At 41.8% G+C, this 63,073-nt stretch overlaps 1 protein-coding gene across 2 annotated transcripts; it reads right to left on the minus strand.

The window, feature by feature from the left end:
* Positions 1-276: 276 nt before the first annotated feature.
* On the minus strand, positions 277-58,812 carry angpt1 (angiopoietin 1). 2 transcript variants are annotated; one of them, XR_008414359.1, is made up of 10 exons: positions 58,087-58,812; positions 33,446-33,601; positions 31,514-31,635; positions 29,526-29,758; positions 23,669-23,802; positions 20,824-20,925; positions 15,097-15,263; positions 7,188-7,318; positions 1,568-2,859; positions 277-330 (listed from the first exon to the last, which is right to left on the minus strand). XR_008414359.1 is itself a non-coding variant. In XM_053862111.1 (9 exons), the coding sequence occupies exons 1-9, from the start codon at positions 58,471-58,473 to the stop codon at positions 2,696-2,698; spliced, it is 1,596 nt and encodes a 531-aa protein (XP_053718086.1). In that variant the 5' UTR covers positions 58,474-58,812; the 3' UTR covers positions 510-2,695. The 2 variants fall into 2 exon arrangements, 1 of the variants encoding a protein (XP_053718086.1); XM_053862111.1 differs by lacking the exon at positions 277-330 and having other exon boundaries at positions 510-2,859.
* Positions 58,813-63,073: the final 4,261 nt, after the last annotated feature.

A 63,073-nucleotide genomic window follows, 5' to 3' on the forward strand; every position in this document is an offset into this window, starting at 1 on the left:
AAAAACATGCTTTTGCTGGACAAGTTCATTTCACTGTACTCACTCTGGCATCGCTGTTGAGAAAACTCAACATTTTGACAAATGTTGTTCAAGAAATGCTAAGATTTAATCCAAGCAACATCTGCTTCGGTCTCCTTCCTGTCTGATTAAACTTGTGTCATTCTGTGCTCGTTTGCATGACGGTATTTTGGGTAGAAGATCTTTACAGAGATACTGTTGAAAAGGAGAATGCTGAAGCTGCATATAGACAAAGGTAATGAGGCGAGTCGCTTGCCTCTCTGACGGTGCCTCGGAAGGGAAACTGCTCCGTGAACCTGATGACTTTTGAAGCTGTAAAGGAGAAAAGAACCAAATTCAAATCCTGGACTGAAGCACCACCAATGTTCTACTGCATGTGGGAATGTGAGTTACAAATGTTTTGGAGAGAAATATAGCAGTTCAAGAGGTTCCTCGAAAACTTTCACTTGATGTGAAGGAGAAGAAGAAAAGAGATCATTTTCTGTTTTTTTGTGAATTCCATCACTTCCGGTACACCTGACATTCGGGTAAAAAAACAAATCTCAAAACTAGAGAACGTCCACTATGAAAGGCCCAGTCTTTGTATCACACGCTCCATTTTATTCCACCAGACGGCACAACACTGATACAAACTTGACTCTAAAATGTGATGAGGTATAAGCAGATTTTAAAGGCACATGTAACCACTTTGTACACTGAACTGAAAATCACATTTGTGGCAGGTCAAACTGGAAAAAGAAGCAGCTTTCTTAAATTATATATTGTTAGTATGCTTTAAACATTGTACTTCATTTTCAAGCACACATTCACAAGCGACTCCACACTTCATTACTTAGTGTTTGCTACTTATGGAAATGAGTCTATGGAAAACATTGTGGACCTTTTCGCTGCGGATCCATAAACGCAATCAATCATTTTTTCCAACACGACAAAAATAAAAATCAATACCTCAGAGGTGACAAACTCATCAGTCTGTGAGCAAAAAAGGGAAAGTTCAGAAGGTGCGGAGACACACATCATAACATAAAACACATAAAACAAGTGAAACGTTAAAACTAATGAGCCAATTGGAAACAAAAATACACTTGAATAAAATAATATGTGAAAAAACAAAAAAACAAAAATTGACAACGCGACCTTCAAAGCAGCATTGAATTTGATATGGAGCCAATGATCCATTTTAGAGCTCATGCAGGTTGTGGATATGTAAATCCATGTGTGTTCTGCTACTCTTTGTCTTCCAGCTTTCTAACAAGATCCAACTCTAGTGCTGAAGAATTGGTTTCTTAGCAAATATTCATCACAGCATAAATCGACATAATCGAGCTGTGGTTTTGGACTATAATGACGTGAACACCTGGTGGACCCCAGTGAGATCTGAACACCTCATGGACCTCATGGGTTCAGCTGAATGGATGTGCACGCTGGGACAATCAGATCTTAACCTTCAAAAATTGCCTTTGTGAAACTCTGAAGCAAACATTCTCGTTCGGTTAATAAAAGCATGAACAGGGTAAATCCACAGTGAAAAGCATTTAATATAACCCACCTCCGATCCGCCGTTCATGCTTGCACAACTGAAACAGCAACACAGACCTGCGCTTGCTGATCAAAATTAATGTTCCTCATTTTCAGCAGAGGTACGGCGATAACTCAGGACGTGAAGGTTGGCGTGCGCTGCCTATATCTCAGCCAGGAACAAAGAAAACAGATCTAATTCCAATGGCTAATCCAATAACAATCTCACATGTCGAGCTCTAAAAATAACCTGACAGGGTTGAAGCTGGGAGGCAGGAATTACCAGGCAATTTTTGCAAGCAACAAAGAAACACAACATTCCATTCAGCGAACCAGGAATTCAACTGTGCCCATCTGTTGAGTACGGTCCGAAATCTCAAGAGGAAAAAACAATCAGCCATTGATCTGAATAAACAAGATACGTTCACCTATGTTTATATAAAATGATACATTTGCACTGCTATATATATATATATATATATAGGCTGAATCAGATAAATAAAATATAGCAATCGATGTGCTTGCTTATCTATATGGACAGCATCATTTATATATTTTTATTACTATTATCATTATTTGTTTAATTACAGATCGCTGTTACAAACCAAAATACAAATACACAGTTGAAGTAAACAACTAGCTTTTCAAACGTGAAAAGCATGAAACACATGCTATCTGCTTTTAAATTCAGCAAAGGACACAGGTAGTGTGATACATAAAGCATCTGTATACATTGTACCATTAAAAAAAATACTCTCACTTTGTGTATTTTGAGCTGAGCAAAAACAAAACAAAATATATATTTCATACACTGAAATATATACCAGCACTTCCCATTCCCTATAAGTCCAGTCCTGCAGTATTCTAGTCAGTGCTGCTCGAGAAGAGCTGAAAGTTTCTTTTTCTTTTTTTGATTCATTAAAACGCTCCCCAAACGGATAAAAAGAAGTTTGTCCAAGGAGAGCTTTTCCTTCAAAAAATGCACTTCGCCGTAAACGCACCTGAGCTCCTTTTGCTAGGGTGAATGTGAAGTGGACTGTCTGTTTTTCTTCCCCATGTGTTGTCTCAGTGCAGAAAACCAACAAAATGAGATGAGACAAGTGGGCTCGAGTGGGAACGCCCCACTTGTGCTGCTCCGCCGTCCTGGGGAGTAAAGCGGCTATGAAAAATCCAGCGGGCGGATCATCATGGACGTGGCTCGCAGTGAGTAGCTGGGGCCCTTGAAGTAGTGCCACTTGATGCCGTTCAACTTTCCCACGTGCTGTCCTTGAGTGAAGTACATGCCGTTCAGGTTAGACGGGCCGCAGGCGTCGAACCACCAACCTGAAGACAGAATTTTGCAAAGGATGCAAGAGTTCAGGTTGAAAAAGTCAATATGAATCAACAAAGTACCTGCTGATTAGCCTTAGTACTTCCTTAGTACTAGTTGTACAATAAATACGGTGAGTCACCAAGACAGCCTACAATGGTTTGTCCCTTTCACAGGGAGGATTCCAGTTAATACTTTTGCTGCTGTTTGCATGCTCTTCCTGTGCCTGAGTGGGCTTTCTCTGGGTACTCCGGTTTCCTCCCACAGCCCAAAGACATGCTCACTACATTATCTGGAGACTCTAAAATCGCCCCGAGGTGTCTGTGTGTGTGTATATGAATGATGTGTGTGCCCTGCGATGGACTGGCGACATGTCCAGGGTGTATTCCTGCCTCTCACCCAATGACCGCTGGGATAGGCTCCAGCACTCCCCCGCAACCTTGTACAGGACTAAGCGGTGATCAACTCAAAATATATGTATGAATGTACTAACATAATTTTGCTACTCCAGGTCAGATTTGGACAGATATATTTTGCGATGACCAATGCATTGTAGTTTTTTTTTTTTTTTTTTTTTTTAACATAAGATGTTCCTACTGTAAGGTACATGTGATGTGAGCATTGCCCTTAATGCAACTGTGTGGGGTGCTGACTTGCTCGCTACTAGGTGACATTGTTGCGTTTTGTGGACGGGCATTTTTTTTAAATGGCATGTTTCATTACAACCGTTCAAAGCTGAACAGTCGAGAGAATATGGTGCCCTCGACTGTGCTCTCAAAAAGAAGACACTGGTTCACGAAGCATCATCACGTGTGTTGTAGAAGCTTTGTGAAGCTTCAACAGCCCAACACTAGCTATAACACAGATGTTGTTTGGTGGTAGTCATTGTTGGTATGGAAGCACTTTCATCAGACATTGGTAGTTGGTAGTTGTAGTTGTATTCCTAGTCATTATCGCCTTCCTCCCACGCAGGTAGTAATGCGACTGTATGTGATGCCTGGCCAAAGTTACACAGCTGAGAAACTGAATCGTCACAAGCATATAGCACTGATGCCAGATGTTTTGCAATGCAATGATTTTTAATTCAGCCACAAATTATGGCCAGAGACATGCTGAACTAGCGGGGAAATTCAACAACAGAGCAGAGATTTGAAAGTTGAATCTGTTCCTAATAAAACGGAGAATCATAAAATCCAAGCTGGTTTGGTGACATGCGATGCTTCCCAGAGTGTTTTTCTTCTTCAACACAGTGTTGCACATGTATTGACAAGTGAAGTCCAATAATCAGATTAGTCAAGCTTCCCATGGCCTTTGCTCACAGGTTCATGGTAACGGTTCAGTTATCTGCTCTATGTGTCAGCAGTTTCATCGACTTGTGTGAACCTGCTGGTGACCTCTTTGTGTACTGTCTATTTAGGGAAGTGCATGCGCTGCACAGAACACTTGGTGGTGGGACAAGGAGGGAGGAGTGGGGGGCGACATTTGAGATACATATCAATGAACTGATGGAATCTTTGGTACATCGCTCAATATCATCTTATTCATTTATTATATGTGAATGTGGACATGAAAAGTAGGGCAAAAGGCAACAGATGTATTGAATAGCTGCTCCTGAATATCACAGCAGCTGATGACATTTCATCGAACTGGTAAGTATTTGGCAGCAATGCTCGGCCCGTCCATCTGGCTGGACCTTGCTAAACTGTTGCATCATCATTCAGTTCAGATCTTATGCAGCCCATGTATGCCATTTTCCAAGTTATTACTTTATGTTCAGTGAGTTAGCAATGGTCATAGGTGTGAATGTAAAGGGTGTTCTCCACAAATGACTCATCAAGTCAGCACACAAGTGTTTTCCTTTCCTTCCTTCCAAGCACTGATGTCATCTGACGTCAGCTCTGTTATTACAAATGCAAAAAGTAAATCACCTATGGTTCCAATCTGGCAGCCACTTTCTGGTTTATTTGTCTGATGGCGATGAGCTGCCAGAGAATAAAGCATTTGCCATGTCACACATGACTCAGAGAATGTTTGATTGTTGTCAGGTCAGCGCTCAGCTGTAAAGTGCCAGCAAGGGTCGCGGGGCTCCATTTACACAGCAGGAGCAGCGGTGTCATTTTAAATCTCTTTGACACTTGGGGCCTTGCCCAGGCAGTTTTACTATGTGCTCATTTTCCAGCCACCGCTCGAGTGAGCGGCACAGTGCTGATGGGAGGTGCAGACCTGGTTGCATGCAACCGTTGAAAAGCAAGGAGGATTAAACTAATGTCAGCGGCTGGTTGTTTCAGAGCTTTAAAACAAGGTCAACTTTAGAGAACAGTCAATGGCCCATCTTTAACTACATTACAGACAATATCTGAATACGGTGAACATCCACAATGGTAAACTTTCATTGGAAAGCACAATGCAAAATGGATATATTACCATTTAACCTTAGAATTAGCCTTAAAATAAGACAGATTTGACTAGGACGTAGAGCATGTGCTTGGCAAATATCGGATTTTGCTGATATACATAATTCGCCTGTGGTAGAAAGTGCCATTGAATTTGTCATTTGTAGTTTAATTTACTTTTAAAAATGTGATAATGACTGTCAGATGTGACGTCATTGCCTGGACAGATTCGACATGTGGACACTTTTTGAAGCGAGCCTGAATATCTTAGTCAAGTATGTTGATCATTCGGCCCTTTCTCTGTGTCAAACAGCTCCATTGGCTTGTTTCCTATTGTTGCAAATGTATCATACCGCTTTTGTTTGCTAATTTGTTGAACCTCATCTCACTCATAAGGTGACATTTTGAGCAACATTTGGACTAATGTCAGGTGGACGTTTGTCCAGTGTCGATGCAGATCTCAACCTTCTCGCAGATGTCAGCCTCCCTCGGTTGCACGTAGATGTATCGGCATTTCTATTGAATAAAATGTTTCATGAACACTGAACAATGATCAAATGAGGAACTATATACCAAGTGACATACAAAGATGTTTATCTCAATAGTGGAACCTCACGGAGCGACACCCCATGGCTGAACCGTTTTTGCCCATGTTTGTCCAGTGACGCGGTGCCGGAAGCGGAAGGAGAACATTTGAATCAATTGAAATCCTAGCCTGTCATTTTGTCCGTTTCTGCATCACCCTGAGACGCAAAACACCACTTGTCAATAGTCAATATGTGACGCCTTCTACTGTGAGCATGTAAATGTGGTCACGGGAATCAAATCCACAGCCCTATTTCTCCTCTTCCTCTTTCTCTTCCACTCATTTGTGTACTGTATTGTGTGGGTTATCGCAAAATCTGACAGTACCGGTGGTCCATTATTTTACTGTACAAATTGTCCAACAGACCACTTAACAAAAGTGCTGTTAAACTGTGTACTTTTAAAGCCGCTGATCTTTTCCCTAACGCCACTCTCAACATTAGACCCCATCTGAGTCTGAGGATAAAGGAGGACTGCCCAATGACTTTTTCTAAAGCTCTCAAGAGCAATATAACAGGTAATCAGACCACAATTTGGCTTTTGGGGTCCATATCTTTATTGCGTCGGTTCAGTCTCACTGCCTCCACATGAATTCCAGCTGGCCCCAGTGAGTGCTTTCTGATTGCACTTGAAGTGAAGCACTATAAAAGCAGGCCAACAAATGTTGCTCCATAACTACAGGTTTGCTGACATGTGGGTTTGGAAGATCAGCTTCATAGGTTCCGTGTTAAAGCATCTAAAGCAACAGACTCAAAGGGTTACTAAGTTTGATTTAGACGTGTCAAGGTTTTCTTCCCACCTTATTTTGGTTTTAGTTTTGTTGCTCTTGACTCCATCCCCAGACGCATTTGCCAAGTTGCCAGTCGCTCTGAATCTCTCCTTCTGTTTTTGAAGTCATCTTCTGCCTCGTCCCTGACAGGATTCTTCTTTATTGGACTGATAAACTAGTGTCATAGACCCTCTGCCCTGTGAGCTGAAACCTTAGGGCCATTCATATGATGGACTCAGGTCCTGGTCAAAGTCTGTTTTGCTTGAAAAGATGATTCCCCAACCTTTGGTCCTGGACTGAGCCCTCTTGGGGAGGTATATATTTTAGTAGGAGAGTAGGAAGTAGAAAGAATCAGTAGCGAGGAGGTGCGATAAATTATCGAATAGGTAATACGCAATTCAACGTAACACACTGTTTCACTGAGGGTTTCAGGCGGAGCAAGCTTTTTGCGGAAAGTGGAAGTGCAGTGTGAATGCAGCCTGCAGACAGTGTTTTCTCTGAAACCCAAATTATACATCTAGATTTGGCCATGGACTGTGTCATGAACACCTTCATTTCACTTTCGGATTTAACATTGGTAACAAGATGTACCTACCACCGGTTAGCATGAGGGCACACTTGCACATGCAGTTGTCGTTGTCCATGTCTTTGGTGCTGAAGTCTGCTCCATGTATTACCAGACTGCTCTGTCTGCCCGCAGTCCCACTGTGGCTTTTCAGGAATAACCTGAAAGACCAGGAGACGGTTCAGTCAGCAGGAGACATAAAAAACCGGATGACAGGACATGTCCAAAACAATGCGATTTCTTATTGAACAGACGAGCACTTGAAGAAACACACTTATGCTGTCATTAGACTGAGATCGAATGTCATTGATGCGGCCTTGTCTCACTGTCTTCTCTCCTGTGACAATCTGTTCCTCCTACATGCTCTGCTGTCCTAGAGCAGTTTGATCCCGTGACACTGCATTAGTTGTCCATGTCAGTCAGACGTTTGAGATACCCACTAGACCCCCTGTCCTACATGCTGCTGAATAACCCTTTTTTGTTGAACCATTTATTATGAGGATCATTTTAAAGCCTCCCTCACGTCTGGGTTTGTTTCCTCTGTTGAGTTTTTACACTCATTTCTGTCTAAGTCCGTCTTCCCTTGTTAAAATGGGGTCATGCACATCAGAAAAAGCCCTTTCAGCAGTGGTGTTCACCGAGGCTCTGCATAGGACCAGTCCTATTCTGCCTTTGAACAGTATGTTGCCTCAATACTAAATAAATGCAACACATCTTTCACTTGTCGACGACTAGCAGATTTATCTGACTTTAAAACCAGATGTGGATTTTGTTCTGGTTCGAGAGTGATCATTATTCATGTGGTTGCGTCACTTAGTGACACAAAAACAGGTGAGGAATCGTACACAATGCGACAATGCTGTTGAAGGTAGGCAGAGTGTCCATGGAAAACCTATGCTGGGCTCAAAGGTAAACAACCAAACAGGAGGGTCATGGGTTGCCGTCAAGCTGGAATTGAACCCAACACAGATGAAAATCTAATTGTGTTTGATTTCCATTGTTCCCAGGCACAAAAGGTATGGTAACAAGTAACAACCATGAGTGAAAATGCTATGTGCAACAAAACTTTTTTTCATGGGATAATAGCGCCTTCAATTTAAGTACGGGAATCCAAGTTAATATCTAAATATTGGAATGAACTTATACAGTGTTTTTGCTACATCTCACCTTGGACAAAGAGTGGGGGCACCCATGCTAATATTGGGAAGGGCTGCAAAACTACATCCTGAGGGTTGCAAATGGCCCATGGGCCGCATGTGTGAGACCCATACTCTAAAGGTTTTGATGATCCCTCACATCATGACATCAGAGGGAGCTCTGAGAAAGTTGCTCATCAGGTCACCACTTGCTCTCATCGCTACTATGACATACAGCCTTTTACATTGCACACAGAATATTATGATATTGTCAACTCATAACATCAGCTTGGTCAGTCCAACAGCCATGTCATCAGGATTCGCAATACCAAAGACAAGAGCACTCTGGTGACTATCAAGCGATGATGGTAGGTTCGACCATGATTTGACCAGGAAAAACACCTTTCTCTGGCATGTTTTTGTTTCATTTTATATTGTCCAATTGCGCTGCACAATCAGGAACTGTCTCTGCGTCCGCTGATGCCCACAGACAGCCTTGTGGTAGGTCCCATGACACGCTGTTTGCACTCATGTGATGTATGGGAGGGAAGAAAAATCGGACTTTGACCTGCTAAACCATCATCGTTTACGCCTGGCAAGAACAATATTTAATGTTTTCTGGAGATTTTCAACACACATTGAGATGAATTAGTCATGAGAGGCTTTGGAGAGCAGGTTGAAAATGTCAAAGAATCCAAAGTGGTCAAATGTGGGATAAGAATCCCATGTCATCTCACAGACAGTGGTGTGGGGCCGCCGTGCAAATCGCTGTTGTGCTTTTGAATAGTCCAGTGGGAATGTAGAAATACATATCAAATGCATAGATGACGACTCTGGGGAGAGTTGCGCGGTTAATCGGAAGTTGCAGCGGAGCTGTGGGCTGCACTGAAGGGTTATTCCAGTTGACGGTAATCTCTCCAGCCAACTTATTAGCTCACACACACACACATGACTTCTTTCAGGTAATTGCTAATTCTGAAGCGGATGTCAAGAGAGGTTCTGCTAAGCTTCCTGATAAAGTCCAGACTTATCTGCACATTTGCTGACCGTTTTGCAAAGCCCTTGTGATCTCTATCCGGCTCGCAGGTTGCCAGAAAACATCGGCAAGAGAGTCTGCTTGAGATAGTCTTTGGCCCTGCTTACCAGGTGTTTCACATATTTACTAGACCAACAGTCCCCAACACATTTAACATCTGCCTGGCTTCTCCTTTTGTTGTTCAGTTTGATTTCACGCTACAATATTAAGTGGAATACTTGAGAGTCCAGCCAAGCGTTGACCTCAGGATGACAGGAGCATTTTCAATGGGAAAAAGATGGTTGAAGTTGATTTGATCTGATGGCTCAATCAGCAGTCAAGGGATCTTTCGAAACGTACAATGTCTTACGGATTTGGAGGTTTACTGTGATGAATCAACTGGCTGCGCTGAGCCCAAAATGTTTTGCTGCTGGACTTCTTTCTTAAAAAGGAAACAACAAAATAAGAGCAGTTTATGAATGAGACACAAGTGTGTCCTGAGGGGAGTTATACACTTTTCTTTCAGAGCAAATTTAATCATATAAAGACTGTTGTTGGTTCACGAGAATATGGGCATTCTCCTTTAGACGAGTCATTGCTTTAACCAGTCTACATTATCCTGTCTGAATAGAGAAGCGCTTGTTTTACAACAACTACATAACTGTAGAGACAGCGGCGAGTAAGGCCCACGGATGAGAAACATCCATCTACATTTTTGGACCACATTTTTGTCCTGACATGGGGCGAGGGTATGTGATAATGACAAGACAAAGAGAGAGGCAGCGCCACATTTTCTGAACCACCGTTACAGAACCAGAGGTAGGCAGACCCGATACTCGCAAAACTGAGAGATCAGCTTAAAAAAAAGGGTTATGAAGCATATGCATAAATTCAAATTTGAATTTATGAATTCAAGTTTGCCAAATATGCATCTTTTGAAACTGCCAAAGCCTGTGTTTAACCACATGGACTTCCAAAATGTGGCTACCCAAGTGCACATAATGGGACAGCGCGTGTCCTGCCCCCTATACATTGTTTTTAACCAGTCTTCATTTTGTAGATGATTTGCCATGTTCCAGGCCAAATATCAACCTGGAATCTGTGAAAGACAATAAACATGTTAAGGATCTTGAATCCAGTTGTGTTCTGGAGAATTGTCACTGACTCATATAAGCATGCAAAACAGATCCATTTCACATGCCTGGAATTGGATATTTATTTTCTTTACATACCGCAGAGTGCGATCAGCCTGGAGCAGAGTGCGTGCCATGAAATGCCAGGCAGCCCCTTCTGAACTGCGGTGTGATAGGCTCATTGCAGAGGTCAATCACGGTGACCAAAGATTTGTCTCCCACTGTGAGCCTGCTGAGGTGTCAGTCTGTCTCAAATGTGGCAGTAAACCACCAGCTGGTCTTTTGGGCAGCGCCGTCACATAATGCAAACAATATGTCTGCGTGTCAGTAGATATTGGGGCTGCGCCATGGAGGCCATTAAGGGACTATTGGTAAAAATGGGGAATAGGGATGATCTTTTAAATCAATTTGCGGAGCCCTGTCGGTCTGGATGCTGTCCAAACCTCAAAACATACATTCAACGGAACTTGGATATGTGTCTGGGAATGTAAAACGGACACTGTCATGAGGTTGTTCTCTATGTGGCCATTATCAATTTATCTTTTCTTAAGCAGGCAAAATTGGAAATTGGTTTGCCTGTGAGTTTTGGAAAACGAAGTCCTTTTCTAAATCCCCTCCAACTGAAAACATCAATATGAAATCTGTCCAAGTCCACTGGGAGGTGTGGGATGTTAAACACATCATTTATGAAGTTGGCTGTTCGGACACAAAGGGGATATTAAATATTTAATTGTCAAAATGTTTAAAGAAATACAGCCATGTTTTATCCTGTTTTAAACATTCCAATGAGGGATAGTAAAGTTGTTATCGTCAAGTGCTTGCACGACTGCTTTGGATACGTCTCTAAAGTTATAGTATACAAACGTTCATAGTCACATTTTAATATCACCTGATAATGCCCAAGGTTAAAAACATTTTGCTTGTCATCAATGACAAGTATAAAAAAAAAAAAAACTTGCTGTGACGAAACCAGAACACTGAATTACTGTTGTCACTATTTGATGTAATTCAAATGTTAATTTTGTTAGGGAAAAAAAGAATAACAAAAGTTGTTTTTCTTGCCATATATCGTGATGTACAAGACAAATCCCATTTTTACACAATCATAAAAGTTCCCTCTGACAGGTTTGAAGATTCCAGGATGTTTATCTTCTTATGATTGTGACCAAAATATTGGACGTTCATGCCACTGGACGTACACGAGTATTCAATTGTTCTAAGGAGTGACACATCATTCAGTTGTTTGAGTCTTCAGACACATCACTCCTCTTTTTCTTCTGCAGCTTTTCCATTGAACTTCGGACATGTTTCTTTTTACTTTAACATTAATAAACTACTCTATACTCTTAGAGTGTAGAGCCATTCTGTACCTAAATGTGACCAACTGGTCAAAATGAATAAATATATAAACAAGTCAGTCATGAGTGATGTGTTGTTGATAATGACTAATCTGATTAAAGTTTAAACTCATTAAAACCAGACTATGGATAGTGCATGTGCTATCCAGTGACACAACAATATTGTTATTGCCCAAATCTGTTCAGGAGAACAATGCAGGGAATTCACTAAGTCACTAGAAAACCCACTTCAAGCTTCAGGGATTGGTGGAAGTCATCCTGCTTGGGTTTGGTTTGTAGAGAGAGGTTGATTTTGTCGTGAAATGAAAGGTGTACTTAGACTGGAACAGCACTTACTGTAATGGGCTTTCTTGAAATGGCTACACTGCCTGTGTGTTGGAAAGTCATGTCAGGGTAAATGCCAGGGCACATTCAGGGACCAACCGCCAGAGTGGAAACCCCTCTTTATCACTGTTTCTGAGAAGCTGGTCGACTCAGACTGTATTACAGGCAAACAGCTTTGATGACAGAAAATGTTCCAACACCAACAAAGACATGGACCCCATCGACTATGGCGGCTGGTTCTGCGCTATAATTAGATCTGAAGAACCTGTTTGACTTTAAAAAGCAGCAGTAGGCCGGGGCACAGGGTACGTGTTGATAATAAGGACGGCTTATTTATTTTGACACGTGCTTTAGAGGAGCAATGACAGTGATTATGTGGCGTCCACTATGTTTTCAAGGACAGTACTATAAACACATGTAGATAAACATAAGAGTAACAATCCACTTTTTTGTCCAGCAAATCTATATTTTGTAAATCAAGATCATAGACTTGGGTATTTTGGAAAAGTTTCTGAGGAAAAAATAAATTGGACTGAACATTCTCAACGCACCTGGTCAAACTGAAAACAAAACTGCAGTAAAACTAATTTCAATTGGTTTGACAACCAAGAGAAAAGTCTGATTCTTCATCTGTCAAGAGGTTATCAGTTGACAGCTATTTTAGTTATCAGTGCTCTGATATACAGACATGTTTTTTTCACAGGTTAAGGCTTGTACAGTATCCACTTTAATTCACGACTCCCAAATTTCCCAGCTCTTCGTGCCTCTTGGTAATTTCTCCACGCACGTCCCAGAAATGCTTCCACATACTTCTGGCCAATACTTGCAGAAGAAAATGCTATGTTGTTCAATTCTATCTAGCAAAACACATCAGTGTGATTGTAAAATATTTGCAGTTCTTTTTGAGCTGTAATATAAAGCAACAGTAGTCACACATAATTACACCAAGGGTGGAAATTCAAAAACAGTCAAGGGGGTTGATTTTACAGTCTGCACGTACTAAAGCTAAACTAAAACTAAAGCTAAAAAATGCATCTCAAGACAGTACACAATGAGTGTGACTTTGAGGTACAAAGGATGACGCTGAATTACCATGAATGCCATTTGCTATACTATATATAAGCACTTACGTGGCTCTCCTCCTTACTGACGGTGTGGTCAGAAAGTCACAGTGACTGAAACGCTTGGCTTCAAATAGCAATTGACCGGTTACAGAAAGAAAAGAGCGTCATCCCATGGCTTAGCTAACCCCAAATTCTGTCTTTCTTACACGTGATAATAGAGTGAGGATGTGCTCCATAAGCAGATATTGTTTCTTCATTTTTAGCAGTACTGTACTAACAGTTGAGTGGGATTTTGAGTGGAGAACTTGGCTCTCAGGATTGCACTAGCCGTCATCATGACTTCACTTTGTGATTCCATACAAGTTTGTCACATGTGATGCTGATGATGGCCAGGTGAACTTAATATGAAGTGATGTAAGAGATTTTAGTGCGCAGTTTGAGCAACACTTTTTATAAATCCAGCGGAACTCTAGTTCAGTAACAGACAGCTGTCGATAGATCCCATTAAATACACAGCAGAAAACATAAAGAAAACATAGTACTTGTGCAATATGTCTTGGAAATATTGTTAGTGCCCATTTCAACATATGTAAACCCTCAGTCCACGCACTCAGACCAGGACCAGGAAGAAAATCCAGACTGAAAGGTAACAGGAGATGTCGTAGCATCCGGTCTTGATTGTGGTCAGATGAAGCTATGTGTGAAATCCAAAACACCTTGATGTCTCCTGCTTTATTGAAACCTTTCTCTGAGTCCTTAGAGAAAACCAGAGTCCAGTCCAGGTATAAGCTCATCAACACTGAAAGTGAAACCGATGTCATCGCTGGACAAGCCAGAAAACCAGACCAGACAAGTATCGGAGTTGTCTCACACAACATTTGAAACCATTATGATTTTCTCGTAGTAGAGGCGAGTCTTTCAAGCCGCAGAATTCCTTTGTATTATTTCACCACTGAATGAGGGACATACAGTAAAAACCTGAGACTTGGAGATGTCAGAGATTCTCCTGAAGGCCAGAAACCGCTTGGAACACTTTGCAGTAGTTTTCCACTTCTTGAGAGGGCCAAGCATCTGCCACAGTTTGAAGCCTGTTATCATTGACCCCCTCAAAAGAAAACAGAAACCCTCACCCTGCAACTCACAGGGACAAGGTGTCCGAAAAAAAAAAAAAAAATGCGACGAGGGATCAATTTTGGTTGGATGGAATTTGTGAGGAAAATTTCCCTCCCCAGACTTTTATAACTGGGCAGAGATGGTGGAGCTGGCTGGAAACGTTGTGATGTTTTTATTCAGATCATAAATGAGCTACTCTCTGTCTTTTAACTTCTACTGGAAGATTTTGTGATGTTAAACTGTCGACTAAATGGTTCCAAGTGCACAGTTATCCTAATGCAGACGTTGATAAGGTAACTTAAGACAAACAGGACAAATCTGTTTTTCGCTGAAATGGGGAGAGAACTATGATGTAGGAGATAATGTTGACCACTCATTCAGAAGCTTTTTAATACAATACAATATCCAGCTTATTTTAAGAGCTTCATAGGGACTGGATACTGTCCCAGCTACCTGGGGTGAGAGGTGGGGGGAAAATGCTAAATTATTTGAGACCCAAAAGACAATTATAATTTGTTATCCATGGGAAATTATTTCAAATGAATAAGTCCAAGTGGTGCCTTGAGTCTTGGCTCTTAAAACTAAAATCTTCCGGGGCATATCTGAGTCAGATCATACGTCATAGAATCATGACTCAAGACTGGATTTCAGTGCCTTGTCAGTGTCTATGTTTTTAACCTCACCAAGAGTTAAAAATAAAGTGTACCATGGCGAGTACTCAAACATATTTGATAATTGTACTGCACTGTATGTTTTTTGTGTCCGTCATTCTTCACGCTCTGAGGGCAAGTCTTACCTGTAGTTTTGTTTCTCGCTGCCGATCTGAAAGCGGTCGTACAGTGAGAAGGCCTGGTGTCCATCCCAGTCGGTCAGTTCCACTCGGAGAATATACTGTCTCTGGCTGGTCAACTGGTAAACGTACTCATTTCCCAACCAGTGCTCTGCAGACGGGCTGCCGAAACCCTGTAATCGGAATTGGACAGGCTTGATTTCACGAATTGCAGATGATGATGAATAATGAATGAGTTGGATCAGCAGTTGCAAGACTGAAAAACAGAATAACAAACTGAAACTGGTTGTATATAATCCCCGGACTCAACATTTCGGTTACATGGTTGTCAGAACATTTATTAGATTATTAAACAGACTACTTATTTATGTGTGATTTAGCATCATATGTCTTCTTCAACCTGGCTATATTTTGGCCTGAAATGGTCACCAAAGATTCACTGTAAACAACACCATAAGGACGGGTCATCAACAGGAAATAAGCAAGTAACTACTGTCGTTTTCCGGACTATAGAGCGCACCGGAATATTAGTCGCACTCATGAAATCTAAGAAGGAAAATAGATCTTTTTCGTACATAAGCCGCACTGGTCTATAAGGCGCCGCTGCGCTGTTGTTGTCTGTGGCACTGAGAATGCATGAGGATCACTTCTAGCGATCCTCTAGTTTTAGTTTTGAAAACCTTGTCCAGCATCGAGACTGACTCATGAAACAGTCTCAGCAATGTTCTGAACTTGAATCACAAACTCCTCCCATCTTATTTGCATTTAAAGTGTTCAAAAAGCGCTGTTTTCACGGACACGCGGGCGAAAACAGCGCAATTTGAGCGCTTTAAAGGTAAATAAAATGCCAGTGATGTCATCGGTTTGATGTGACGAGGCTCAATATTGTTGCCAGCATGACGCTCTTTAGACTGTAAAAACTAGGGATGCTCCGAGAGACAGGGAAAGCACTCAGTGGTACCTCTTTCATGAAAGTTCCCACTCTGGACGTTTGCAAAGGTTTCAGATTCAGGTGGCCAAAGAACGCTGCATCTGACACGTTGAGTCCATCTTAAAACGACACCTGAGAAAGGCTGGTCATCTGGCACGGTGAAATTATTCATTATTTCTTGGGCAATATGCTTCACGTTCCCAATGTCACTCCGTATCGTCATCTAAGCCGCAGGGTTCAGACCGCGAGAAAAAAGTTGCGGCTTATAGTCCGGAAAATACAGTACTTTATTATTAGATAACATGTGTTCCCTAGCATAAAGTGTAACCTGTGGTTCCTCAGCCAGAGTAGAGCAAGCTAGTCTCCTGTTACCTGTAGTTTGAACATGACATCCTGATCCGATCTGTCTGTTATTAAAATCATTTGAAAAGTTATAGATGAGATGAGGTGGTGGGTTCTGGTGGGGTTCTGGACTCAGGAAGTCTCAGATGGATTCATTGCAATGATGAATGGAGAAAGCGCGTTGGTGGTCAAATGGTCTTTGTTTCCTGGTGAGACAACTATGACCAGCTTTGCTGCAGGTCTTTTGACTAGGGCTACGCTAAGGTAATGGGTGGAAATTGATTTACAATAACAAGCATGTCTTCCTGACTGATGTCTGTTTCCTATAGAAGAAACTCCTACTGGTCCCACAGTGCCCAGGCTTCAGGAGTGCACACCCTTGGTTTCAGTTTGAGTACTGTGTCCTCAGAATTAGAGGTGACTGTATGCATTCCACTCACAATAAGACGCAGCTCTTACTTTCTTAATTTCTCTTAATGATTGACAAGTAGCCACACACAGTGAAAGCCAATTCTATGACATCATCTGTATTTGACAGTCTTTTCTCTTCAGAAACCTGAGTATATTAAAACCAGCTGAGACACACACAGTCATATGCATGCGCACACACCTCTCCTCTACGTCTGACATCCACTTAATTCACACATGTTAAAACCATCACGCACACACTCGCAAATTTATGCTGCACCTTGAGACACTCCTTCAAGCAGCTGTTAGACTTTGGGAGATCCGAGTGGCTTCTGGTCACAGGCAAAACACTTCTGACAGCTTGAGAGTCTGGGATTACAGCAGAGGATATTCTAAAGACAGATGACATTACAGGCGTGACAGGAATCCTTCCATTGACGGAACTGAGCATGGAGATTGTGCGGTGGTGGAGACTGAAGAAGAAGAAATGAAACGCAGGGCATTCCTCTGGACTTAGGCATGTCCTGCTGAGTGGGTGGACGTGAAAGTGCGTGGGACCCACATTATTTTTACTGCAACTGATATCCCTTATGATGAAATGCCCTCTGAATTCTGTCTTTCCATTTAGTGCACTGACTGAACCAGCTCTGATCGTTCCCCATTTTGGTCTGGGGACCTCTGGCTATGGAGCGGCTGGCACATTTGGAAAACCCATCTCTTTTCTTACAGTTTGGCAAGGAAAGGTTGCAGGTCCCACATCTTGTTATCTTATCAGGGAATTGCTTAGTGATTTCAGTCGTAAATCTATTTAAGTGTAAATGTGTCTTCGGCATTCTGACGCCTCACTCAACTGTTTTTATCACAGAGAAATAAAGCAACACTAAGAGGATGTAATTGACTGTAGGTTCAGGAAAAATCCTTCTCAGCAGTTGTAAAATAGGAGGATGTTCTGATATTTACTGATGTGATGGGTAAACGTCAAACTTCTCACTTCCATCTGCTGCTGTCTTCACCTGATCTGTTCTTTCTGGTGTTAGGACACCTAGCGGTGGTTGTGTTCCTGTTATTTAGTTATAAAATTTCTTCATTCAGGACTTCTCCAAAACAGCCAACACCACCATCCTCCTATCCTCCAAGCTGGGTGATTTGTTTTCAAGTTGGGTTGCACAGTGATGAGGTATCATGAAACAGTATTATAGGTTAATGAAACATTGTTCTAGTTTTCAGAGGCCACTAGATGGTGCTCTTGGTTTAGAAGTGAAGTGAGGTGTCATTGAATTAGTTGGTCAAGTCCAAACATTTTACAGCAGACACTGCCACCTGGTGTCCTCGGAAAACCTGGACACCCTTTCGTGAAACCTCATCAACCTTTCAATACGGTGTCATGATACCTCATCTACCCATCACCAGGGGTGTGTTTCAATTTATTAAGCTGGTGTTCACGTGCATGTGAAGATGTCGGGAAGCCCATCTCTGGATACGATTCAGGGGACGATGTGGAGACCTGACTATTGGACCACTTGTTGTTATTAGGATACAGTGTATGATGAATGATATGAAGGAGAAGAAGATCAGCTGATGCTGCTGGTGAGGGCTGAAAAAGGGAATTATCAATTTGAAAAGGGCTGAAGATGCTTCATGAAGCTTCATTGTCAAAGTCCACTAAATGGCCCTGACCGTTCTAATGAAGTCTTGCTTCATTTGTAAACCAATGACACCACCTAGTGATGGGCTGATGAGGCTTCATGAAACAGTGTCCTCATTTCCAGAGCCCAATATATTGCACTGTATTTCAATGAAACCTCCCAACTTTTTTGGGATGAGAGGGCCACCGACTAAAAATGACGACAGTGTAGTGAATGATGACAGCGAAGCCTCATCAGCTCATCTGCTGAGGTCTGAAAATGAGGGTTCATGAAGCTTCATTGGCCCGTCACTGCTCTTGACCTGAGTGAAGTGTTCGACAGGTCAATTATTGAATTACAGCAATTGAACTCCTGCACAGAGACAGATGTGAGTGTTTGCATCTGGTTCCTTTGGAACGAACAAAAACCTCAGATGGATAATTTGCAGAAGTGGACATCCTTTTGTTGCTGACATATTTGGTTTTGAGCCTAGTGTTGTTTTAACAGATCCTTTGCTCCCGAGAGCAGTGCGAATCTTACCTCCCAAAGCTTACAGTCGTGACTAAGAGATTTACAAAAGCTTCAACAGCGCTAGAGGACCGTGTGAGCAAGGTTGTTCAGAATTATAAGCAGAAATAAATCTGCTCATAACTGTTAAAGGATTAACAGTGAGCAGATGTATTTGCTACAATAACATATGCTGCGGCGGTCTTCACCTGTTTTCAACTAGAGTGCTCCAATTTATAGTCTTGTTTTTTGGCTCAAGTTAATCTTAAATTGTATCACCGGTAAGATTATGAGAAAACCCTTTTTTTTTTTTTTTTTAAACCCAGAAGTTGGTTCAGTCTTGAGCACACGGAACCTGTGCATTTATAATGTATTACAATGCTGGTATTTTGGCTCTTTCTATAGTAACATTCCAGATTTATGAAATGTTAGGTTGCTTGTACATTGTACAAGCTGCAAATCAGCATGAAGTATTTCAATTTACAAATGATTATCAGGCATAAACTTTCACAAGACAAGCCATAAATAAATGTTTCAAACTTCCATTTGACATTAAAATACATTATCTAACGTTTGAAAATTGATTTACTGTATTATATTGAATAAAACTTGAAAGTATGAAGAGCAAGATCACCGTTGAGACAAGAGCTCCCCATTCTCCAATTACTGCTTGCTCTTGGGATTCCATAATATTAGATTTTCACTTCATGATTATCGGGGGCAAAAGGTTGCACGATAGCATTATTGTGATATTATGAGAAATCTGGGAGGGAGGCAGGTGTTGAGACAATATGAAAACAGTATCTGCCCGACTGCATAGAAAGTGGAATTACATTCAATAATGCATTCCATGAAAACTAATAAACTTCAAAAGGTGCAACATTCACTTGGATGCAACTGAAACATATATACTTCAGCTTGACAACAATAGCAGATAAGATATCACAGTTAACACTTCTCAAGTATCATCAGCCATCTGTCACCTGATACACATATAGCTCTGGAAAAAATGAAGAAACCACTGCAATATTGTCAATATTTCCACTATTACTATTCATAGGTATGTGTTGAAGTAAAACTTACATTTTTTTTCATTTTATAATCTACTGACAACATTTCTTCCAAAGTCCAAATTTGGAAGAAATAGAGATAATGACAAATGGTCAAAATAACAAAAATGTTTTCAGACCTCAAATAATGCAAAGAAAACAAGATGATATTCATTTTAAAACATCACAATACTAAGAATTCAGGAATCAATATTTGGTGGAATAACCCTGATTTTTAGTCACAGTCAAGTCTTTTACATTCTACTTGGGTGACTTTATTCCACTCCTGGTGCTAGAATTGGAGTGGCTGAGCTTTGTCTGATGGCTTGCAACCATCCATCTTACTCTTCGTCACATTCCAGAGGTTTTCAATGGGGCTCAGGCCCAGAGATTTGGCTGGCCATGACAGGGTCTTGAACTGGTGGTCCTTCATCCAGACCGTGATTGACCTAGCTGTGTGGCAGCTCCACTAGCTTTGGTCTTAAACTCCTGAACATGCAGCATAAAACACTAATCTTTGTGCGATTAGACAGAACTGAGTTCATTTTATTGTCACTGGCCAATGTGCAGCTGGATTAGATTGTACAGTGATATTACTAACTCGACTGGGGAATATGTTGATGTGAGGAGCAACATCTGGCTTAAACTTCTGCTTTCAACATTCGACCTCAAAGCCCACACGTTTGTCATCTCAATGTGGATGTGTAATTTTTTGGGACCAAAGCCGTTCTTGCCTAACAATTTGGTGAGTGCTGTTCAGTGGACCCTGTGAGTTGCTAGAACCTGTGTGCATGTGTGTGGCTGTCTCTGAAGGCTCCGGTTATCTCCTCCTTTGATGGTTCCAGATGATAAACACTGATACCTGACTCACCATTTTGTACTCTTTCCAGGTTCTCTGAAAGTCCACGCTGCCATCTTCTCTGCGCTGAATGACCGTCCAACCACCTCCAGAGGTCTCCATGTTGCAATACACCTACACAGTCAGAGGAGGGTGAGTGAGAGGCTCTGTTTTGTTAGCGCGCACAAATGTTCTTCGAACCGTTATCAGTCATACTTGAGGATTTGATCCTGTAATTCCATATCTGATAGATGAAAGATATGAATGCAGGATTGTTTAGTGGATCATTTAAAAGATAGCAAACCCTGTCAACCTTGATCTATAATGTTGTTGAGCGCTTGAATTTCTTGCTTTGTCTGTGACTTCTGATTTGGTTTTAGAAACTAGGCAGCACCTGGGATTACTGGTTAGTAATGCATCCACTCAGCAAGAAAGTCATAGACTCTTCACTGTAAATCCTTGGTTGTTCTGCCTGTGCTAGTGTGGGTTTCTCTGAGCGCTCTGCTTTACTCCCACAGCCCAAAACCATAATTGCATACTCTAAATAGTAGTCCACTGGTGTGAGAGAGAGTGAGTGAGTGTGTGTGTGTACTGTGTTGGAGCTGCTCAGATTGTCCCACACCTCTTGTCCCAGGTAGCTGGGATAGACCTAGACCTCTGCCATCTCATTAGGGAATAAACAGAAGACAAAAAATGCTCTTAAGACATAAAAAATCTGGAATCATGCTTCATACATTTAACTATTTGTATGTCCAGTTGCCCTTGAAAGGATGTGCCGATACACACACCCTGCTCATGCAGTTGTTTTTTGGCGCTCTTTTTAGAAACCATTCAATGTCAATTGGGTGTTAAAGAAAGGACTGAAATGAAATGAAATAATTCGTGCATTTGAGTCACTTACTTGTAAAAGCAATTTCTCAACTTAATGCATTAAAAATCCTTTTGCTTTTATAAATCAAATTTATGGTTAGCTGTGTAAACCAAACACTACTCAAGTAATATGCTGTCTGTAGTGCACTGTGGAATAAATAAATAAATAAATAAGAAGGCGAAAAAGCAAAGAACTGCTTACTTAAAACTTAATATTGCTGAGTCAATATTGCTGAGTGCCAAGATATTTTTAAATAATTAAAATTGCTTAGATTTTAAAATTTGTTAACAAAGTTGTTAATTATAAATAAAAGTTATGAGACTTCATAGGTCAAAGAGGATTTCATAAATAGGCTGAAGTGAAGTAAGAACCAAAAAAAAAAGAAAATATCAACTGTTTCCCATAACCACAAAGTTACAAATTAAAAGTTAATATTAAATTCAATATTGATAATTGAATGACTGCATGATGATATCTTTCCTCGTCCAGTCCTCCTCACTGACCTCTCCATAGATCCCCCTCATTGTCGCCCCCCTCTCAACAAAGTGGAGGTCCGGACAGGACACATACCAGCAGACACCTGGGTGTAACATGGCCCTTAACCTTGGACCTCGGTCTGTGTAAGCTGATAATGCAGCACAACGTCTCTATCGGCAGGGTCGCTCTTTGTTTTGAGCCGGAGATCCTGGGGCGGAACGGGGAGGGTATCGCACCTCCGCGAGCCCGCGCAGCTGAATACACATCAACGCAACCTGGGTGTGATTAAGGAAGCGACCCTGACACAATCATTGGCCCCTAGAGGTCTTCAACATTCGTCTTGTTCGAGCTGAAGAACAGATTCCGTCACTTATTAAGTCATCACTCATCAGTGGGGAGTAGATAAAGGCTGAAGCAGACCCTGGCACTGTGTGGTCGGGGCCTCATTAGAACCACGTCTGCATTGTACGGCTGTGTGTGTCAGGAGGTGTGTGCGTCTGGTTGATCCTCACTTGTGGGGACCATTTCTTGACAAAACACTGTCCTTGTGCTTGTGAGGACCTTATGCCAATGTGGGGACCATTTGGCTCAACCCCAACAATTCCAGTCCTGGTTAAGGTTGGCCATGTGTTTGGGATCAATGAAAGGTCTCCACAAAGATAGAAATACAGACTGTGTGTGTGTGGAAACCTTACGTCTTTTGCCGGTCCCTGCAGGTCCAAACCACAATTTAAGGATGAAGACTTCAAAATAACAAGGTGATTATAAATAGGTTTAAGTTTTTCTAAAGAGGCTGGGGAAAGCATTCTGTCAATGACAAACCTCACAATGTCAATTGTGTCAATATCAATACAAATATAAATATGTGTGTGTCTTCCATGTCCAATTTTATCCTTTATGTCCATCAATTTGCACTAGTTAGTTAGGACTTCAGTAGTGAACACATAAACTTATCTGGGAACTGACAATACAAAATGTTTTGACATTTTGATCCCTGAGAACAAGTTGAAGATGAAACAGTTTTTGTTCTATGTGTGTTTGATGTGGGATTGAAACAAATATTCATCCATCTCATTGATCTCATATCGGTCTCAAAATATTGATCCAACAAACTGTTCCCACAATTGAATATTAATCTTAATGTATCATAGCTCTGGAGTTAATATGCATAGCCAAAAGGTTTCGGATAGTCTTCTGCTTGTTTCGTGTCCCATCAGCAGTTACAAGCAAGTGCTTCACCTCCACCTGTCATCACTATGGTTCAGTCACATATGCCCCATTTATCCCTGAACCTTCCTCATCTTCCATCTTGTCTTTTTCTAGTCACTCCCAGTGCGACATTATGTACATGACAATGAAGCCACTGACAAGCTTCCACTTTCCAGTGACTGCATTCACTCATTCCTTTTCAACATTCAACCCTCATCCGCAGCAGATGTCACGGTGTGGGAGCAAGAAGACCAGGAGAATGAAAGAGAAGTGTGGAACAGAAGTGACTGAAATGTGACTTATGGAATCAAGGCTACTCACTCTTTTGGCCTCTTGAGATTTGAGCTGGATGTTGTAGACGCCGTTCTTGTGGAAGCCTGCTTGGTAGAGGTCAGCACAGTCTCTGAACTTTCTTTCCTCTTCCACGGCTTTTGTGCTGTTTGGTACTGGCATGGCTGCAGATGAAGAAGTGGATGGGTGAGTTATGGCACTCTCACACAGGTGAGCGTCTCCTTTCTACTTAGGAGACATCTAAGGCACACAAAACTAAAGCTACTGGCATCAAGACGGGCAGAATAACGTTGCAAATATAACTTATTCAAACTCCAGGCTGAAATTATTCAGTGGGTGAATTCATTTATTTGGCACTTTTCATGAGGAAATGCAACTGAAGTTTGCACTGCTTTCTATCATATTTGTAAACATATCTGAATAACGTGTTACTGATCTCATAGTTTCATTGTTATTAAAAGACTACTGACTACTTTGTGCTGTAATTAAAAAGTGGGATGGTTCAAGTGCTGCAGGGCAACATCGTCATTAGCTGGTAACGATGGCTGCCATCAGAGGACGAGCGCTCGCGCCTAAGGTTTCAGACTTTGACGGAACAGCTGCATCCGCTTCCATCTGCAGTTAATTAGAACGGGACTATTTTGTAACCAAGCAAGGAGTGAAGAACAAAACACTGGAAGCTATAAATTTCCAGTTCCTGCATCCACAACTGTTGAAATATTTACTTTCCAAGCACTTACTACATTAATGGGATTCCTTCCGATCCTAATTCTGCTGTAATAAATGGGGTTCATCGTGGCTGCAAGAGTGAAACTTGAAATGTGTCACTGAACTTTTCCCGTTTGCTTTGATCCCGCAGCCCTCCTGTGCAGCAGGCCTCTCCATGGAAGCAGGTTGTTTATTTGACTATGCTACAGTACTGCGCCATTTTGACAAAGTATCGTGTGTCAGCGACAAGAATCTCCTGCTGTGGCAGGTTGACATCGCTGGCCTCGGAGCACCAGACTCTAACACAACAAAGGGAAAAATTCAAGGAGTGATTTACCCCCAAGCACTTCCGCAGCGGGACACATTTTCTGAAGCGATTCCATGTAAAATTATTTCACAATTGCTTTTCCCTTCAGACAGGAAGACATCCTAAGAATTTAATCGTCCAGTAAATGAGCGTCTTTACTCGAACAGCTCTCTGGCCCGACCTACAAATATTATTCATGTCCCAATATTTGTTTACAGAAAATATTTTGTAGTTCATTGGGGGCCTTTATCCAGAGGGGGTTCATGTGAAAAGACCAACAGGGCTTTGGGTGTTTGCATAAATCAGCAATGTTGCCAAATGAGCGCAAATAAAAGAAGGCAGGCGAATGAGAAATGGAAGTGAATGAGCTGCTGTGGACATCCGAGCTCCCATGTGACCATAATCAGTCTCAGAATACCACTGGGGGTTGAAGTGATTCCCAGGCACTACCAAATAAATAGAATTGTGAAACGTATTTAATATCTGCCCCATCCAAAGCGGCATTTGCTTCACGCATGTGTGGTCACTGACTGAGTTGGGAGGAAACACAATACAATAATAGACATTTTAGCTGAAAAAAAAACCCTGTCAGATTATTACAACATTACATATTAATCTTGTTTAAAAAGTCGGGCTATATCGGTTGTGTGAAGACAGAGTTTAACCAGAGGGTCAAACTCTTGGTTTCCAAATCCACCTCTTGTTTCGATTCTGGCCACAAACTGGGACAGTGACCGAGGGAGTATGGTCATGGCCGCGAGCATCCAAAACCACAGGCTCATTGCTTTCTTGGCTGACACGAGATGGCTGCGATACTGTTGGGATGTCACCTGGTTCAAGGAGTCCAGATCGGACTGCGTGATGTGCGGCGGAGAGAGCGGCGCAATGGAAGTAACCTGATGTGCAGTATGGTCATTTTTAGCGTTAGTTCTCACAAGAAGATTCAAAGACGTGATGTGTTGGTTTTAGATGTCATGACACCAACACCAACTGTTAGCATGTGTCTGTAGCCACCTTGGTGGTTGTCTTTTTCTGTGGACCGCTCACACCCAGTAAGCTGAAGGTTCTTTATATAGGAAGGAGGCGGAAGGAGGCCCCCAACAACTTTGTACATTTGAATTATTTAAGTTTTTCCACTATATTCTTGCTTGAGCTGCAGCGCTCCTGGAAGTGTGCAGGTGTCACTCTACCATTTAATGATCAGTGAGTTGAAAAGATTCTCACTCTCTCTTCACTCTCTACCACATTGTCTGGCCTCAGCGCCATATACAGTGTTTATTTCCCCAAATCACAATATTTTTTATTTCATAGTCGTAAAGAGTGACATTTCATGGATGGCCATAACCATAAAGATATTGTGTTGCTAGATTTAAAGCAGCGATGTTTTGCATTTGACTTTCTTTCCCCCCTCCACGAGGAGGTGAGCAGCTGTAACAAATGATGAATGTCACTCATTTGATGGGATAACAAAACATTGCAAAGCCCAATCATATTTCGCAGCCAAACATCTGACAAGGTCCCCAAAGCTGTGGTCAATTACTGATAATAGCAGGGAATGGCTCATTTCACGCTAATGAGGTTTAGGTAATGATCACGGCTTTGACGAAAGAAAAAAAAAACAACTCCAAAACACACAACCATTACACAACCGCCCCCATTTTATAGGGGAAATGCATACGTCATCAAAATCAAGTGGTTTAGCGGTGGAGCCTGACTTTCCATGGTCCACTTCACGACAGCCAGGCAAATATGATTTGGGCTCGGCGCTAAGCGTAATGTTGAGTTTCCAAACAGATCTTAACGCTAGCCGACGCCAATCAAAGCCCAGGAATGTTAACCCACTTTGTCAAGTCGGAGCACTAATTCATTTCTCATAAAAACAAGAAAGGAAAACAAAAACCTGTCTTTCTGCTTCTGTGTTAGAAGTGCGGTTGGAAAACAGGGCCAGTGGGTCGTATGATCCGTGAGCCCCGCAGTTTCCCACCTACTTTGGACGGGATGTCCCTGTGGTGCGATTCCAGTTTGACTTATTCACGCTGGGGTGAAGAAAGGGAGGGACCCCTGACCCATACAGACGCCTCAGCCTTCAACGGCACCGAGAAAAAGGGAAAGACCACACGGCAGCACTCAGCTGGATTTCAATCGCTTCCTGTTAAGACTGCCACCAATCACAGGCAGATGCAGCTGGTTTGTGCTCAACACTGGAGGAGTGCGACAATTGTAGTAGGAGCGAAACCCCATCAACAACAAACTGACTGTCCATTCAATCAGAGGTGGAAAGTAAAGTATAAATGGCACATTATTTTTACAAAAATACATTCGGAGAAAAGGCTTTTAGACGGAACAACGACGGCACACAATATTACGTAGATGCCCATGATGATATTTCACGTGAAGTGGATTTCAGTACATTAAGTACATTAAAAACTGGTTCAAAGTGTCTGAACGTTGTTCAAACAGGAAACAGGTCGGCTCATCCTCAACTGTAGCAAGAACAAAAAAAAGTAACCAGTTCTTTAAATTTGTTTTTGTGTCAGGGGCTGCAAAGAAATGTTCTTACGTTGCTGTCATTCTTGTGTTTAAGATGACTAAATCTGATATTGCAGTGAGACTAGTCGACAATATAAAGAGTTTCACTTTGACATAATTTATCTCTGTATAATTATCTATAATTATCTCTGCATAACACACTTAAATTTCACATCTAACCTCACAATGTAATATTACTTCCATATTATCCAAGGTGAACACAAAACAATGACTGATTTTAAATGTATTCATTTTTAAAGGTGCATACCTTACCACACTGGATTTTTCAGGCCATGTATAGAATGTCAATAAGTTACAAAAATCAAAAAGTTAAAATCATGTAGCATTTAGTGTGTTCATCATTACCATGTCATGACCTTATAATATATAAGAGTTACTTTGCAACTTTTACCTAAGCAGAATTTTGTCATTATATTTTTACTTTTACATCTTGCTTCTTCTTTGACCAGTGTATTCAATATCTGGAATAATGGAGATAGAATCCTTGAAACTGTGATCGCATGGATGCTAACAGCGACTCTTCATGATAGGCCTTGGCGAGACAAATGCATTGCCTGAACAACCAACAATTGTTCTTCAAAATGCCCTTATGGCATCAACAGTCTAAAAGTAATAGTAGTGTATGTGTCGAGCTACAACAAAAAGAGGATCAAACTCAAAGCATGTGTTGGTCTCATGACCTCTCCATTATTTGATGACCTCGCCATTATTTGTTGTTTCCTGTTTGATAAAAATAAAAACGTTTTGGACTCTCAAAAGAGTCCGGTCGTGGCGAGCCTCTGTAAAACCCACAAATGGAAATGAGCTCGTTCTAATTTCTCCAACACAATGTGTGGAATCAATCTCTCAACGCTGAAATTCTAGCCAGATCTCAGTGACCGGTGGGATTTGAGGCCGGAGTTTGGATCAGATGAGTTTGATGTGTGAGCGCCTGAGAAAAAGTCTAAGTGCATTTCAGTGAGCGAGAAGAGAGGCGTTGGTGCCGGGTCAAGTGTTGGGCTGAAAGACAAATCCCAAGTTGTGAATTCAATCACAGTGACTCAGAAAAATAAGATAAAACATATTGTTTTTTGCGTTTCATTGAAGAAGAGGGCGGGGAAGGTACATGGTGGAACATTTTGTAGACGGGCCATGCTGGGTTACGAGAGACCCTAATTCTCTGAAAGTAGTTAACAAGATTTCAAAAGTACCGTATTTCTCTCCTCATGCAGAATTTAATAAGCAACTCACTCTGGAGCTTAACTGTTGGAACAGGACAATGTCAGTGGGGTTGTAAATCCAAAGAACCAAGTGGAGCTCTCAGTCGTCTTATTTTAATGCCCACAATACAGATGAAGAAGGACATGCACAGAAACCAACTTTTGAATGTGCCGGTGTACTTTACAATTATGCAACTGATACACACACTACATTAAGTGCTTTTCGCGATTCCCATCTTGTTCCCTTCTGTTGCTTTAATTCTGATTTTATTTTGCACTTCCTGTCTCCCCTCCTAGCTCGTCTCCAAATGGTTGTATGTTGTATGTTTGTTGCAACACATTCTCACTCCCACACGTCATATACTGACGTTGGAAAACTTGCCTTCTGCGTCCTGTACTGACAAAAAAAGGCATGACTCAAAATTAATGGAGAGATTTTGATGATTTTGTAGGACATGACAGAAATGGGAAGCATTGTAAAGATTTCACCAGTTCATTTCTACTGCCTGGGGTCATGTGACCGGCAAAAAAGTACAAGAAATCTTCACTTCATAAAGCACAATATTTATCAAATCACTGAAATATCATATGCCACTTGCAACAAATGTGGCTTTACATGTGGTTTAAAGTTTTTTTTCATTAGTCCATCACTTTTTTCATTCATCCATCGGATGCATTTAATATGAATTATGTAGACAAAATAAGTTGGGCAATAATATTGAAATCACGGGTGGGAAATGAGCGGCTTCCTGTTGGTCAACTTGTCATTTGTTTACCACTGTACTCACTGAACTTTAACGAAAGTTCGAATCTGACTGACCCAATAAAACCTCTGGACAGTTTGTCTGTTCATCACTCCACACATACTGTAATGATGGCCATCCATCAAAGTTGATGCTCATTCACTGTCAATGGATGACTAGTTAGAACATCAGAAGGTTGTTCATAGAGTCACATTTTGGTGTGTAGAATCAGCATCTGGACCTGGTCTAGGCCTCACATTCCTCCTCAGTTTGCCAGGCTTATAAACTCCTGTCAACTCATGATCAAATATGCCAAATGCTTTTTGCTTCAAAATGTATTCTGAACCTTCATTCTGTGTGTTAAAAGACGGCGAACATACCTCCATCTTTCGAGCAGAGGTTAAGTAGATTGTGGACCGTGTCCATCATCTCCTGCTGCTGCCTCTGCAGGGCTGTACTGTTTCCTGTGGCCCGACTTAGCTGCGTTTCCAGCTCTCTGATAACTCCACTCTGCCTCCCCACCAGGGCTTGAAGACTTCCTTTCTCCTGCTTCAGCGTCTCGAGCTCCTGCTGGTGCCGCGTCTCCATCTCCAGCATCTTCTGCTCGAGGAGGCTGACAGAGGACAGATGTACAACAGAGTTAATCTGGCGTTCAAATCCCCAGGTACAATATGCTCATGATTATTTTTGTTGAGTGGGACCCCTAGTCATTTCAAATATGGAAAAGCTATTTGAAGGTGTAGACACTTTTCAAAACTGCGAGTCATTGCATCAGAAAGACAATACTGAGAAACACAAACACATCACAGTCATCTCCTGACTTCTATTATTAAAATCAGCCCTTAAAATGTGATGACAAAAACCACGTTGTCACGTTGTTTTAGGTTGACTGATCCATTTTGTTACCTACTCCCTTTTGAGTCCTGCGTTTCTGAGATGGGCTGTTGCTTTCTTTCAATAGCCAATCCTAACTTTGAGGCCATGCATAATTTCAAATTAAATCCAGTCATCTGCTTAGACACTCTGTGACACAAAACCCAAAATAAATCTGGATATAACAAGTAACAAGTCCACCAAAGCAGTGCTTGAGTTCAGATATAGTTGTTAAACTATAATCTCTCCTACTACTACTTCTCTACCATATACTAGAAACTACACATGAATGTATTTCAATTTGTTACTATATCAAATAGACAAACTCAGACATGCTATAGTATCAAATAAATAAAAGAATGCCCATGATTCAAGAATCATATTGTCTTCTCGAGCAACCCTAAAAGTTTATTGTCACTATCAACATATTTGACACAGAGTCAAATGAAAGTTGAGTTTTGTATTCTGTGTTTTGAAAAGTCAAGTGTGTGTTTGGTGGGCTTTTTGGCCAGTGAGCAGAGCCGGGTGCATGAATGATCCTGAAAATTTCAACGCAACACTTCAAAACTTTTCCTGTTATATTGGTGGACAGACAGAATCAAAAGCAGATGACCTCATAACTTTCTTGGCGAGGGAAACAATGGCCGAATCTGCTCACCTGGCTTCAGTTTAACCTGTTAGCAGCAATGAAGTTCTTTGGTTGAGTGGAGGATCACTTATGGAGGAGCCAAAGGAATTTCAGTTATTTCTACAACGGGATGATCTCGACTCACCCTCTTTTCATGGGTCAAGCGTTTCATCTGTTGATTTGTGTCCATTGATTCGCCAAAATGTGTCATCAGAGTACGTGTGTGTGTCAACAACAGATCAGAGAGCAGAGTGCGCCCACTGAGCAAAACTCACTAGCACGCCAGTGGAGTCAGTACAGTTTCAAAGTTGATCCTGACAACACATTAGATAACGCTGCTTTCTTTGGGATTAATATGATTGGGTAAAAGCAACAACAACAGGAAGGAACTTGGAATAAAGTTGGATTTGCTCAAGCTTGGGGATATTGGTCCCAGCGAACTCTGCATGAACCTCATAAATAACTTAAAGGTTCATGTCAGTATACAAGCTCTTGAACCAGGGTGAATCAACACAGTCACCATAGGAACTGCATTTTAAACACTGCATCACACAGTCCCAGAGGAGAGATCACAAAAAAGGATTTGGATAACCAGCAACCATTCCAAAGTCTCAGTTATTTCATTGTGAAACAATGGCTAAGTGGTCCAACACTGAACATTTGGTTTGATGTATGAAGTGGATTTACCGAACACATGCTGTTTATAAAGCTGCGCAGCATTTGGGACAGTGGATATCTCTATCGCTCTTTGGGAAGCGAGCAAGCAAGCCATTGACGTCCGATGAGAAGCTTCATTCACATATGACTCGTGTTCCTGCAGGAAGTGGGCCAGGCTGCTTTTGTTTGCTGGAAGTGTCGTCTGTTTACCTGTTCTTGTCATGCAGCTTGTTGATCTCATTAGTCTGGACCATCAGCTCCTTCTCCAACTTGTTGGTCGAGAGAGAGTTCTCCAACAGCTGGATTTCCAGCCTGGACGTCTGATTAAGAACCTGCCACAAACAGACACACGATCATGGACCCAAAAATAAAAAGCTGACTTTAGTGGAATCGTCTGTTTCAGTCCAAAGAAGCAGAAGATTGTTTTTCACCATGTGGTAATAAAAGACATGAATAGGCACAGTGTGTTCATGTATTTGTCTGCAACACTCGGCCAAGTGGCAGGGGCTTGACGTCCACCTGGGACCTCCAGACTTGCATCGCGCCCGCAGCTTCAGCCAGCTCTGATTGACCAGAGAAGATCGAGTCTTGCAGAGGTCAGGCTACTGGCTGCCTTCAGGTTACATTGTCTATATTTTTTTTATATTTTTTAAATGTCTAAAATATAGTCAGTGGTTTGATTGCAACACCAGTTGTTTGTCTCAGTCCTCATGAACCAAACCACCAAATACCTCTCCAATTTGAGTGAACATTTAGTCTTCTTTGTCAAGGGTGACTGCTTTTACACCAACTGTTTCACAAAGAGGTGAGTTTCATTCTCATTTTTTTTTTACAGTTTGTCTGTAAAACTAATTTGTTTATTGTTATGCAAAAGCAAAGTTTCTCCACTGCTGGGATGAGAACAGTGGGCACAAAAAACCCTGCTTTTATTTGGGAGGAAATCCATTTTTTATGCAGCCAAGTATTGACATTCACACTCACACATTCAACATCATGTGAGCATTAAAACTTGTGACCATTTTGCATAGACCAATGAATGATCTTCAATTTACAGGCTTGACATCTTTACAGGCTTGTCATCTTCCGGGACTTACACCAAAATCCAGTTTGCGGTGCAGTGTTCTTTGTGCCATGCCGCAAATTGAATCGACTTAAGTACATCAGTCAACTCACACTGCGTCCAAGCAGTATGTTTTCTGGAACCGTGGATTCAAGGCAGAAAATGAAGCAATAAATGTATTTGGAAAAATTTCAAAATAAAGCACTGCTTTTTCTATTGTTGAAGCATCAACATGACCAAGCTGCAGATGAAAGATGCTCTCACTTCATAGTAGGCATATGCCCACTATACCATTTAAAAATATATATATTTTAGAAAACATTTGAAAATGTGGTTCAGGGTGGAGACTCACTTATGAAGACAAACAAAAAAAAACTGGTGTGAGTCCCTAGTTGGGACTTTGACTATGGCATGAATGTTGGTGTTGGACGGCTGAATTATTATTATTATTTTTATCTTCCATCATTGTGAGGCCCAGTACCATGAGGAGCTTGGACGACATGAGGAACGAGATTGGACTCTGTCCAGTCCAAGCAAAAGGGCTCCAACCCAGGACTAACAACCTATACTTGACAAAGTGGCCGGTTAGTGTGTGCCATCATCAGATATGACGGGCAGAGGCACTTTGGGACTGTATGAGTTTTGTTACATTAAATGACATGAACGGTACACGCTAAAGTTCCAAAGAAAAAAAATGTCACTTGCATTTAATTTATGTGGGTGAAAATGATCACATTTCCACCTCGTCAATCTGTTCCTCTTTGAAATGTTTGGACGACCCTGCTGTTGTTCATCTGGTCTGGACATACATGAACCAGAAGCATAAAACGTGCCATTAAAAATCTAGTCTCGTACCCTTCATGTGCTATGTAAATACTGTAAACTTGGCTAAATCCCCTGTGGGCATCAGCATTCACACGTCAGGCAGCTCCATAAACTCACGCTTTAAAAGGCACCAGAGTCAAATATGAAGGGGACTACATGCTGTAAATATGGCCAAGCTGTTATCTTTGGCTGGATTAAATGTGTCAGTGAGGAATGGGTTTGGTGTCATGGCTGTCCAAATGGATTGATGGCATTACCTGAGTCTCCACGTCTGTTAGCTTCCGCGTCTGCTCTGCAGTTTGGGAGAGGAGGTTGGTGCCCATTTCCAACATGGCTGCCGTGTGATTGTGCACAGCGCTCTGCTGCAGTTGAACCATTTCCGTCTTCATGTTTTCTTTGATGTAGTTTTCAATCTTTGCAAAAGAGAGAGGAAGAAGGGTGGGGGACAAAATATTAACTCAAAGAATGTAACAAATGGTTTCAATCCTGGAGCCGGGAATGAATGATATCGCGCTTTATTCTTTGGAAAGTACAACATGCTATAAACATGCTGACATGATTTCATAGAAAATGACTACACAGCACTGAAACCTCATGTCCATGTCAGCAAAATTTAATTAAGTTTCAGTGTTGGTTTGTTCATCTTAAACTCTGCATCATAAAACGAGGTTTGCAATGAGTCAGTGGCTTCATGTTTCTCTTAATGTGCAGCCGGTTCTGATTATGTCGGACTTAAGTCCGAATTCCAACCGTCACGACGATATGTATTGGTTTTTTTTTCGGGAAGACGAATGCTGATGCACAGTGTTACACTAGTGACCTCATAGAGGAAGGACCACAGGGCGAGACTAAGACACTTTGTCATTCAGATGCAGCAAGGCCTCCATTTTTTTTTTTTTTTTTTATGCCTTAATGCCTTCAAGAACACAGTCAGTAAATTAGTTATCAGTTGCACAGAAATTGCACAGAACCAGACAGAAAGGAACAATCCAGCTTTTCAAATTAATAGAAAAATGAATATGTCAGCAAAGCAGCAGACAGGCCTTTAAAAATGAACACAACTGTATAATAGTCATCGGTTCATTCCTGCCGTTCATCGATGACTCTTTTATGGTGGTTGTGACCTCAGAACACTTTGAACCGATGATCTCCCTGGCTACATTAGAGGCCCAAAATTGCTCATCGAAGCCCTTTGGTGAACGTCCTGGCTTTCCATTTGGCTTGGTGGTAGCCACAGCCAGAACCCATTATAACCCATTATATAGAATTTGCAGGACTTTTTATTAGACCCAGCACTCTCAAGGCGAATTTCTTAACACCGTGTTCACCAGGGGCTGCAACTGGGCCCAGAAGAACGTTGGTTAGGTAAGTGAGGAATTTCCGCATCATGCATTGAAGCACTATAAAACAGATCGTAAACTGGTGATTGAAAACTGACGATTCAAACTCTGAGATTTCGCAAGGGTTCTCACACGAGAATGCATCACAGTCCAGAGTTTGTTCGTGTCACCTGTGGCAATATGGGCCGCTATGCAATATGGGCCTCTATGTTTTAACATAGAGGCGTGGCAACATGTACCTCCCCCTCCTGACCTGACAAGGACAGTCTCAATCTTTGACTTGGACTCGCAGGGGAACTTGCAAAATAGGCTTGATGAGTGGATAAAAAAAAAAAAAAAACTCATGATGTTATCAATGGGTTTATTTTCATCCAGAATTTAGTGAATATTTGGGGACTTAAGGACACTTTTTGCACCACATACTATATATGTGGTCCAAATATTTACATAGGCTTCTAATGGTCATTACTCTGTCAGGTTCACTGTTCATGGTTGGGCAGTTAGGATATTTCTGCACATTGTTGTTGCCATATTTTTCTTTTCCTTAATCCAAAAAAAAAAAAAAAAGTCTTGTGAAGACATCCTTCACAGGTAGCCTATTTTAAATATCTGCGGTTGGCGATGATCATGACATCAATCAATGGTTAATGTTGGATTTCTGATTCACTGCACAGTTCTACGGCTGTGAAATACATAAATGTGAAGTAAGTCTTTCCACATCATCACCAACGTGTTGGCCAGAGGAGCAGAAGGGAAATATAAGGGCGGGATCCAAAAAGTATTGCGATGATTGATTGCAAAGGCTGATGCCGATCCAGCGTGACTGAGATTGGAAATGCATCTATTGTAAAAAGTTTTAGCATGATGTAAGAATTATTTTTATATGTTCCCCAGCCTGAGGGTCCAGCATTTCGCTGCCAGTGTCCAACATGAATATTAAAAAAGCAGCGCCAGACAATTCCTGAAACAACATTTGCAACCTGGATATTCACAGCAAGGAGGGTCACATGGAAGCAAGAGTCATTTCTACCGGCTCAGGCTCAGTTTCTCTCATACTGTGATTTTCACTCACACAATTATCTCTTTACATTGACACCTTTTTTTATCATTTGAAATCTCATTGACATCATTCATAGTCAGCAGGTGGCAGTAGTGTTCAGGAACTTGTTTCCACATCTCACATCTCTGCCCACGCAGAGACACTGACCTTCAATGTGAAGGTCATGAGTAGTAAAATTGTGCACCAAAAAGACTACAATATATAAATAAATAAGTCATTAAATATTTATTTATGTTAACATAATTGCAACAGAAGCTTGTCAGAAACATATGAAGGTGGTCAGTTTCATCATGATGCCTCTTGAGGGACAGAGGGAAACAGGGCACGTGCTCCATGAGGCATCCAAGCTGTACCTAAATCTGACATATAAGGTTTGACTCCTTTTTTCAAACTTGCTCATTCATGATCCACAGTAAACCAAGCTGTATATTAAGCAAAATGTAGGAGCTCTGTGGCTATGCAGCGGTTGCTCTGGGGGGAATGTGGCTGGCTCATGGGAAAGATGAAACCCGCCCAGTTTGTGTAAAAAATCACCAACCTAAACTGAAATAAAAGGACAGAGTGGGTGACGGGTTTTTTGGGAGGTTGCTGTTTTCAACAAGCACAGGGCATTTCTGGCTGCAAATAGAAACCTTCTTGGAACAGATGGGGTTTATAGCCAGACCAGAAATGTGTCAGGGTGTAAAGGTTGGAGGAGAGTTAAAATAAAAATAGAAATCTTGATAACAATTAATTTGGTTTCATCACGGCGATTTGTTGAACTTGTTCGGTGCTGTTTCAGTCTGTCTTGTTTCCTTTAATGTGATTGCAGTCCTATAGCCAAGCAAACCTTGCCATTGTAATTGTTATTATGACTGTTACTTGTCTGCTGGAGCTGCATCTCAACATCTGAGAGGAATAGGCTCATTCATTTTCCCACGACCCAAGAGAGGTTGTGGGAGACAGAAGGCAGCTAGCAATGCTTTGGTCTCAAATTCTCAATTGCAACTTTCAGGAAATAACATTGAAAAAGATATAATTATGTATCAACATTTCTTGCCACTTTTGCTTTCATTTTAGCATTTTCAATTCTGAGACATATTTATTTATTTATGTATTTTATCTCCTTGTGTTTCTTGGCTTCAGTAAATCTGTCTAAAACTCCATAAAAAAACAGCCTTCATGAAAGGTCTAATATTAACCTGACATTCTGTTTTATGCCTATTTTACGTTTGGCATTGGGAAAGCCACAGAAAACACATCAGCAGAAACACAATTCATGAATCAATGTGCTCCCATGAGCGTGCCAAACTTGAGAGACCCGTAAAGAAAAGCCCTGTAATCTCTAATAAAAATGAATGTGCTGTTGGATTGTAAGACATTCCAGAAGGTGTAAGGTTCTGCTTTTAGAAAGTGCTGAATTTGGACTTGCATTTTTCACAAAAACCCTTTTTGCTAAGTGAAAGTCACATAAATGCCAGTTTGTCTGGCGCTAAGTGTTAATTTGCGCCGACGCATAAACCCCTTAATGTAATGTGTTTGCCACATGGGGACTTACTGGTAAGACGTTCTTGCTGCAGGATGTCACAGCACTAAAAGACAGACTCCGTCTCAAGTTAAAAGACACGTCTGTTTAAGTGAGCCACAATGAGCTGTCGACTGCTGCTTTCAATCACCTGAAAACAGAGAGTGCTCGAGATGAAGGATGAGACAGGATGCATATTTTAAGAGCACAGACATGTCACTTTATAATATTGGACAAATGTTTAGGTTAGATGACACGGAGAAAGTATCATGGTCGTTGAAGCGCACAATTCATGCTGCGCATCATCATGAAGAAGCCTGGCGGTTGCTTTAGTTTGGGTGTGATCATGTCACCAGACTATTAATCCTCCTTTCAACGTCACATTATTCAGATGGATTACCCCTTGTAGACGTTTCCCATTTCTATTCAAAGAGAAGGTCATGATCTTTTTCAAAACAGCAACTGCAAGAGACTGGGAAAATAAAAAACCTTGGCCTGGACTGTGTAAGACACTTAAGCCCTGCTACTTCTCTGGTCAACATGTGAGCATTAGTTGAGGTGATGGTACCAAAGTGGTCTGGATCGTGAGATGTATCACTTGTGCACAGACCAGAGCACCATGGCTAACAACCATAGCTAGGGCGTCCACCACAAAACCACCACCGTGAAAACCACTCGTTTTTTATCTACAAGCTCCCAATGAGTGTTGTGAATGTAGTTCATGGATGTGGTAAATGAGGATTGAAATGAATCAGGATGGGGGACAGTGGCTCAGCTTGGACAGTGGCTCAGGTTGGTTGAGCAGGTTGTCTAGTAACCAGAAGGTTGGGTTTGAATTCTGCTCAGTCACGTTTGCTTTTGCAATGTTCTTCGGCAAGACACCTTACCCACCTTGTCGCTTTTGGATGATCCCGATTGTGGGTGGCCAACGCATCATGGTGGGTGTTCTCTGCAGCATGGTTTCGGTAAAGTGCTTTGCTTTGCTATGTAAATGCCATTGTCATAAGGATGGGTTACTGTGGGGGAGGCTGACCAGCTACAGCAACAACTGACAGAAAATAAAGACAGGGAATTTGCCCTGCACTTCTGTGTCTAAATGTGTTTTTCATTAGTGCTTCTCCGTCTCACGTCAACTAGCGTGAGTAACCCAGGACAAGAATGGGCCAACCAAGTTCTGACTAATGAAATGATTGTTTAAAATGCTCACAGAACACATCACAGAATAACTAGAGAAATAATTAAATATTTGTCTAATTCCCCTTTTTGATAAACCCAAATCTGACCACCCCTCCAAAGCCAAGTAGATAGGTCTGTGTGTTTGCCATATTTCCTTATCACGCACTGACAGAAATGGGTGAAGTCCCAACCCCTCGGGAGGCATGGAACCATAAGTCACATCTAGCTGTGAACTTAACTAACCATCCTGACACCCGCGCTGTGTTTTCCCATACGGATGTGGTCCACTTCTCGACATGTGTTGCCATTCGTTTGTCTTAGTCACCAGTATATTTACTTTTAAAGCTACCGTCAAACCTTCAAGATTAAGTGAGTAACTACCTGAGCTGACCTCCGAGACCTCTTGAATGGGAAAATAGTTTGCGCAACAGTGGCCACATTTGCACCTCAGCGAACAGTGATAGGGGACCCAGTGGGACAAATCTCAACGAATTCCTAATACAGCAACAGAGAACACGCAAGACCTGGTATGACTGCAACACCCAAACACATGAGGGGGTCAGTGCCAGCTGGCTCTAGTCAGGCACTTGGTATTGTCTTGTGTTACTGTTGAGACTAGACTGCATAATGTGGGCAAACATGTTTGGGCACAAAGACGGAAGACAAATGACAAGCCTTCCCTGATGCTTTGGGAAAAGTAAAACATGAGCATTGCCTTGTTCGAAGCCTCTGTTTTAATGCTGTTTAGTTGTGTGATAGAAATGAATGATGACGTTGTCCGCGTCATCCAATTTTTATGCTGTTTTACGCTGCTAATTCATTTCCAGCTGGCTGACTCAATGTTCCAAATCGGCATACTTTTTGTGGTCCCCCGTGGCCCTTATTCATACAAAGATTATGTCGAATTAGCCACATGGTTTTTGGTCTTCAAGTGTACGGAAAAACTCTTTTTTTAAATTGATGACTTGATAGCCTCTCCATGAAGTTCAAATACTTGAACACATTGTCACTGCTATGGCACAGAATAGTGACCATTTTCAAGTAGACTTTTGTGTCCCAATGTGACACAGAACTCAGCTGTCTGTGTTGCATATTGTATTGTATTTTATGGTGTTGTATATATTATATTTAATCAAGTCAAGTTGAAGAGGTGCTGAAAGCTTATGATCACCATTTCCAACCTCACACGGGAAGAGAAACATTTGACTCTATTGAATCTACGAAGGTACTACGACTCTACATACTGTAAGTGTACTGTTTTCTGTCGGTTTTATTGGTTTTGTGACCTCGGAAATTGCAGTTTTTGGATGGCAGGAATAAGACTGTATAGAAATGGATGCTTTCTCAGGTGGAACAGACGACAGTACGTAACAGAAACACCTAACCCTATAACAAACAAAATGTCTGCCATCTGTCATCCAAACAGGCAGAAACACTATGGCTGCCAGGGACTGAGATCAACAGCTGTTCGGCAAGTGCATTTGAGTGTTGAAGAGGAAAATAAAAGCAATGATGTCTAGAGTGGGAGAAAAACGCCAGGATTCTTGTGTCGCCTTGAAAAGTAGCATCCACAATGGGCAGTACAGTGGGTGGTCCAGAAAACAGATAGTGTGAGTGCCAAACTTGGTAAGTAAACCTGCCAGCTTGCTTAAAAACAAAAAAAAAAGCACCTTTGTCTTTCTTATTTATTTTGTCTCTCTGTCAAGAGGCTTTTGTGCTGATGTAAATGAGCTTGTTTAGTAGCTAACCTAAAGCAGCTCTTTCTATATAAATCACTCCGTTGTTTGTCATTTCCAGAAGGAGGCTGACTTCTAACTTTCAAAGGAATCTCACCAACAAAAGGTTTGACTCAACAGAAACGAGCGAATATGAATCGGTGGTCGTGTTCCTCGGCCTGATTGATTGTTGTGATGATACTACTGCGGTGAACACATCGGCCATGTGCCGTTTAAATCGTTACTCAGATTCATATAAACCGCAGGTCATTGAAAATTTGACTTGCGGATTTTGGTCAGATGATTAATAAGCTGGGGATACGGACAATTAACTTGAAGTTTCAACACCAGAAACCCACGTTAAAACAACAAGGTTGCAGTTCAACCTTGAAAACTCGGTGCCAAACTTTAGGTCATTTGGAGGGGAGGCCGTACCCTGCCCAAAATCTCTCCCAAACTTAGTTTTGTATTAAGATGGATTTCATCTGGAGTCATTTTACACTTTTATGTAAGTCTGTCGCCACATGTGTCATGAAAAATTATGTGTAATAAAATCACCTCTCTTACTGAAAGTTGTTCTGTGGTAGATGTGGAAATCCTTCTCCAGTATAACAATGATAACAATGTGTTCTCAGAACATCAGTGGTCATAATGTAATGGCTCATCAGACTGTGCCGTAGCTCTAGATAAAGCGAGCCTGAGAAATGCGTAGGCTCTTGATTTACTGTTTTTACAGTGACTTTGTCAAGCTAAGTGGGCTGCCCCTACATTCATGACACTATTATTAGAATTGCCATCTATCCACAAGCTTCAAAATAAAATAAAAAAAACACATGAATCTGCTGATGTACAGTAAGCAGATGATGTTCATGCTGTGATCTATGTTGTTTCCATAAAATTCAGACGAGGATAAATCAAATCATGATCTTGTGGACTGAAAGCAAGTTTTTAAGGCCAACGTGTTCTCGCCAGACTGAACACTCAATGAGCAGATGCTTATTTTTTTTATTCAATGTCTGGCACCGCAGCATGTAGCAGCCTGGCATCATGTACAACAGTTACAGCAGCACAGTATCCCAGCATCTCACTCTCACACAGCCATCTACCACTACAGTAGCACTTATAACCCTCACTTCGGCTATTTTGAATGGCATTTGACTTACGTCCAATCCGATTTACGACCGGTTGGTCGGAACTGATCCCGGTGGGATGTTACTTATACATATTATATTATATATTTGCATATTTATAATCTGATGGTTCACTTCACTGCTGCTATTATCAGCAACTCAATGCATCCTGCTGATAGTTTCGCGTGCTGTCATCACTGGAAGTGACGCCTTCTACGGCTGTAAAAGTCTGATGTAGGTAGAGAGAGTGAGTGTAAGTCTTGTCGTTGAGTGAGCAAAAGAAGGCGTACACAACAGACAATGAATCAGTGAGATGGAAAAATGTCATACGTTGCTTAGTAAATGAGAGTCACACCTTCAGGTCTGCTGTTCATACTAAGCAATAGCACTAATGCAAAGAAATCAATGTAAAAATATGGACGGAGATATAAATTCACTCTGTTCTCTCATGGATTTGAAAGCTCATTGAGCGACCAAATTCAGGAAGGCAGAAGCTACAATTTTACATGCGATATACATTCCCACATTGCATAATAAGAAGCATGATCGGCACTTTAGAAGCCACCACCTCCAGCAGCCAAAGTAATTGCTGACAGATGATTTCCGTCCATGCGGAATGAAAACAAATACGCTGCATTCAGGATTGTATATTTTCTCAAACCCTCCAAATTACAATCTCAAATGTCAAGATGAAGTCAAAAAAGGCTGCATTAAATAATGTGCATCCGTCCATATGGGAGAGGAAGTAGTTGCCTCCACTTGGACATGGGAACGTGCAACCAAAACAGAACACCCAAACAAACTTGATGCTCAGTGACCAGAAGTCAACAAGTGCCCTTAAAGGGACAGCAATGCTCTCAGACGGAATGAACACAGATGTGTGGCATTCACTGGTTAATAAATCTGATAAGCAATAGTGGTGGGGAGGGAATATGCAAGAGTGTGTAGGACGATGCATTTGTTCCTTGTCCCATTTCACATTTTCCTGAAAATTTCATCCAAATCCGTCCATAGCTTTCTATGATATTTTGCACACAGACGCCAAGCCCTAACAACAAGGTCTCCAGCTCCTTGTTTCCAAGTTCCATGGTCACACTGAGCTGCAGATGGTTCTACTCACATTCTACGATGAAGCCGTCCACAGCAGCTCTGAACTCATCCAAATCACCCTCAGTGATAGATCCAACCACTGTTGAGTCATCGCCACCTTTCGGTCTCACATGCAGCGGTCTGGTGGTTCAACAGTCCTCAATCCTGGTCATGAGAGGGAATCCACCTGCGTCACAGTCAGCTTGCCACCGAGGACGAGAGAAATCGGAATTGAAGCTCATGCGGTTGACGTGGTGGTCCCCAACCAAGCTCCAAATGCTAAGGCAGCTTTTATGTGCTGTGGTCAGATGTTCATGACAAGAGCTCTGCCTCTTTGCTTTGACATTCTTGCTGCAGATACTTTCTCGTTGAAGTCGAGGGAAATCATATGGTGAAGGAAATAATGGAAACACCTGCTTTTTAATGTACATTTGATCATATGGATTGACATAGATTCAATATTCTGTTTCTGCCATATTTTCCTCTTGGGTGAATATGATACGCTTCCAAGGAATGCGCCCCAATGATGGATTTCTCTTTTAATACCATGTCAGTCTGCCCTATTCATGAACCACATGGGAATAACCACCATCCCACGGAGGCAACGTCTGAATATTTCAGATAGTGAGCCCTCCAAACAGCAGTGGGCATTTTTTTTCTGCCAAGAAATCTGCCGAAATAGATAGAAGAAGACATATCTGTTGTCGCTCTAGATGGAAACCGCCTCGCGGAAAAACTGCCTCAGCGTACCGACGTGTGCCAGCGGCTCTATAGATCATGCCGAGTGTCTCTTTTAATCGAAATGAATGTACCTCTAATGACATGGGCTGTTTCCTTCAATGTCAAATTTGTGTTTATCTTTCATCCTTACGTCCCATTAGGCGAGGACTCCAGGATTTATAAACCGCCCCTGCTGTTGTCCAGGGTTACAATCACCACAGAGGACTCAGCACTGTTAACACCACACATTTTTTCCAACGCTCTCTATCTCCCGGTGTTACCGTCTCCCACTGCACTCTTCTGAGAGGCTTTGATCAACACAAATGGGCCAGTGTTATCCTGCAACACAGATTATATTTCTAATGAGTCATTTTTGGGTTCCATCATTGTTGATTTTGCTCGTGGGTGCACACCCCGGGCCATATATCAACTGTGCGATAAACATGGAGCGTGGCACTCACAGGCAGTGAGTGTGTGTTTCGTCCACGGCGGCTCGAGTTTCCCTGGGTGACGCTGCCACTAAGCTCAGTCTAAACAATAAAAGAGGCAAGGTGTCGTGTGGTGCTTGACCTGTTTTCAGTCCAACCAACGAGGGGAGAAAATACAGCTTAAAACTCTGCCTTGCTTCACTCCTTTATCTTTGACTGACGTGTGCTGCACAGTACCACATGAGTAGACCGTGCTGTTTTGAGTAAGACATTCCTGTAGGTCTCTTTCTGAAAGATAGCAGCGCAAATGATTCCAGCCGTTTCCAGATAGAGTTCTGAAGGCCTTAAAGACAAAACTGTGGACCAGCAGGGTTTTCCATTGTTTTAGCCAGCATGATGTTTAAGATCGAACTACATATCTCTGAAAATTGGCGCTGACTGCAGGTTTCTGGTCAGCTTCAAACTACTCAGACGAAGGAGCATACAGTGATTGTTTGAACAGATCAAAGATAAAAATCAGCGCTCTTGAAGAGGGATCATTACATTTAAGAAAACATCCTGACTCACTGAGATTCCACAGACTCTGACCCAAAAGGCCAGGTTCTCTCTATTTCTTGTGTTATCAAAAATATCTGAAACTTGATTGGCATATACATTATAAAAAACATGCTCTCGGGGTGCAAGAGAACAGGATATTGCTAATAAAAGAACCAATGCCCTGTGTCTGGAGTTAGAGGAACGTGCATCCTAGCAACCTCTATGTCTGATATAAAACAATGGTTGTTAAAAGCATTAAAAAAAACAAAAACTAAGCCTCCTTAGTTTTAAAAGCTGGCGTCAGCTGAGGTTAAATAAATGGGGCGCACAATGAAGTTTGACATCTCTTGATTTTATGGAATAAAAACAGTTTTGGAGGAGGATTTGACACGCCCAAAATACTGTTAAAAAAAAGGAGCTGCACCTTAATCTGAAACATATTTGGTGGTGATATGCATCAATGTTGGGACGACAAGCTTGTTGGCGAATGCTAATATAACACGCAGGGAAGTGGTTGAAGGTCGTACATCTGATGCATGACCTCAACACTATGCAACATTTATGATGCTACGTTCTTCTCTAGATGATTGGTCTGCTCAGATCAAGAAAATTATGTCATTACCAAATATTGATTTAGTAGTAGAAGATGTTACAAGTAGATCCATGTTTGAATAAAAGCTTTTTTGGCCCTTCCGAGGGTTCGCCAAGGTGAACAATTGAGGCATAATAGCTTCATGTCTCCATCCAAATGCAAATACTGGAGCACCACAACAGGAAACTTGACTTGGTAACCAAGCCACCTCAACTGGCAACTCTCAATTCATATGAGCAGCTGAAGAGTCCAGATACCCTCCGGACCAAATTCTCAGTGGTTGCTTGTATCCACGGCCTTCTACTTGTCGCAACTCCACAAAACATTTTGCCAAAGTTGAGGGCAAGAATAAGAGCTCGAATCTTGGCTCAGCTCTTTCTTATCCGAGTCATATGTAATCGAAGACATATAAATGTCAAAATCATTTTAAAGTATAAAAGGATGTTGCTGAAGAACTTTCTGGTAGCTGGTTAGCAGGGAGCCACTTTGACTACTGTGTAGTGCATGAGCCTATGCGCGAAGCCCCAGCATGGAGCGATACACAGATGCCTTGGATTAGAGGCCAGTGTCATGTAGCATCTGCCGTGGCCACAAAATAAAATTGCTTGTGGCTGTTGAAGTGGTGTGTTTAATCTAGTTCATAGCTACACAAAACCTAACCTTGTGTCTCCTTGACACAACGTCATGTGTCTCCTTCCTTCATGGTGCACTTGGCCAGACACTTTTGATGCAAGTCTTAGAAACATCCAAACAGCATTTGTGTACAGGGAAATATTACCAATTAAAACCAGTTGTTACTTTCAGATGCTCAAAAAAATATGGGAATCTTTGGATCTGAGAAAGTCTGTTTTGACTTGTTCTGTTGTTCTCATTGATCTTTCATGTTTTCCCAAGGAATTGTGGCTTCAGTTAAGTCAGATAATGGCATGGTTGTTTGACAGGCACTGACGAATAATGACAGTCACTTTCATGTCCGTCTTGCACGTTGTGTCTGTTGCACATCCGTGAAAGTGGATCCTGTTTGACCCCTCTCAGGCCATCACTTTTTGACTGATGATTTTTGTGGACGCACATGCATTTCTGTAAGTCAAACACACAGATAGATACTGTCTGAACTTGACAGGCAGGGTGACACTGGCCCGGGTGAGCACACACATGCCGAACCTGTCGGCATTAGCCCCGTGTGTCTTTGGCTGACTGCAAACATGTCAGTTTAAATAAACAGCAAGATTTGTAATTTGGTTGTAAACTCAGGCCAAACTCACTTTTTCAGCAATTGACAGATTTGTGAGCAGATTCCTGTCTTGGAGCTGCCAGAGCTGTGACACAGCACTGCGTGGTCAGCAGAATGGAACAGTGGTTTTCAGTATTTATAAAACACGGCCTTATTTTTCTTACTCAAACCATAACAAACTTTTACCACCTTTCCTAAGATTTTGTGGCAAAGGACAAAATACAATGAATCTTGAACAACAATCTTGAACAGCATAAATATATAAATATGCAACCTGTTCATCACAAAACCACTTATCTGCCACTTATCTGAGCTCAGCTCACAGAGGCAGCAGCTGCAGTTTTCTCCAGAGACCTCCAGCGAAGCATTCTACGCCCAAATTAGACACCTTTTTCTGGATATACGAACCAGATTCTGACAGTTAACTCATCTACTAGTTTGCTTCCCAGTACTCTGAGAGCGCCTCCTACAGATAACCTGAGGAACATGCTCGAAAACATTCTCCACAAAAGTCCACAAAACTGGTCGAGCAAACTCCAGTGGACCTTGGAAGAGCACGGCGTTGAGCCGCTCCACTGGCATTTCAGCGTTGCTCATTTTCCTGCGACTAAGTACTGGACAGATTTGAAAACACTTCCATGAAGACAATGCCAGAACCCCTCCTCTCTTTCACAATAAAAGTCAGCACTTTACATCAATGATAACGATGGACTACAGAGTGGTGGCCATGCAGCCAGAGCTGTTGAAATGAATACAAATCAGCTCCCAACAACACAGAGACAGAGGCAGACGTTTCATCTTATAAAAGCAAGATTAATATTTGTGGTAAACACTGAATTGAAACATACACAAATCACTCCCTTGTGGGGAGAAACTAGCGTCTCCATTTTCATGTTTGTGCAGTGTTCTCTTGTGTACAAGCGCTCAAGCTCGTACTTTAGTATTTGTTGCAAGATCATTACAATGGCAAATACAGGCCTGGCATCTTTACTACGTTGTTTTCCCTCCTGTGGCAATGTCAATAGACACCTAGGCAGACTTTTTTTCAGAAGGAAAAGGAAAATTATTGCTGACAAAAAGGTGACTTTTTGTGTGGACTTGGACTACAACTTCACGGCAGCTTCTTGTGCAGTCAAAGGGCAGCGTGTGCAGTATGTCTACACTGCAAACAAGAGGCAACTTCAATTCCTTTCTGCAGCATCTGGAGTCCATGCAACTTGTGCCAAACTCTTTATCATAGAATTACATCTGCTTTCAGTGTGATGATCCCTGTACTTCATCAGGAAGAAGAGCAAGACTCTGTCCACATGGCTCACCTACATACAGTCCGACTGAAAGCAGCATGTATGACTCTCACAACGCCTATTCAACCAAAACAAGATTTTTAATTTTCATTCATGTGTCACAATATAATTAGTCCTGGGTTCCTGATGCCAGGAAACATTTTTCTTATTTGCCAAATAGTTGAGTCGTCATTTAAACTTCCTTTCAAGAAAACTGGGCGGCAAATCATGTTCAGGTGAAGTGGTTCTGTCACAGATGCTGTACAGTTTCCAGTAGGGCAGTATATCTTCATTGGTCTCATGGTTCAATTTAATTATGTTTATCCTGCGTATGATTCAATACAATTCGATATCACCAACCATTACAACAATTTATGTCCTGAATTCTGATGTAACAAAAACTCCTGCATCAGTGACGACCAGCACGTAGTCAGATACATTTCAACTCTCTTTAAGCTAATTATTTTTATCTTTATTATGCATTATCTGTTCTTGTTTTCATCTCTCACACGTGCCACAAAGCTACTCAGGGCATTCTAGTTATAACCTTGAGAACAATCTTCAACACTTTAATGTTGTCACACACTGCAGATACTGTTTAAGAGTATTTGTGAAGTGGATGCGTTCCGTGGCCCCCATGTCTTTTCCAGTGGCAAAACCTGTGATTTTCCCATATCCGAAACAGGCCATAGATCAGGGGTAACCAACATGGTTAGTAGCTCGTGGTTGCTAAAAAGCCGGTGACCCCTGCAGTAGATCCTGCTGAGTGCACAGAGGGAAAATAACTAGCAGTGTTTCGGCTGCTTTCTGCTGTGCCAGTAGCAGTTGCTGGCATTAGCATCTGGAAACAGCTAAGCTGGTTTCTTAGATCAGTAGCCTATTTCCTCACGACATAGCTAACACATAGCTAACCAAAGGTAAGACACAAAATCCAGCACAACAGATGTCACTTTGTGTAATGTAAGCATCAAAGCAAGAAAGTGCTGAGATAAAAACAAACTGGTATTTTTTAGCACCAATGTTTCATGTCCTACTTTCTTTCCAGAGTCAGCAGTGTATGAGAAGGATATTTTCACAACACTATCTTTTCTTAGATTTGAAGTTGCTGTACAAAAGGTGTAGGGAACTCACATTGAGGATAATTCCCTGAAATAAAATAGTAAATTCTGACCTTACATCAGCTTGAGGGAAAATACGCAGCAGGTTGAGTTACTTCACCTGTCTGTTCATCTGGAGCCTTTCTAAAGCAAAGGCAGTGTTTGGAGTGAACTGCGAGCACAATCAAGACCCGATAAGAGCGCCACTTCTCAAACTTTGAAATCGCTGAAGACATCCATCAAAGATATTCATATCTCACACTTGGCTTGAGATCAGTCAGCCAACACAGACTCTTAAACTGGCAACTGTAACCATCAAACTTGCCATACAAAGACTCTTTGAATGCCTACCCAAAAATAATATTCAGTTGATACAGCTCTTGCAGCATTCGAGATTTGTTGTTAAAACAACCAACAACGTAATGTTCAACCTTATATTTTGGTGTGTATGCTCTTGAGATATGAAGGGGAGAATTTACGATTGGTGATCTTGGTGTTGCAGCCCTACGCAGTGTCCTTAAATGTTTTTTTTTGCTTTATTGTCCGACATATTGGCTCCTTCTGAAAGTCAGCAGGAATACAAGGAGAGCAAGGAAGTTTGTTATTCTTTCACTTGAGATTTATATAAAGGGCTATCAGTCAACCCATCCTTACTATCATAGTGCAATACATTAGGAAGGTGGGCATGCATCCTACAGTATACTGACAGCGAAGGCAGCCTTCAGTGTTGCATGTTGACACTGTGACTCATGTCACTCATGACTGAGACGCACAACCGTTAGAGGGCATTTAAAGAGCAATGGACATGTTCAGGGTACAATGAAAGGCGTGCCATCCCATGAATTACCTGACCCCAACCTCTTTTTTTTTTAAGCGTGATGCGCTGCCCACGGGGTCAGGATATGCCGGGTAAAGCCGAACGGGCTTCAATTGAAAACCAAATGCGTCAACATGCAATGCGCATGTCTGCCTTCAGCACAGGATGCAAAAATCCCCCTTCCCCAACGCCTATATATTACGCCATGGGAGCAAGGTTGTCTTGCAACTGTGGAATACCGCCGGGGGATTTCATGCCATTTTTCTCACCATTTCTACTTATCCAATCAGCTACTCAAATAGTGAGCCACAATGCAATTGAGACTCGGGACCTCCTTTCACTTAAGTTGTTGTTAAACTAACTGAGAACTGCCATCAGTCCAACACTGATCATGTGCAGATACAAGCTATTAAAATGCTTCAGCCACCTCAACTGGCTTCTTTCAATGAGCAGCTGTTTCATGTGGAGCCTCTCAAGTGTGACAGAGTGTCTCACTCCAAAAACTTCCAAGTGTGAGTCCACGCACCCGAAAGAAGAAACCCACAGCTTCTTCTTTTCATGACCTGAACTCCTCAGAGTTAAGATGAACAAAGCTTTGAACAACGTTTTTCCAACGTTCAGCTGTTTCTTTAGCATTCAACGCTGACATTGTTTTCGCGAAGATGCAGCTGAGCACTGTAAATGCCGGGATAAAATGCATCCCGCCTCATGTCACCGGAGAGATTTTTAAGCCATTTCATATAGTCAATTATCTGCACAGCACTCCTATGAAGACTATATGAAGGATGACATTTCGAAATATCATACAGCTGAGTTATGTGTATAGTACACCAACATTGTTGCAGAGTTCTCCAGGGAGGCTGAAAGTGCAGACCACGTAGAGGAAATCGTTTCACAGATGCATCAACTCATGCCAAGCTACAAGCTCATTGAAATGTTTTCAGGAGGTCCATCATAAATCCAGCAAGCATTTGCCAAATGTGCTAGCCTGTAATTAAAACCAAATAAATCTACAGTCAAGTACTCTCTGGAGAGAGCTTCAACTCAATGACTGATGGAGGTGCGAAGCAGCAATATGGCAAAGTTGACAGACTCACCAAATGAGCAGCGAAACCTCGAATATGATCGTATTTCTCATTTGGTTAGAATGGTGCGGCTACTGCAACAATTTCTCACCACACATGGTGGGCGGACAAAAAACAAACAAACAAACAAACTTCTGTTTCCTGGAAGGTTGGTACAAGTGGTGCAAACTAATTTTAAATGTAGAAAAATAGAGACAAAATACCACAAAGCTAGCAAGTCTTTTCTAAAGAGTGAAAAAATGTAGAGATGCATCGTAATTCTTGACCGACAACTGAACTATAATGGACATTATTATTACCATTCCATGGCCTCTGCATAGCTGACTAAAATCAAGGCACTGCAATTGGGTAAATTAGCATCCTCACTTCAAATCATAAATCAGTTACAAAGTGATGAAAACATTTATTTTAGCACTGACATTTCTACAATGGGCAATATAAAACTCAAAGAAATGCAAAATGAGGTTTTGGGGTCAGTCTTAACCCCCTTCATGATTGATAGTGAGGGATTTTTGAAAGTATTTCTTTAGCATGCATTTTAACGTCGATTTGCAGGTTTTCTACACTTAAGTGCATTCAGTAATTCAGTAAAAGGCGGACAACATAAGAACGACGAAGCGAATCATAGCACTGAAGTAACATACAGGTAACTGTTTCTTGCGCTCATGTGTGCTGCTTTATTCCTCCATCCAAATACTGTAAGACCTTACATAAAACCTGCATTATAACATGGATCACGTACAGACTTGATGAAGACCGCATGATCCATATAGATCTCAGTGACATGTGCGTGCGTTGACAGTCTTTGAATGCACTTTATCATTGTTGTCACTCCGTCTCTAGCTCTGTGCTCAGACGACACTACAGTGGTGCAATTGAAACAATAACATCTGCCACAGATGCACCAGAGGAGCTGAGCTCCGCAGGTAATGGCTCGAAGGGGGCAAGAAGAAAGATAATGTTCTTTATTAAGATCCATTATTGCGATGTGACTGGCACTTTTGCCAACAAACACTTTGCAGCCTGTAGTAAGTGCTGTGCACTCCCTCTTGTAATAACAGGTTTGCATATCTAATATATATAATATAGTGTATTGAAAATTCATACCTACTGGAGACATGTTTGTCATATACAGACAACTGCACTCTGGCTATAAAGGCAGCAGCCTCTGTAGTGTTTCAAGTTTTTCGGATGGAAACCAAAGATGGACTTTTGGGCCACTTTCAGCAAAAAAAAGTTGGTGGCCGAACTTTATAAACATCAAATTGGTGTGGAATTTAGCAATATGAAAAGACCTCCTCCATATATAGAAGTGGTACTGAACATAAAAACCATGCTTTTACACATGTTGGTATAAATGAGCAGTGAAACCAAGATGAACGCATCAAATGTATTTTTAATGGTTTTTTTTTCTGGGTAGTCCCTCAACATTGATGTCATTGTGTTTGGTTTTATTTACCTACATAAGTGAGACATCCTCAAAAGATGGATCGTGGTGAGTGAAAAAACATCCACACACCAAAGATGTATTGTCATTCTGCAGTTTCCAATTTTTCCTTTTCCAAACGCGCAGGGTCAAGAGGGAGGTTCCCTCATTCCTCTGAGCATTTCCTTGTGTAGATGCATCATCAGAATGTTAGTTTTGGCCCACGGTATTCAAGAAAATAAACTCTCATGGAGGAAGTAACCCCTGAAATAAGAGGTTTCTGAGTGAATCCATGCTGTGTGGCCCTCTGCTAGCATTAAGCTAGAGCAACATATTCATTCGTTCTCATATGAACTCTCACCAAGAAAGGGAAACAAGCCGCTGCCCGCATGTCTCCAGATCCTCATAAACCTCTGTTTACGCAAAGCAGCCATGTTGGCCATGAAGCAGAATGAAGGGAATTTCACAGGGATAAGACACAGCAGACAGTCCCACTCTCTGTGTTGTTCAACAGCTCAGTGTGCAGCAGGCGGTTCTTTTCAAAAACCAGAAGCAAACAGCCACTTTCTCTTTCATTCTCATGGTGGGTACGTGAACGGACCAGAGAGCAGGACATTGGTGCACAAAGAAATTCGAATTTACGATAGTCCTGGCAACAAAAAAAAATCAATCACAATCCCCATGTGAATATAAAAGTCCTCCTTGTTCTTTTCCGAACAAGTTATGCAATCATAGTTTCTAGAATCTTTCGATATTTCCTGGCATGTGTGGAGAAATATCTCCTGGGTCTCCTTGGAAGTGAACATGAACTTTCAGAGGACTGGGAATCTGCGTTATCCTTGGCTGTCTTATGACTCACATATCAAAATCTCCTATTTTACTCATGCTGTTTCAACACAAATGTATTTGTTCCTCTCATCACATGACCATACTCACTTTAAAATAGGTGGATAAAACAAATTAACAAACAGAGGCTAATGCATTGCGCCGTTAAATTGGGTTAAAATCTGCATCTCTCTGCTGACATGTCTTTTCGATGATCTAGGACGGTCAACTGGGTGTGGCCAGGTATGGCAGCTGGCATTCCTTGGCTCCAGGTGAAGATGTAAATATTGCTTTTTTTTGTTTTTATGGAATTTATGGAAATATAAATTCATATTCTGAATAATGAAATGTGGTATATCCCATCTTCCCTGACGTGATGACGGAGGTCAGAGCTGAGTCATTATTGCTATTGGCGCATTTTTTTTATTTTTATGATTGATCAACTAAAATATAATGAAAAGGAAGCAACAGTGATCTTTGGATTCAGTTGCCAATGTATTGATGGCAGGATTCGGGCTCTTAATATCGTCAGCTGATCTGATATTGAGATAGATTGATAGGTTTTATTAGGAACTTTTTTAGATTTGTCACTGGATGCTAAAAAATTGACCTTGTTATTTAGTTTGATATTTTGAACTGGCTCATGGTAAAATGCATTAATTTTTTAAAAATAACCGGCCTCCTTTCGAATGACAGGGACATGCACCAACCATGACAACAGCATCAAGTCATGAGACTAGGAGCTCACGGGAGTATTGCCAATCTCTAGCATGGATGTTCGGATTGACGCCTCTGTCTGTGCTTTCATTTCTCAAGGCTTCCTCAACATTTCGTAGGAGCAAAGTAACTAGGGTTTAAATCTATGTCACACACATATGGGGCGCATATTCAGTGTGTCTTGTCATTTAATTTAAATCGTGGGCTCCAAATGAATTACTGTATTAATGTAAAGTGCTTTAAATTCTAGATCCCCTCCACTGAAATGTTTTGTCATGACCAACTCTCTGTCTCGCTGTCTTTTTGTGTCTGTAGATAGCGGTGAGTGCCGAGTCCTCAGGTTAACAGGGGTTATGCCACAGTCAGACACCAGAACGTAACCCTCCAGTCCTTATGGTGCAGCGCTCCATTTGGATCTTCTATTTCCACTGAGGTAGTTTGGTCGACCCATCTTCACTCCGATGGCGTAATATATTGATGATGGGAAAGTGGACTTTTGCGTCCTATACTGATGAAAAAGGCGGCCTTCATGTATGGTCTGTCAATGTGTTGTGTGGGGCCGCATCATGCATGGTGGAAGAGGAGTGTTTCTAAAATGCAAGTAAACGTATAATGAATGGAGCGCCATCCCATAGCTTACCTTAACCCCAACCTCCATTGCTAAACCTAGAATGAATGGCGTGCCATTCCATGGCCTTTCTTTTTTTCACTTCACGCTGCCAATGCGCAACATGCAACGCTGAAGGCTGCCATTTTTTTGTCAGTATAGGACGCAAATGGAGTGAGGATGTGTTGGGTTTGGATGTTTGTTCTTGTCTTTCTTTTACTTACACTGCTTAAACACCAGGGTTCTACAGCGTTTGTTGTCTCTGGCTTTTTTAGAACCAACTCGAAACTTATGTTGTGTCTCTTCTGTGCAATTCGTGATGGGACCAGAGGTCACTCACCGGGATGTCTCAATCTCCATTGCAGGACAGGAAGATGCATTCATTGAATTACAAATTTGAATTCAAGAATAGGGCTTAAATAAGGATATGACTATTCTGTATAGCTGGAGGTCCTCTCTACTTTGCTGACTAACCAAGTAAACAGTGACCGCATGTCTGGCTCTGACAAACTGTCTGCTTTGAAATAATAATCACACTTTCAGGCTCCTTGTTTACTGTTAATCTCTTTCATGTATGAGTATACATATGAGAGTTTCCACATATATTCTTCTGCTGCTCTGCTTTTCTTGACTGTCTGATTTCAGTTGTATATTTTAAAAAGTGGTCTGTGTTCCAAAGGCGTTTATTGACAATGCTCTTTGTTTTATGTGTGTTGTCGTCTGCTTCCTGTTTCCAGTTCTCGCTGAGATCAGAGCCAACTTGTCTTCGGTTCCTTGGCTTGCTGACCGGTTGGGGAAGTAATCCTAGCACAAACAAAAGCCACCTTTGACTGGTCAAGAATGCTATCAGGGTCCATATACTTCTGCCGAGGAAGGAGAAGATTTAAGTGCCTTCCCGACAGCTGTTTGCTGCATCACTTGCTCGGTTTACCCCCACACGAGTGGAGCAGCGTGACGCAGGGTGTCTGCCTGCTTCTGTCTCTCTTTCATCAGGCTGGGGCAACATCAGGGCTCACTTTCTCCTTGACAAGCAGTAAAAAAGCTGTGGTGATTAAGATAGATAGAGCAGTCAGAACACTTTGTCTTCTGTCCAATGAAAAATGTTAACTGCATCCTGATGTTCCCCCCGGTGCCGGGTAATTAACTTGAATTACTGCTGTGTTTTAGCCCAGGAAAGCTTTGGTCAATTCCCCTGTAATGTCAATTTGACACCTACATTTCTGCGCGAGGTAGGAAGGGAAATCAGCAAAAACCCCATTCATAATCCTATTCTGGGCTTTTACAGACTCTTTGGAAAAACCTCCGCAAATCTGCTCGCGATAATCGGCAAGTGAGGTGAGATAAGGTTGGCGATGGCAGACGTCTCCACATGCTTCCATTTTCACTTCTGAGGAGAAAGTTATTTTAGCGGTCTCATTAGTCAAACCTTCAGTCAAGCGACGGTGCCACTCTGTTTTCTTTGTATCACTTTTACTATCACAGGCTGATGGGGTCTACTGAGCGAAGATAAAGCTGGTGTTATTTCACCCGTGGATTTTACTCCACACATGGATCGCTTTTGCAGGACATTGAAAAAACATTGCCACACAGCAAAATGGTGGAGAAACATCAGGATTTAGTTCAGAACCTGTGACATTGTGATTGCTCCTATATGATAATGACTCTTGAATATTTGACCAGTAACATGTCTGAACTGACTGTATTTCTCAATGAGCACAGAGGCCACATCCCGATGATGTGACAGAATGAATGGAGGTAGTTTGTCCGGTCCGGTATTGTACAGAGCACAGTAGTGGTCACAGAGCTCTGCAGTGTAATTGCAAGAAATTGAGTCAAACCCCACAATCTGTGGTCTACAAAGACTCCGGTCGGGAACCTAATCACCAATGCAAGATGCTTTCCATCATTGAGATGGGAAGGTTATAAAGTGCAGAGGGAGTGTTTTTAAAGGCTTAAATATATAAAATATATTAAGATAAATGGCTTCCCTGTTGATGGTTCGGGCTTTTGAATTCCCTCGACAACATCGAGCGTTTGGGGAGAGACTGAAATCACTTTTCTTTGTGGAATAACTGGACTCTCCCTGAGAGAGTGAGGAGCTTGGTGTCATGTCCATTTCTCTTGTTTCTACTTTTATTTTGGTCCCATTCCGCAGATCAGACTCCACTGATTTCTTCACCTGGGTTCCAGTCTGCACTGCCGGATGGTTGCTTTGCGTCCTCACGGTAAACTCTCTTGACCCTCGCTCCTCTCCTGTTTCTGAATATTCTGAAGTCCATGCGTGCTTGATTTCCTTTTCAGCCGCTTCCTCAATTCTCGTTCTTCTCACTTTGTTTCTGCTTCCGCTTTCCATCTCTGGTAGATTTTACTTTTTGTTCTCATTGATATAGTTATTTCCTCGTGTGTATGTGTGTTTTCCACCGCCGAGTGTTTTATCTTAATTGTGCCTCGCGAGTTACCTCTGAACAAGACTATCTCTTGGTTTGCCTTGGAACACCTTGGTACTCCCCCGGAAGACTAGGAGAGGTTTTCTGGCTGAGTGAAGTCTGGGTCTTTTTGCCAAGATTGCTGCCCCCTCGACTTGACCTGGATAAGTGGTGGAAAGAATTGCGTGCCTCATTTTAGCAGTGCACAGCGGACAAATTCCTGCTAACCAGTTAATGCTCAAGGATCATCTTTACAACGAAAACATCATAAATCCGAACACCGAGCTCATGACACAAATGTCGTAAAGTGGAAATATCAGATAGGCTCTCAGCTGAGGACTTACTGAATTACCTAAATAGTTTTCAGGTTTTATTACTAACAAAGTCCCGGATTCTGTTTAGGTCATCTGCCCTGCTGATGCTGCCTCATAAAGAACAGCCGCAAAAGCTTTGAGCTCCCCAAAACATGTTTTGCCCATCGACAAGTGAAAGTTTTTATCAGAAAAATAACATGTATTTTTAATTTTCAACAGTGTTTTGATTTGCTCTGGCTCCCTCGCTCTCACTTGAATAAATAAAAGAAGCATTCATGTCGTATTTCCCTCCTCTGCCTCTCCAGGGACTCACTCGGACTTCCTGCCATTAAAGAGACAGACCACTGGAGAGTGGAGGGGTGACGGACATTTCTACCTCTGCTGCGTGAGCGACACTCGCTGCAACTCAAACGGACATCTGTGGAATTTACTTTTAAAGTGCAGAAATAGACAGTCAAGACGCCAGACAGAGTGATCGCAGATCGTAGTGTGCTCCAACAATGTTTCATTGTTACTACAACAGAAGTGTCTACTCCCTCATTGTGAATTATGGATCCTCCATGATCGATTGAAAACAAAGGTTTTCAGATCAACAGCCAAAAAAAAAAAAAAAAGAGATCCCAGAGCTCCGCCTCCTGCTGTCACTGACAAACAATGCGTTGACTTTTGGAAACGTTTCGCAGCTTTCGTCTGCGAGTCCCTTTTGAACAAGATTTTCTAGCACAAGCAGAGACCACACACCCACAGGAACACAAACATGCCGACAAATAAGACGACAGCACGACCACTTTGCGAGGAATGAAGCTTATCTGAGGCAGCGCTGCTGGAAGATAAGATTCAAAGGTTCTTTTTGGAACATCGACAATTAGGTAGACAAAAATGGACTTCATTAGACTGGCTTTAGAGTTGTGAGAGCGCTCGCTCTCATTAAAAACATAAAACAGGTTTTAAGCTCTCGGTCATAAATAGAAGATCACTTAGGGAAAAAATACAATAGTCATTTTTTTTTTATTTCTGTTGAATTTAAATTCAAAAGGTTCATATGTGGCATTAAACATTTAAAAAAAATGTGTAAATTATAAAATAAATATTGAAATATAGAATCTATAACTCATAAAATGAGATCACTTCAAATCGAACCATGCAGATATTAGATAAGATTGGAACTACGAAATGATTCTGTTTTGTAAATGTAATTTATGATTTGGGTGATGGATAAATTGATAAACCTATGAAGGATATCATGCATTTCAGAGCTATATATACATCTTGTAGTATTGACTGTCTTTTTCTTTGGAGCTGCTGATGCAGGATTTCACTTGATTTTAACTGAATAACTGCTAAGTATAAATGAATATGAGAAGGGTGATAAGTATTTTTTGCGGCAGTAAGGATGATGACATGAGAGGCGATGCTTATTTCTTGAGACTGTCTGAGGTCCGATATAAGTGAGACCCAACATCTGTGTGTGAGTTCTGTTACAATATTGCTGTCTAGAAATTTGCTGAAAAAGAGCATCATAGGTATCAAACCAAAGAAGGGAAACCTCTTTCATGTTCTTAAATCATTATCGCAACTTGCAGACTTCACTAAGTCAATGAGTGGAAACGACAACCCTCTCAAAGATTATATTGCTGACGCAGGTGGATTACAAGCCAAAGGAACCCAGCTTGATAGTTATATAAACATGATGTTATGGAAAACACATCTTTCAGTTTGGAAATAGAAGACTAGAGATTAGACTTCCATCTTTAAATAGTCTGGATCTCTCCTTACCTTTTGAAGCCACTGTGTGTAATTCTCCATAATGTGCTCCAGCTGTTGAATCTTTTGACTCGCCACATCTGGCTCAGGTGGAGGTGCGTCCCTCTGCAGAGAGTTGCTGTTGAACTGTTGGCTTCCTCCCTTGGACTCCTTGCAGCCGTCTCCCGCTTCCTCTCGCTCGGGGAGGATGACGGTGTAAGTGCACTGACCATGCTGGATTTTATGAAAACGTCTGTTGCCGTAATTGCTGCTACCGCTTGCTCCGCCAGTGCTGCTGCCACCTGCGCTGCTGGTACCGCTCTCGGTCCCCCGCCTCTGCTCTCCTCCGCCACAGCTCACTATCACCAAAAGTGCTGTCAAAGAGAGCAAATGCTGCACTAGAGTGTAGCAAAGCATCATACCAGCCAGTCGTAGGCAACTGTGGGTCTTTGTATCGTCTCAGCTGGAGGTTTAATTCCTGTGACTGGGATCAGGAAAGTGTGTGAAGCACAACTGTTCTGGAAAAGATGTCATCCATCTCTGCATTGCTTCTTCAGCAGGGAAAAGTAGCCTTCAGCTGTGGATTCATTTTGGACTCCCAGAGACTCCACAAGTGTCCCTCCTTGGTGGGAAAGCTCAGCACACCTCCTGCTCCTGGTTGTGATCATCAATCATGGATAGTAAACTCTTGCTTTTATTACAGATGAAACTCGGAGTGGGATCTGCGTCAGACCTCCTCTGGTCTGCTCTCTGCTTCCCGGTCTTCCTCTGGCTTCACCACTGCAGGGAACGAGAGAGTCAGTGCCTGCCCCGTTGTTGAGCGTGCAGTGGAATGCAAGAGTGTGTGTGAGTGAGTCTGGAGTGTGTGTTTGGCAGAAAGGGACCCCAGCGCAGAGGATGTGCTTAGACTGTGAGGATCAGTTTACAGCTGTGTGACTGAAGGCTCATGTGGGTGACCTGCCATTCTTACCTCTTTGTTGACTCAGAAAACAGTCAGTTTGACACTTCATTAGTTTGCTCTTTATAGCAGGTGGGTTTCATAGAAATGCAGAGTTAAACGTGTACATTATTCTTTCTAACCTAGCAATCAAAGCGAGTGACAAATTTATGTCCCTGGTTAGATGCTTGGGATCAAAGCGTCCTCCAAGTGACATGTGATGTGTCCGGTGAAATGATTAAATCAATAAAATGCACTTCTCCATGACTTTTCAAATGCAATGTGCACTCTTGATATTATTTAGGGCAGAGGTCACCAACCTTCGTGCGACAGTGAGCTACAGCAAGGGCACTGAGACCCAGAAGGTCGGACCATCAGTTTAGTAGGTGCTTCAGAAATAACATAACATACATTATGGATCATATAAATAATAATCATCTAATACACTTATCTAACAGCGATGTGTATGTATGTATATATTTTTTTATTTTTTTTATTTTTATGAATTTGTTACAGTGCAGGGGTTGCTGTAATATTTACTTTATTTGCTTTATATAACTTTTTTGATTATTCAGACAGATAGCTACTGTAACTTTTTCTCATCACTTCCTTTGTCATTTTTTTTTTCATCATGACTGACCATATTGACTTGAAGGAAGGAAAACAGCGGTGAATGAGTCTGTGGCGGTCCTGATAGGAAGGTGTCAGAACTCTAAGGTTTATAATGTCAGATGTCTGAGTACCAGGTGACCAGTCCTGGTGCCCTTCAACAAGCGGCATGTGAGCATCCCGTTCTCATACATTACGTGCTCATCAGTTCAGAAAGCTTTCATGACCAGTGGCAACTATTTTGCTGGTTGGAAGGGATCCAATTTGTTTGCCTAGTATGTGTCTCGGGAGCCTCGATTGTCCGTGACTTAGACACCTGTTGGCACATGTCGTTACTATTACAATTCAAATGAACTCCGGGAGCCGTTTCATCCTCCAGAGCTGAAGAGCTACAGAGAAAACGTTGAGTTGCCCTATCGTCAGGGGTCAAGTCTTGTTATGGTCACTCCATTATTTTGGGAGACGAAGCTCTGGCCAGATTTCAACATTTTTATCCAGAGCAGTTGTAGCTGTTTATGTTTGTGTGCATGAGAAATATCAAGCACGCGCTTGTGTGTTTGATAGAGTGTGTGCTTAACGATAGCGGGGGCCTCCAAAAGTCGTGTGTGTGGGAGCGCAGGGAGGGTGGGGGCGGGGGGGTTGGTGTGAACCAATGCGTGGAGGAGACCCGAGATAACAAACCCCCTGAATAACCCAGACTGGATGAGACACAAAGCATGAGCAAACATATCTTGTGCCGGACTTGAGTTGGTGTCCTTCGATCAGACCCACATCGCCTGTCTCCTCTGGACACAAAGGACAATCGTGATATTCATAATCTGAACGAGATCAATCTTTTCAAAGGGAGAGATTTGCAGGTCTACGACATGTTCAGGAACGGTGGAGATGCATTGTCTTGCTTGTCACACTCTTTAATAATACTCTTTCTTTTCATTCACTTTGTAATCCAATCGGTCACAGTCTGATCTAAGGTTGCAGTCAGAAATCACCATCTCCACTGTGGTCAAACTAACGGATTAGCGAGTTCAGCCGGGTCAGGTAAACAATTTCACTTCCAAGGGTTGGTGGGGACGGCTTACTCTGCTTCTCACTTTCACTCCCCTGGCGTGACATTAACGGCATCTTCAGTTTCTATTCCTGTATTCTTTGACCCACTTAATTTTTTTGTTCCATACTTCTCCAAAAGGTGATGACTTGTATGACACTGGAAATGGAGCTACCACTACTGCTACTGCTCTGTAGAGTCCACAAGTACCTTTCCTTTCATGACCAGGGGGACGGGGAGGTACTTTTGGCCGTAATTTATGAGAAAGCGACAATATGTTTTTTCTCAATAATTTTAGTATAAAGAAAAAAAAAGGGCTCTATCCTAATTCTGGAAAAATGAAAGTACTTTTAAATTATAATCCTCAATTTTAATGGCTTTAATCTCTGACATTTAAAGCCTGTTTGAAGTTCTCCAACAGCATTGCATCAAGTTGCCTTAGTTCGCTTAATACCCCAATTAATAGTGGTCATTAAAAGATTCAATTTAGTGACACACTGGTTTGTTGACTTGAACTGAAAGTGTAAATCAGACTCCTTTAACCACAAAACAGTTGTAGCAACCTATTTCAGGCTTCGAGTTGTGGTGGCTCTTATGGTGGGGAGAGAGAATTCGCCACCCACCTGCCTCATTCCCTCAATCCCCATCAGATGATTTTGCGGACGTCCTGCCTGGTTTTCCGGCATTCATTTGTCTCCCTGCATGAGTCTTGATGTGATCTGATCCTGCTTCCAGCATACAGTGTATAGACACACTAGAGATAGGCTGATGAAACTTTACCAAGCCTCTTTTTCATCCTCAGTCGGTGGTGCTTCGGTTTAAAAATCATAGTTCCATTCAAATACTTGTACTCGGACAAAGACTTGCCGAGTGTAGCGCCAGAGCAGGTAGATCTTGAGGACACTGCTTTGCTTCATGAGCTTCACCAGCACTGGACACCTCGACCTGGTTTGGAGTGGGATCCCTGAGCTTAAGATCAGACTTACTGTTCGTATGTTGTTCTGCGTTGTTTTGGGTGGATCTTCAGGTTCGACCCAGAAAGTCCACAGTTTGGTTCAATTTCTTGTCCCTGACCTACAGCCTGCTGTTCAGCACTAACAACAAGTACATGTAAATTTGCCACTCTAAATAAACAAAATTATTGTCATAAAATGGCTGCCAGAGCTCACGTCAGTGCTATTAAACAAGGTTTTCTGAGTTAAAAATAAAATTAGACGGGGCAAGACAAGACCTACCTCTAGAAACTGCAGTGTATTGAACTTCTGAAAAGTCTTTATCGTGACTCCGCCTCCGTCCTTCAGTGCTCCAATAAAAGAGGGCCGACCTACCAGGCCTTGTTGTCAGTCCAGTTTGTCTTGGAAGGTAGTTGCTTGTATTTCTGTCTGACAACAGCCGTGCATTCTGTGGACTTCAGAATCAGAGGCGTATATCTTCCTACCTGCCGCCTCCACTTGGATCCTCTTTATCTTACCGGACACCATCAGTGTCACCAAATGGGTACTGCCAATGACAGGCATCATCGTCCTAGGCGCCATATCTACCAAGTGATACATATTGGGAATGAAAGAGCGCCATCCCATGGCTTATCCATAACCTCAACCAGCATCTTTCTTCATGATGTGCAACGGGACGTGTGCTTCAATTTAAGCATGCAACTCAGACGTCCGTCTGAGATGCAAAAGTCCATTTGAAAATTGTCCCTATTTTCATTCTGCGCAGCTGTTTTGTCAGGCCGAGAAACTTTTATATATTATAAATCATGTGCTTTTTTATGTACATATGTTTTCTATTGACGGCTCCTTATGTTAGTCTCCATAGATGATTTGGAAAATTATTTGTTCACATGAGTTTACATCATGCGTGATCTATACTCCACACTCTAATACACTGTAACGGAGCTTTTATTTATGTAAGGCAGCTCACAATGTCAAGGTATTTCATCTGCAAGTGGCTATGTTGGGAGATACATGACGTACATGGCTTCACCTTCCATGACAGAAATAGACTGTAATGTATCAAAGCGGCGCCCATAAACGCGGAAGACAAGCTGAACAAAACAACTTTTGGGTCCGTAACAGATTCTAATGCATCGGCAAGCATTTGGATAGGAGCCATCGTTGCTACAGCTCCTTCTTAACGGAGCATGGTCAGGCCCAGATTTTATGGTAGTCCATCAGACAACTGCTGAAACGTTTGACTCACAACTGATCGTTCTACGGTCATTCGATTCATTCAAGTGTTTATGCAATATGTCACTGCAATCAATCAGCTGAGGACATCCTTACTTTCCTCATTTCATACATGAAACCTGCAGTCAGTTTCATTGCAGGTTTCATGCCCTCCATGAGCCGTGCTTCCTTGCCATCCAGGATCAAGAGCTAAAGCCTGAAGTACACACGCCAGTGTGTTTGATGTATTAGATTTGAAGT

This window comes from Synchiropus splendidus, chromosome 4, assembly GCF_027744825.2.
Source record: "Synchiropus splendidus isolate RoL2022-P1 chromosome 4, RoL_Sspl_1.0, whole genome shotgun sequence".
In the NCBI taxonomy this organism is placed as follows: Eukaryota; Metazoa; Chordata; class Actinopteri; order Syngnathiformes; family Callionymidae; genus Synchiropus; species Synchiropus splendidus.

Coding starts and splice junctions, on each gene's coding strand:
- angpt1 (XM_053862111.1), bottom strand. CDS start 58,473: ATGATGCTTTGCTACACTCTAGTGCAGCATTTGCTCTCTTTGACAGCA. Junction 29,759..31,513: donor AAGCTGCATGACAAGAACAG/GTAAACAGACGA, acceptor GTCCTCTGTCAG/CCTCCTCGAGCAGAAGATGC. Junction 20,926..23,668: donor AATCTCAAGAGGCCAAAAGA/GTGAGTAGCCTT, acceptor CTGACTGTGTAG/GTGTATTGCAACATGGAGAC.